The sequence below is a fragment of the Panthera tigris genome, chromosome C2 (assembly GCF_018350195.1).
Source record: "Panthera tigris isolate Pti1 chromosome C2, P.tigris_Pti1_mat1.1, whole genome shotgun sequence".
Lineage (NCBI taxonomy): Eukaryota > Metazoa > Chordata > Mammalia > Carnivora > Felidae > Panthera > Panthera tigris.
This window is the reverse complement of record NC_056668.1, coordinates 94,438,367-94,499,314: the sequence shown is the minus strand read 5'-3', so window position 1 is coordinate 94,499,314 and position 60,948 is coordinate 94,438,367. Positions and strand designations below refer to the sequence as shown.

The following is a 60,948-nucleotide window of genomic DNA, read 5'->3' as shown; positions in this document are numbered from 1 at the left end:
GTCCAAGGCTTACATGCCCTTCTCCCTCTCTAGCTGTCAGCTTCTTCGGGCAGGGATCGAGTCTTCTCTGCATTCCCAGGACCTGGTGCAGCTTAAGCAGAAACATCTGGAGATAGGCAGACTAAAAATGGGAAAGCCCATATGCAGGAATAATGAGAAAGTGGGTTCTTTCTCATATGGCCCCCATCAGTGGGGGAGGAAGGGAGGAAGACAACTTTTGCTAAGCACTACCTGTAAGACAGACACTGTGTATCATATTTTTACATATATTGCAGAAGGCCATTATTTCCAAAATTTCTGAGACTTGATTTGTCCTATATTAACAATATTTCTACAGTTTGAATATCTTAACTCCAAAGAGCAAAATAATAGACAAATAATTTTCCAGGCCAAAAGATGTGGTAAAAAAATTGTTTTGAAAGAATTTTGTTTTTAAAACTCCTTTATTTTATGTAAATACATCTTGCAAATCAGTTGAAGGATGTAGCACGTATCCATCATTACTTTTCATAGATTAAAAACATCTGGATATAACTAAAAAAGGGGAAAAAAGAGTATCTTGTTAAACTCCTAAATCTTTAGACATGTAAGCATGTATACAAAAAGGATACATTCTACTTAGTTTTTCTCAGAATGAAAATTGGAATTCACGATGCTCACTCATTACCTTAAAACTGGTGTGATACAGGGGCACCTGGGGGACTCAGCCGATTAAGCAGTTAGGCGTCCAACTTCAGCTCAGGTCATGATCTCACATTTTGTGAGTTCGAGCCCCGCGTCGGGCTCTGTGCTGACAGCTCAGAGCCTGGAGCCTGTTTCAGATTCTGTGTCTCCCTCTCTCTCTGCCCCTCCCCGGCTCATGCTCTGTCTCTCTCTCTCTCTGAAAAATAAATAAACATTAAAAAAAATAAAAACACAAACAAAAAATTAAAAAAACTGGTGTGATATACATATATACAAATATACATATATATGAAAACTTTTTATTCTTTGGAAATGCTTGTTGGTCTGTGGCACTTCTCTCACCTTTGCGAGTTGATATAATTGCATCTGTGAAACAAAAGGTGAGATGACGCGACAGCTTCTTGTAGAAGGTTTCTTGTCCGTCTCCTCTAACAGAACCTTTGCTTTCCAAGCTCCCCTCTCGGCCTGTGCATCTGGAATATTTCCATGAAGTCTATGATGTCCTCACAACGTCACCCAGCCTAGGCAGAGCCATGGTGGCCCATCCATCAGGGTTCCTTCCCCTTCGTCTGTGAGCCATGGCAACATCACTCTGCAGTACGGGAAGCCAAGAATCACAACTATCACACCAGTCCCTGCTGGAGGCCTCCTCTGCTCAGACTCCCCTGGAAATGATCTTCTGTCTTGTCTTCTAATCCTCCTACTAACCACCACTCTACAGGTGAGGCACCTGATACTCAAAAGGGTTTAAATACTGTTAATTTGCCTGTCATCACACATGAAGTAGGGACTGGAATCCAGAGGGTTAGGACTTGAATACAAGTCTGTCTGCCTGCAAAAGCTCTACTCTCTCTACTTCGCTCTGGGAGATTCATTGATGAGAACAACATGAAATTAGGGGAACTACTGGGCAATAGGTATAACTTTAAAACCACAAACTGGAGTATGTGGGAGATGTCCCTGCTTCGTTTGTCCATAACTCAAAAGAATTTATTTGACAAGACCTCATTCTGCTGGAGATAGAACTCTAAGTCAATCCAGGTTGCCTTCCTCCCAATTTCTCTGGCTCTATCCCAGTCCCTGGAAGACTTTGGGGTGTGGGGGGGGGAGAGGTAGGCATCTGGTTCTTATTTGTTGTCTGCTAGCTCTGGGGCCACTAAACCATCCATCCTGCTCTCAGGTCATGCCCAGCATTCCTCAGTCTCATGACAAACACCCTTCATACCTAATAGCTCTCTCTGTTGGTTTTGTGCCCCTCTGGGGACGTGATTCTCATCCTGCAGCACCTCTGGGGGTTGTGTGGAATCAGTCTCCACTTCTGGACCATGTTGTCTGTGGCTGGTGGATTTTGTGAGGTCCTCTGAGGCCTTGTCTGCCCAGACTTACGCAGCAGGTATTTAATCTCTAGGGTATTGCTGTTTTCCGGGTCATGTACCTGGATAGCAGGCCACAGGTGTCCTCTCCCCTCAGATCCCACCTTCTGTTCTGAGAGTTCTGCTTCTTTCACCTGATTGTAAAGTAAGCTCCTTACAGGCAGGGGTTGTGTTGAATTCATCTTTGTATTCCAGTGCTTATTATTGAGTCTGGCAGACTAAAAGGATCCCTATAAATGCTTATTAAATTAATAATTGTCATCTTCCTAGATGTAAAGCTGTATCCACTTTTCCTTGTTGTGCTATGGTCTATTTTCATAGCTTGCCAATATGAATATGGTAGAGAGCATAGACTTTAGATCATGAATGTTCTCTTTTAAGGACTGGCTTGTCACAACTTAAAGCACCAACCACATTCCAGAAGTCAGCTGTGTGTTCTCTAAGGGTAGATTCTAGCAGATTCTGTTGGAATCTCAGCCCTTTGCCCTCTCTCCTACAACTTCGATGCATGCCAGCAGACTTCCAACTACCAATACCTGCATTCCTTTGCCCGAGGGCTTTCCCTGGCCACAAAAGCCACATTGCCACCTGTGTCGCTGGAAATGCCAGGGTATTAATGCCTTCCAACAGGGGCTGTCAGTCAGTGACTGACAGGATTTGGTGAATAAATACCCCAGGTCCCCTGTCCCTAGGGTCGGATATATCTGAGGCAGATGTCTACACCAGCTCCAAGTGATTCTCCAAGTGATTCAGGGTACTAAGTGCCAGTTACACATAGTGGTAATTGGCTTAATAAGCATCCTTTAGTGGCTTCCTGCTCTTCCTATGTCACCTTCCCAGTCTTTTAACTCCAGATAAACCACTTGCCCTTGAATCTTTGTTTCATGGAGCTTCTTGGGGAACCCAACCTAAGAAACAGATTTAGTAAGATCCTGAGGTAACTTTTAGTTCTGGATCTTCTGGATTATTTTAGGAAGTTGTATACAAAAATAATGAGAGAAGTATTGAGGGAGGAGGGAATGAGTCTAGAAGATTGCTGTGGGTTGACTATGAAGAAAATTGTCTAACTTTCGTAGGATAGGGCTTGGAATGGCTTCAGAAGTGTTTCTTATAGGCATGCATTTCCTATTGGCTGTATTGTTATATATATATATATATATATATGATATATGATATATGTGATATATGTTATATATGTGATATATATGATATATATATATATTGATATATATATATATGATATAATCTGAATGTAGGCAAGAATTTTTGCATATAGATGTTCAAGGAAGTATTTTTCCCTAATAGTGACACAACCTAATTGAGGGTCTAGTTAAATAATTATGACAAAATATGCTGTGTCTACTAAATGGAATAGAATGCATGCCCTTAAAATGCATACTTTAAAATTTTATTTATTTTGAGAGAGAGAGAGAGCATGCAAGCAGTAAAGGGGCAGAGAGAGAGCGAGAGAGAGGGAGTGAGAGAATCCCAAACAGGCTTTCCACTGTCAGCGCAGAGCCTGACGCGGGGTTCGAATGCAGGAACCATTAGATCATCACCCGAGCCAAAATGAAGAGCCAGATGCTTAACCGACTGAACCACTCAGGCCCTTCTTAAAATGCGTATTTTAAAACATGACATGCTAACAGTATAGACATGCATGTTAAAGACAATTTCCTTTATCCATTGCTGGAAGCAAGAGTCCTTCTGCTTACACTTCTGCTTATAGTTCCTGTGACCCCTTAATAGTGATGACTTCTGAGAAGAAGCCTCAGGAGAAGGTGGAACTGGAAGGAGAACAGATATGTAGTATCTGGACAAGTAGACAAAACTAATGTAAAAAGCACAAACTGAGGGGATGGAATCGAAAGGAACTGTGTCTGCTGAGCTCTACTCGCCACCCCTTCCCCTCGGGTTGAATGTGTGCCCCCTGCCACCAGCACAGGGGTGATTGCGTGTCTGCTATTTATTGTGTGCCTGCTGCAAGCAACGCACCATCTTAACAGTTTTAGACACATCCTTTATAATATTTTCAACAACCTCTGGGAAGAATATCACAATCTCCATTTTCTCAAATATGGAAAGTTAGGATCAAGATGGTGTAAGCAACCAGTCCACGATCATTCAACCACTCCACAGAATCCAAACTCTGGTGTTTCTGTTGGTTAGAAAATGAGGGCAAGGGACAGAAAAAATGACCTCTCTTATGTGATGGAGAAGTGATTACCGAGCTCCAAAATGCGAGTAAGGAAATGTGTCACTGCAGGAACTTAGAAAGTCCTAATCCATGCTGGGCTGGCTTCTGGTGTGGCCTCCTGCAAGGAGGTTACAAGGTAACCTTGTTCTCATCTTGTTTCCTTTAATTATGTATTGAGCCGACAGTAGACTTGCCACTCAATATGGAACAAAAGCTTGGCCTTTCCCTGAAGTTGCAGTTCTCAGGGCAGCAAACTATCACCAAACAGAAATTCCAGCTCAGAGGTGTGCATCTGGCCATGCGCCAGGGGCATCTGCTCCTGTGGAAGGAAGTGTTCCCTGGCTCTAAAGAGGTACAACAGGTTGGCTCAGTTGGCTCTTCTTTGGCTGGGGAGAGCAGATTGCGAACATCTCCCAAGTCTTTTCGATGATGTCCCAAGCGTAGCTTGATACCAGCCATGGTGTAGGTATGTGCACCATGGAAATTAGCAAACACTGTAAGCGAAGGCTTTTATCTTGGAGATCCATTGATTATTGGGCCTTTCCCTGAAGGACCAAAGGCCATTGATTAGATACTGCCATCTGTCCTGCTGTGGCATATACAAGGTGGTCCATGGGTAATATCAACTGAGTCTACAAAAACATATTGGGGTTTTAGGGAGCTGATAAATATACCCATTTTCCCCAACCCAGGTCTGAACTAAGTAAAATACAAAGAACAGTCAGGTAGATGGAGCCCAATGTATAAGCTCTTTTGCTGGTAAAGGCTAGGTTGGTGAATGTGGTTTAGGTGCAGCAAGAAGGGACTTCCTAATACTATACTCCAGAATCAAGAAGAACTACCCATCTGTCACAAGCTCATCTGGACGACCAAAAGCTTTTCCATATGGAGCTCTCCTCTTGAAAAATTTATAGTACTGAGAATCAGAACAGAAATCTTGATTTCTTTGGGCAGTTGACTCTCTAGAATAAGGGTAGAGGAAAGGACTGAGCTCTCTTTGCCTGGTTCCTGTCACAAAGTCACTGGTAAGAGGAGTCCTCCTCTCTGGGGAGGAATCAGAGAGGGACCAGATAGACAGTAGAAGCATTTCTTGTACTGAGTGCCCACCACATGGAGGGAGATATCAGTTAGGGCCTGATAACCATTGTTCTATGAAAACCTAGAGACAACCAAGTGGGAAAGTGATGAAAAATGTAAACTGGATTCTATTTTTCCAGGTTCATAATTTATTGTACAAACTGAGTATCACAGGGTGAGTTGACATTAGCTTGTCCAGGCATGGGAACTTAACAGATGAGGTACCGACTATTTAGAGTTCATATGTGGCTTTCATAGCTGGAGGTTTTTTAGACCTTAACTTCAAGTATAAAACTACCAAAGCAATGCCGCTGCATGTGGCCAGTACACAATTCATCTCCCTGTGGGAGTATTGGACTATTTTTTAATACCAGTGAAATGGAATTTGGCATCAGTTTCTGGTACTGCCATGATTTCAATCTCGCAAAAGACACAGATTCTGCAGCCCATACACAGCTACCTCTTGGCCCAGCTGGAAGAAGCCCTGTAAACTGGATTCTGTGGGTCTCAATATGGACACACTCTGCCTTCCCAGTATTGATGTTTTAAAAAGTATCAGATTGTCCTGCATCTGGAGGAATATATAGTGGTGTTCTTATCACACATACATACATACATACACACACATACACACACACACCCTTCTGACTATGACATTACAGATGGAGTCTACAAAAGTGATCGTAATCTATGCAAGCTTTTTATTTTTTTATTTTTTTAATATGAAATTTATTGTCAAATTGGTTTCCTTACAACACCCAGTGCTCATCCCAACAGTTGCCCTCCTCAATGCCCATCACCCACTTTCCTCTCCCTCCCACCCCCATCAACCCTCAGTTTATTCTCAGTTTTTAAGAGTCTCCTATGGTTTGCCTCCCTCCCTCTCTAACTTTTTTTTCCCCTTCCCCTCCCCCATGGTCTTCTGTTAAGTTTCTCAAGATCCACATAAGAGTGAAAATGTATGGTATCTGTCTTTCTCCGTATGACTTATTTCACTTAGCATAACACTCTCCAGTTCCATCCATGTTGTTACAAAAGGCCATATTTCATTCTTTCTCATTGCCACGTAGTATTCCATTGTGTATATAAACCACAATTTCTTTATCCATTCATCAGCTGATGGACATTTACTCTCTTTCCATAATTTGGAAGGAAGAAAGACAGAAAGAAAGAAAAGAAAGAAAAAGGAAAAATGCAATGAGTTTATATGTAGCAAAGATAGATGCCTACTCAAAATTTAGACCTTAGGAAACAAATTCTCTTTCATTTTTACCCATCAAATCTTTGATTTAATAAACATGCCTGCCTTGGGACAGCCGCTGCATAAGCACTGAGGTAAAATGAGTTAGACATGGTGCCTGCCCTCAGAGAGTTCATGGCCAGGTAGAGAAGAAAGGCGAGTCAACAGGCATCAGAGGAGACTGCAGTGAGGGCAGCGGCAGAGAACATTGAGGCTTGTCTCAATCAATTTAGCAAAACGTGCTCTTTCACAGTGTGCCATGGCCAAAGTTATCTCCGTACTATAAGAGAGGTCATCTGGGCACAGAGAATAAGAATATATTTTTCCTGATTGCAATTTGGCTCCCAAGTGAGGTGGAAGGGAAGTGGTATGTTTTAATATTTACATTCTTTCTGCTAATATGCTATAAGCTCATTGAGAAACTGGTCTCAACTTGACAGTCTCCTGGACTCTATTCTGTGTCCCTGAGGACATCTCAAGAAATGGCAACAATAGGACTATCTTTGGCATTATCACATCTCCTCCTGAAAGAGTCTGATTTTAGAACTTTTTTAAGTTTATTTATTTACTTTGAGAGAGAGAGAGCACAAGCAGGAGGAACAGAGAGAGAGGGATAGAGAGAGAATGCCAAGCAGACTCTGCATTGTCAGCACAGAGCCTGATGTGGGGTTCGAACTCAGGTCATGGTGAGATCATGACCTGAGCCAAAATCAAGAGTCAGATGCTTAACCGACTGAGCCACCCACGCGTGCCCCTGTTTTTTGCCCACATTAAATGGAAGCTTATTCCCTTGTATTTCCAGTCTTGGTCCATTTGTATTTCCATAATTTGGCTATTGTTGAGAGTGCTGCTATAAACATTGGGGTACAAGTGCCCCTATGCATCAGTACTCCTGTATCCCTTGGGTAAATTCCTAGCAGTGCTATTGCTGGGTCATAGGGTAGGTCTATTTTTAACTTTTTGAGGAACCTCCCCACTGTTTTCCCAAGTGGCTGCACCAGTTTTCATTCCCACCAACAGTGCAAGAGGGTTCCCATTTCTCCACATCCTCTCCAGCATCTATAGTCTCCTGATTTGTTCATTTTAGCTACTCTGGTTGGCATGAGGTGATATCTTAGTGTGGTTTTGATTTGTATTTCCCTGATGAGGAGTGATGTTGAGCATCTTTTCATGAGCCTTTTGGCCATCTGGATGTCTTCTTTAGAGAAGTGTCTATAGAAGCTTTTTATATTATAGGTCTTCTCCAACCCTGAGACATCTTGTGTAATCTAGCTACAGGTGAGAAATTCTTATGGGACCTGTCAGAGAGTAAGCTTTGCCTTTCCCTCTGCTCTGTGGGGTCTTTTTCCAGGGGCCTTGGGGATATCCAGACTTTACCCTGATACCACTGACTTCCAGTTTCTCCATTGGTTGTGAGCTAATGCAGCTTAAGGTGGCTGATCAGCAGACTTTATGAGGGGTGGCATTCCGTAAGGTGTCTTTACAAGTTTCCTTCAGTGCATATTCCCCTGGTTTTCATTTAGAAAATGTGGAAATATTCTGCCCTTATCAAACTACTGGTATCCTGCCTGCTACAGCATTGTAGGCCAGAGAAGCCTTGAACGGTGTGGTTGAGCTACTTTCCAGACTTAGCCCTTAGCTCTAGATCTATTATAGAGAAAATTCCCTAGAACTTCATATCCTCTTGGAACAATGAAAGGGCTATAACTCTTTCCACAGACTCTTAGTTTAATGTGAAAGACAACACCTAGTTGGTTACTGATATGCTTTTTGGGACATGAATTTGAATCCTGTGGAATTTCTCTTGTGCAAGTTGGGTCATGGTATCAGTCTCCTTCCACTAGCCTCAAAAGTCATCTTCTGTCACAAAACAATCTAGAATCTCTTCTGAGTCTAATTATGTTTGGATTATAATTTTTAAAGCTTGGGAGTTTAATTAAAACCAAAATGGGAGTGCACTTTACATTTTATTGGTTGGAGCCCTTCTGATTAATTGCATTAGATTGTTAGTACCTCCAGAAGATTTTCTTATTTTATTGACGTAAGCCTGGACTTTACAGGCAAACTCAGTGTTTGCCTGTTCATCTATTTAACAGCTGTTTAGTGAACGCCCACTGCGTAGTAGGCTCTGTGCTGGGCATGGAGAATAAATGCACACTCAAGGAGTGGAATGAAGAGAAAGGCACACTGGCCAAACATTACAGTGTAATGAGCAATGCAATGGTGGTTTACTAGAAACAGTGGAAGGATGGGAGAGATGTTGAAGGCAGCCTGGGTGAGTCATGAAGCACTTGAGCTAAACTTGAAGAATGATACGGGGTTTTCAAGAAGACACAAAGGGAAAGAGCCTTCCAGGCAGAATGGAAGGCTTAGAGAACATGGCATTTTGGGGAAGTTCAGTATTGGAACACCAAGGGCAAAGGAAGCAGGGGGTGAGGCCTACAGTTGGCCAGATACTGCTCTTACTGCTATATATTAATTCTCTTGCCTAATTTTGACAACACTATGGAGGTGGTATTCTTAGCTCCATTCAACAGAGGAGAAAACTGAACCTTAGAAGGATTGTATAACTTGCTCAGATTTACTGACCTAGTAGTTGTTAGGGTTCAGATTTGACCCCTATGTAGAAGTGACATTCATCACTATACAAAACTGCCTCCTTATGTTTATCTTCATGCTTCAGCTCACAGACAAACTTGATTTTCAGTCCCAACAAGTAGCTGCTGAAGTCCCTGTTTTCACTGGAAATACTTTGTCTACAAGGTCAGCAAAGACAGCTGGTGTATGGAATGCAGCCATTTTACATGATCACTCCTTGACTAAAAGAAATGTAGTTCAAACCCCATTCCTCCAAACATGACAATTGCTATGTGGCAAAGCTTCAAGCTCAAATCTGAGGCTCAATAATTATCAGCTAATCAAGTTGTAGTGCCACCAAAATTCAGGCATACCCTTAAAGTAGCTTCTGCAGGGTTTGAGTTGTCGAGGAAGTTTTGGAGAGAGCTGTTTGAAAGTAGAGGAGTGAGCGTGTTTATTAAAAAAGCATGAGAAAAACAAGCGTTAGGGCTTTTACCACTGGGCTTCCTGGGAGGCTCCATTCTCCTGATACCTGAGGCCATGCATGAAGGGCCAGCTTGGAATGATGGAAATGCCGGAGAATCTGCAGTCTTAGATCTTAACTTCCGTCACGTCAGACCCCTTTGGAGTTTGGGCAAGAAACTTCCTCATTTTGATTTCCATGCTTGCATAGAAGAGTGGCTCAATGTCCTGCTTCTGGGGCCAACTGGATGTGCTCAGGCAAGATGCACAACTCTGTGTTGGTTTCATAGCTGTAAATCAAGGATAGAAATAGTTTCTACCTCGCAGGCTGTTGGGAGAGTAACTGAGCCCAGGCGTAGAGGATCTTAGAATGGTGTTGACAGAGAAAGCACAAGTCACATGAGCTTTCATTACTGTTGTTTTCTTCTAGTTCTGGACTTCCCTCCTCCATCCAAGGCGAAGTGATCATTTCTGCAGAAAATCATTCTTCTTTCTCTTTAAAATTTTTTTCTACTTAAGGAAGGCAAACTTAAACTTCTTTGTGTTGTAGTACACTTGCCAACGTTGCATCGACCTCCAGCCTGGGCATAGCATGTCCGGCACTTTGTTTGCTGCGATCCTCAAGACCAATGGGAATCCATTTTGTTCAGACAAACAATGGTGACCTTTTCTCCTGTTTGCTCTGTGGCAAAAATTATTGTCTTTTTGCCATAACCAAACATGATGATCTTTGTATAATGGAAAAACAAATATCAGTGAACTTTTTATTTGTTTCTTTCGATGAGGAAAAACCTATTTTAAGTTGGCAAATTCCACTGGAAATAAATCATATTGCTATAGAAACCATGCACAATTACCCCTGAAATGTGGTTGCTATATATGTTCTTTAAAGGCACATGCGTGAAGCATTATATTTTAGCACGTATTGACTTTCAATTCTGTTTCCATAGTGTTAGACAAGGACCCGTCTGCTGACTGCTTCTCTGTTCAGCCTTTTAGGATTCCTTGCTATCTTTGGGATGTGAAATCATGTGGTGAAAACCACAAAAATCTTGTGATTAGTTCTGGCTATGCTACTTCTGTCCATGTGTCCTGGGGAAGGTTTTCCAATCTTTCTGATCCAATAAATTTATACATTCTCTAGACTATAAAAATAATGATAATGTCTCATAAGGTCTGAGTGAAGATAAGTGAGATGAAGTGATATCTGCATAGGTACTTAATGCTTTCTAAAATGCTGTATAAAGGTGAAACAGTTTTGCTTTCAGAAAACCTACCCACTGAATAAATTACATATCCCAAGTAATGTTTGGAGTTCCTGTATTTTTCTTAGAGTTCGGTTATGACAAGTTGAAGATGTGTGAATCCATACAGGAGGAATGCAGACCTACTTGGGGTAGGAATCCAGCAACATTACTCACTATCTATGTAATCTTGGGCAGGCAGCATAACCTAGAGAGGTTATGCTTTACTTTCTTCCTCTTCAAACTGAAAAAATAAAATAAAATGCATATCCAGTGTTATTGAATAGATTAGAAAAAATTTACGTGTCAAACACAGCTCTTGACAGGTAGTAAGCACTTAAAAATGGGACTTGCATGAAATAATGACGTTGTGCCCAAGCTGACACCATTAAACAAATTCCCAACTACTCGGCAATTTGGAACTTGTTCTACCAAAGGGAATACCGTTTGTCAGCACCTGGAGATTCTTATCAATTCTTGAAGAACATTTGTTTGGAGATAACAACTACTCATGGGTTCTGCCACAAACGTTTAGTGAGCATCTATTAAGTGCATGGATCAGCAAGGTGAAATGGCTATTTTCTTTCCTTTGCTTCCTTTCCTCCCCTGCCCTTCCTGTCCCTTCTCTTTCCTTCTTTTTTTTTTTCCACTCCTTTTCTTCTCTTCTTTTCTGCCTCTGTTTTAAGGACAATGGAATGCCAGTGGAAGAGCAAATCATTCATTTAGAACTGGCAAATCTCTCAGACTGTTATGCCAGGAGACTCATTTGAAGTTTATGGCACTGAGGTAACAACACGGGCCTCTGGATGGCTGGCAGGTCTGAATGTTGCCTCAAAATTCCTTTATGAGAAGCAGCTGAGCGTTTCTTGAGTTTTGTCAAAGGAGAAAATTTGCGAGATGATGCAGTAGAGTCAATAATGTCTTCCAGAAAGGATATGTGGAGATGTATTTGGAATAATGTTCTTCTTCATAAGGAAAGTAGATGAGAATAAATTTTTCACTGCATAGAGTGAATGCAGAATCCCAGGAACTCAGATACAATATAGTATCTGTTGAGTGTATAAACTGACCAATGAGGAAAAAAGGAAGAAGTGTTTATGAAAGTAAAAGTTGGAAGATGAGAAGGAAAGATCACTCAAAGTTCCCCATATCTGAGATAAAGATTTCCACCGTGGGCAGAGAGGAATGGCTGGAGGTAAGATTTCATCATTACAGATTACATCATTGCTCTGAGCAAAATACCCCATATCTGCTTACCTTTTCCTTCTTAAATCACAGCTTCTAGGTTTCCTCCTAATACAACCTTTCTGCACTGCACCTGCTCAGTCAGAAACACACACACACACACCCAGCTCCTATTCCTCTATGCCTGAAACCCTACTACTGAACAATCAGAGACCCAACAATAAACCACAGAGTTCCAACAGAACTTGACTACCTAACTTTGGTTTGCCAGGCAATTCTTTTTGTGTCCTGGATATTCCCATCCAACTGGTTTTATATCAAGATCAAGGCCTGATGGGGAATTCTAAGGGACTCATCTTCTCAACTCCCACCCATTTCCTAGAGACCCTCTGTGCAGAGTGGTTTCATGAACTTGACCTGCTGAACTCAAGGGAAGAGGTGTTCAGGTAACAGCTACAGGTATGAAATGTGCCAAAGGAGTAGGTTTCCGAATTGGGGTGAGCCAGGATGGAGCTAAGATGTAAGCCAGGGGGTCAAAAATGGCAGAGTCAATCACTAGACAGCCAAGAGCTGGATGGGATGTTGAAGCTGGTGGTCAAAGGGAGCTGAGGAAAAAGGAGGAGTTGGCATCAAGCCCACACAATGTAAACAGCCTTAAAGGCAGGAGAAAACACAAAATTCTTGTATTGGTTTCTTCATTTATTTGTTTTAAAATCTATGAGTATGAACTGAAGCAGAGCTTACCTCAACCTATAGGCATTTTGGTTTTTGTTCTGTTCTGTTTTGTTTTGTTTTGTTTTGTTTTCTGGAATAGGAATCTTTGATCGGTCACCATAGATGTGGCCAGTCTAGGCCCTGGGAATTCAGATGGTGGCACGGTGTAGCAGTCTGGGCATCACTCAGCTCTCGATTTGAGTGCTAACTCGGCCATTTGTTCCTGTGTCAACTTTGGCAAGTAGTTTAGCTGGCTCCAGATCTCAGTCTCTTTATTTTAAAGTTGGAGTAGTAATAGGTATTCATAGGATGGTTGGGAGGCCCGAATGAGATGAAATGTGTGACACGTCCGAAACAAGGGATGTCCCCAATATGTGGCAGCTGCTTATGATTGTTGTTGAAGTCTACTGCATCTCGCAGACTTTGGCAGAGACCTTCCCATGAATTGGTTCTCTTGGCTTTGGAAGGGAGTCGAGGGAACCGAGGGCAACCTTGAGTTCACGCGAGTTACTCTGGCCCAAGGGCACGTCATGGAGTTGGAGATTAGACTATCTGCCACGGCTTTGTAGGAGTGGCAGTTGGCCCTGCTTCCTACAGCTCTGCCTCAGGAACAACAGGGCCTACAAAAGTGAGCCGCATCAAAGACTCCCATCTTGTGGAGAGCTATAGCCCCATTGTGGTCTGACTTCTTGCCCTTTGCCTTTTTCCTTTTATTTTTATTATTTTTTTAAATGTTTATTCATTTGTGAGAGACAGAGCGTGAGTGGGGGAGGGGCAGAGAGAGAGGGAGACATGGAATCCGAAGGAGGCTCCAGGCTCTGAGCTGTCAGCACAGAGCCCGACTTGGGGTTGGAACTCACGGACCGTGAGATATGACCTGAGCCGAAGTCGGATACTTAACCAGCTGAGCCACCCAGACGCCCTGCTTTTTGCCGTTTAGACGCACATGCCCTTGGCTGCCTGATGAGAGTTTGAGGAGCTCAGAGCAACAATGTAATCTGTAATGATGAAATCTTACCTCCAGCCATTCCTCTCTGCCCATGGTGGAAATCTTTATCTCAGGTACAATACTCTGAAATGGCCGTGTTCCCGTTTCTTTTTTCTTTAAAAAAATCTTTTTTAATATTTATTTATTTTTGAGAGAGAGAGACACACACACAGTGCAGGTAGGGGAGGGTCAGAGAGAGAGGGAGAGAATGACACAGAATCTGAAGAGGCTCCAAGGCTCTAAGCTGTCAGCACAGAGCCCTACGTGGGCCTCGAGCTCACAAATGATGAGATCAGACCTGAGCCAAAGTTAGATGCTTAACCAACTCAGCCACCCAGGCACCAACTGTGTTCCCATTTCAAGTCCTTTTTATACTAGATAAATTCCGGGTTCATTATTGTCTATCTGCCAAATGAAATGAAAGGAAAATATCTTAAATCATGTTTTTAGGGGGGCACCTGGGTGGCTCAGTCGGTTAAGCAGCTGACTTTGGCTCGGGTCATGATCTCGCGGTCCGTGAGTTTGAGCCCTGCGTCGGGCTCTGTGCTGACAGCTCAGAGCCTGGAGCCTGTTTCAGATTCTGTGTTTCCCTCTCTCTGATCCTCCCCTGTTCATGCTCTGTCTCTCTCTGTCTCAAAAATAAATAAACGTTAAAAAAAAAATTAAAAAAAAATCATGTTTTTAGGGTCTTCTTATAAAATGGAATACTTTTAGACTTGTAGAGCCAAATGAGCAAACCGCTGCCACCGAAAACAGCAAAAAGAAAGTAAGGGCTTTAGACTCCTTAGCAGACCATGGTCAGATCTGGATCAGGCTGGACAAAATGATGAGAAATGAATGCAGAATATAACGGACATAGTGTGGCTTTCCTGTGTGATAGGTGATAGGCCCTTGGGAGCTAATGAGACCCCACTCAAGGCTAGGGTGTCAGGTGCAGAAAGCCAGGGGCTAGTTGCCTATTCCCAACAGGCAGTATTAACTACCAGACCTCAGACGCTAGGGAGTTGCACCCACTTATTCATGTGTGTCCTCGATGCTGGTAGTTTGCTGGTCTGTTAGAGGGCTTTCTAAGAATATTAGTTGTCCTAGCCCACCTTTTTTTTGAGAGAGGGAGAGAAAGAGAGAGAGCGTGAGCAGGGGAGGGGCAGAGAGAGAGGGAGAGAGAGAATCTTAATCTGATTCCATGCTCAGCACAGAGCCCGATGTGGGGCTCAACATGGGGCTCCACGCAGGGCTCGATCTCACAACCATGAGACCACGACCTGAGTCAAAATCAAGAGCTGGACGCTTAACCAACTGAGTCACCCAGGTACCCCTCCTCCAACCTTCCAATCACAGTCCAACCTTCACAGGCTGGCCTAGCTCAGAACAAGAAAGACCTGGGGGTACATTCTTGCTCTGCTAGTTCACGATCTATGATCACGGGCAAGTTTCTCATCTGTAAAGCAACACACATTTCAAAGGGTTTTTCTGAGCATTTAATGACGCCAAGGAAGCGTATAGAATGCCAAACAAGAATACACTCAGTAACTTCATATATTCCCACCTATTCCACAGGAAAGCGGCTGGAATGGCACTAAGCCTCATCTATAAATTAATAATACCCATGTTGCTGATTCTAAGATACGCGTTTGCATTTTTAAGAGATTTTTTTTTAACATTTATTTATTTTTGAGACAGAGAGAAACAGAGCATGAACGGGGGAGGGGCAGAGAGAGAGGGAGACACAGAATCGGAAGCAGGCTCCAGGCTCTGAGCCATCAGCACAGAGCCCGACTCGGGGCTCGAACTCACGGACCGTGAGATTGTGACCTGAGCTGAAGTCGGACGCTTAACCGACTGAGCCACCCAGGCGCCCCACGCGTTTGCATTTTAATGTCTTGTAACTGGCGGCACCTACAGTCTTGGGCAGCCAGAGGGAAGGTGTCCCATGGGTGTTATTACACTGGTGCCAGCTGTGTCCACAGACCACTTGGGGGAGTCTCTCTGAAATGTAGGTATCACATGACACCATCCTTAGGCCACACTGCTAGAAGCAGAGGAAGAGCCGGAGCTCGGCTCTACAGACATGTTCTGTGAGTGTGAACTGACCCTCTAGAAGGTCCCTGACTAGCGACACTTGAGACGCAGACTCAGCCAACAATAGAATGGAGAGGAAGCCAGGGAACCCACAGAAAGAGACAGAGAACGGAAGCCACCTGCCAGTAGAAGCCAAGATCAAAGAAGCAGAGACCCAGAAACAAAGTAGCAAAGGGATAAGAAAAGCAGGAAGAGAAAGAAGCAAAGATGGAGGCTATCTGAAACAGCCCAATTTACTCCCATCTAACCTAGAGCTGGGATTCAGTGTAATGCATTTCTCAACTATGCGTTACTTATGAGATTTTTACAAGGGAATAAAGACACTTTTTAGCTGGTTCTTTATAACTTTCTTTTCTAGTCAACTGATTCGGTGGTCTTTCTTCTTAAAGTATCCTTATAAAACCTGTAGAGATTAGACTTAGAGCCAATTATAATGCCCGAGGCAATTAAATAAAACAATCAAAACATTTTCCCAGCTGCAATTCACAATAGCCAGAAACACACTGTACAGACTACATTTACTTCTCAGCAAATTGTCTTAGGCAGTGATTCTCTTGCTTATGAATTTTGAGAAATGGTTATTTCTCTTAACGTATTGCATATTTACTATAATTAAAAGCAGATACATTTTGTTCTCAGTTTAAGCTTCCAAAAGTACAGTCTGTATTATGTTGGTGCTATATTTAATGTTTGCAACACATTTATAATTAAACCTATGTATACTTTGTATATATAACTCTACATTTTAATATAATTATATGTGTGTGTCTATATGTACATATATAATGTATACGCATCTTAGTATAAGACGGAAGGGAGAAACCCACTGAATAATACCACAGGCCAGGCATTGAACTAAGTTTTATTTATTTATTTATTTATTTATTTATTTATGTACTTACTTATTTATGTATTTATTTATGTTTTATTCCTTTTTTGAGAGAAAGAGAGAGTGACAGAGTGCGAGCCAGGGAGGGGCAGAGGGAGAGGAAGACACAGATTCTGAAATGGGTTCTAGGCTCTGAGCTGTGAACACAGAGCCTGACATGGGGCTCAAACCCATGAACTGTGAGATCATGACCTGAGTCGAAGTCGGACGTTTAACCGACTGAGCCACCCAGGCACCCTGGTATTTTATATTTATTATTTTAGTATTCACAAAAGTCACAGGAGATAAATTTACCTTTTACAGCAATTTTGGTTGTTCTCTTGATTTCCGGAAAATCGCTTTCCAGGTCTTTTAGAAGCCATTTCTGAGGGACAAAAAAGATCGTGGCAGATTCTTAAAGTTGCTACGACCCTTTGCAGGTGTCCCCAACTGGCTAGGAAGAAACAGGCCAATGGGGATGTCTTTGAGTTATTGTAATGATCTGCTTAATTCTAAGCAGGACTAAATTGGAACCAATTACCTGGAGAAGGAAGGTACAATATATCATTATCAACTCCTGGCATCATTCAATTACCTGTTTCCTTTATAATTAGATACTTTCAAGCGTGTGGTTTTTTTTTTACTTTAAGTAGGTCTGCCTTTTCTAATCAATTTACATGTTCTCTATACAGAGACACATAACAAATAAAAGATGTGCTAAGTATTGTTGGGATCGGAGGTGGTAAGGCATACACAGGGGCATAATACATATTTCCTGCCTTCAGGAAACTTTAGTCAGGCTAGAAATATATAACCACAGAGGGGAATGGTCTTTAATTCAAGACAGTCTTTGCTATGATATAAGGCGGCTTAAAGCAATAAATAAGTCCTGAGGAATGAAAAGGTATCCATCAGGAGCCTGGTAGGAAGAAGGTGTTAGGTTCAAATTGGGAATTACAGGAGACTTTCCTTTTTTAAAAAGGCTATTTACCAAGGTAAATGTTGGGTGGAACAGAACCACAGAGAGTTCAGTATTTAGAGAGTAAGAGGGCCCACCCATGGCACTCGTTTCCTGGGGCTCAGAGCAGGGTGACGGGTGGAAAGTGGATCTGAAGGGGCAAACAGAAGGCTCTAGCCCTGAAAGTCGCCGAAGGAGTAAAACTAGACCTCAGCTTTAAAATAATAGAAATCGAATATATAGAAGTAAGAGGAGAGATGAGGATGAACACTATTCAGAGTGAGCATAGGACGTAAAGCTTCAGATCTGGGAATATGCATGCTCTGGGGCGACCAAGGACAGGGGGAATTGGGCATAAGATTACAAAATAGTTTGGAGCCAAACTGTGAAGGCCTTGAATGTCAAGCCAAGGAGTTTGTACCTGATCCTGAGGACAATATCCTGAGTGTTTTAAAATCAGTAATGAAGCCAGCATCTTAGGAAGATTAATCTATATCGATAGGGAAACTGGTTTGGAAGGAAGAGGCAGAGTGACAGAATATTCATCGTAGATATGTAACAGCCCCGTGTGAAGTGATGGAAAACAGAGGGAATGAGAACGTGAAGAAACATATGAGACATAATGAAGAAAGCACAAGGCTGAAAACCTGCCTCTGGGATGTTCTTTCTTCCCAAATGGTAATCCTGATTGAAAGGCACCATCAGCAAGTCAGGGCAAACGTCCTGTGCAAGCTGACAAGGTGGTCATCAAGCTGGACTCACAAATGTAGAACTGGTTGGAGTGTGGAAAAGGCTTGACTTGGACCCCGAAGATGTGATTTGAATCACTGCTCTGCCATGTATGAGCTGGATGTCCTTGAGCAGACCACCCGGCCTCCAGCTCACATCCTCTCAAAGTGAGACTCTAACACCTGTGGTGTTAGGGCGGCTGTGAGAACTTGGTCAGGGAGATTTGCGGATCGCAGAGAACCACACTGGGTAAGGACCACAGTGGAGGGTTACTGTCACGCCCAGTCCCCCTGAATGCCTTGTCCCTCTGGGCAGGACAAGAGGAGAGGAAGTAGACTCTTGCCAAAACGTTAATTTCAATCCTTCCTTGCCGAAGCTGCTGTGTGATCAAATTTGATTACTATAAACCTCAGCCCCCCAGTTATCTCTCCACTGCTGGGCAAGAGAGTGCACCTTATCTGACAAGGTGTGTGTGTGTGTGTGTGTGTGCGCGCGCGTATGTGTGTTTTCATCTTGGTTTATTTTCATTCTCTCAGCCCATGACCCCAAAAAGTTTTTTCTCTTTTTTCCCTGAGCTTGTCACTAATGCTAGTTTTGGCTGAAGATAATTTCTCCTAATATTTAGTACTTTTTGGCCTGAATATTTAGCAATATGTTGAAATACAGATTACGAGCAGTGAGCCCATTTAAATAAAATGCATGTGAAAATTAGTTGTTTTTACAGTTTCAAGGTTTGCATGTAGGCATTTCTATGGATTTCCATGCAGGCACCTCTATGGATTTCCAAATGAAACTGCATTTTTAGGCAATTTTTATAGGTAATTCATTTTCTTCTCATCACAGAGATGTAAAGATCTGATAATAGTGATAAAATAACATGGTCACACTGAGAAGTAGATGTTAAGTAGCTGGCTAGTCTCACTCACCAGCTAAGGCTCAAAACCATTAAGTCCAAATTCATGTTTTCACAAATTATAAATGAAATGGAATTCTATGGTTGGCTTTGAATAATTGAAACCATTACTTTAATCCCGGTAGGGCCAGGGATACCCTCTACCTGATTCCAATGGATTGGCAATAATTTTGGGGCGTAATGCAGAAAGTGGTAGTTTATAGCAGAAAATCTGAGTCTCACTGCCCTGATTTTTCTGTATTTCTCAATGGTTGAAACACTTAATTCATAAATATTATCAAAGGCCCTGTTAGGTCCATTGACTGTGCTAGATGCTTGGGAAGAAAGGTAAAGCCTTACAAGATATGATTCCTCTCTTGTAAGTGCTTAGTGGGGACACAAGACCCATGTGGTGGTGATGAATGACTGTCTTCTGCCTCACCTCAGTCCGCAGTCACACCCTAGACCTGGCCGTTTACTGCTTCCCACTCTCAGGCTACTGACCCAATCTTTCCAGGCCACTTCCTCCAGTACTCCAACACCAACAATTATTCATCCTCACCAGGACCTATAATCCATCCCTTTCTGTGTCCCTCACCCCCCCTACTCAGCTAATGTTTCATGGCCCAACATTAACAATCTCTCACTTGCATTCACTACCTTTATTCACATTCCCTTTGTTGCTTTTCCTTCTGTTCCTTCCTCACATATGCCAGGTAAAACCCTGCTTAAGTCCAAACTCCGTCTTACTCATCACTGGCACCCCAGCAGCTGATGGGAGTGGGAGGGAATGTCCACAGTCACACTGATAAGTCTCAGATTCAACTCATGACTCCCAGCCTCAGTGGGCCCTTCAAGCTGCTGGCCATCCTTCTGCATTGTTAAGATCCATTCAAGTCTCTGCTTGCTTAGATAACCATTTCACATGTTCTCTTCTCTCTTTGAGCCTCCAGGGCCTCCTCCATCCTTTTACCTCCCTTTCCCTCCAGTTCAGTGGAGGGAAAACCAGAAACTCTCAGAAGAGAACCTCCCTATCCTCCCAACTCCCACATCCCCCAACTAACTGTATCTGTGCCTAAATGTCCTGCTTTCTTCCGTGTTGCTCTGGATGATGGGGTTGGACTCCCATCTGAAGCCAAATCCTTCCACTGCGTTCTTGTTTCCATCCCTTCTTGCCTAGCCACAAACATATTTCCAGAAATTACCTCTTCTCTTTCCTGATCGACAATATTTTTTCTCCTTTGGAGTTATTTCCAACAGCATACAAACCTGTGGAATTATCGTCCGTCCTACACAAATAAAACAAAACCTCCCTTGACCGCTCTTTGCCCTGTAGCTACTGTTCTCCTTTATAGCAAATCTCGTATTTCCATCTCCCTTCTCTCCAGTCTTTCTTAAACACACACCGGTAATGCTTTCCTTCTTAACACTGCTCCCCGCCAAAATGGTTTTATCAAGATTTTCAGTGGCCTCCATATTACCAAATACAAGACACAGTTTTCAGTTTTCTTATTATTCAACTTAATGGCAGCATTTTATACAGTGGATTGTTTCTTCTTTCTTCACATACTCTCTTCATTTGGACTCCAGGGCATCATTCTCATTTCCCTGCACTGGCTGCTCCTTCTCAGTCTTCTGTCTCTTCTCATCTTCCCAAGCCCTGAAATTTCTTTCAGTGATCTCCAGTTTCACAGCTTTACATTTAATTTAAACACTTTTGACTCCCAAATTTATGTTTCAAGAGTAGGTTTCTCTCTTTAACTCCGGATTCACATACCCAACTGCCTACTAGCTCTCCAGTTGGTCATCTAATAGGTATATCAGACAAATGCCAAAATGAACACTATTGTTCCTCTACCCTAAATTACTCCTCCCAATCTTCCCCATCCTCCCAGTTGTTCAGAACAAAGAACTTGGAGTCATCCTTGACTCATTTTTTCTCTCACCTCATATTCTCAATCTATCAGAAAATCTTTTTATTCCTTCTTCACAATATATCCAGACTCTGACCACTTTTCACCACCTCCATTACTACCATCTTGTCTCTCACCTCTTACTGCAAAAGCCCCTAACTTCATTTCTCCTTCTGTCCTTGTTCCTCTGAAGTCTATTTTCAACACAGCATATGGAGTGAGCCTTTTAAAAATCTAAGTAAAATAATGTAACTTCTCTGCTCAAAACTCTCCCATGGGTTCCCAATTCACTCAGACTGAAAATCAAAGACCTTTTCATCACCTTCCAGGTGCTATCCTTCTGACTGAGTCGTCTGTCATTCTCTCTCTGGCTCACTCTGCTCAGCCACACTAGTGTCCTTTCTAGAGCATGCCAGGCTTTCTCCTGCCTCAGGGCCTTTGCACTGGCTAGATCCTTTAATCTGAAATTTCATCCCACAGGTTCTTCATGGCTCTCTGCCTCTACTCCAGAATCACTGAAGTGAGGCCTTTCTTGACCACCTGATATCCTTCCCACTCTGGCACTCCATTTTCTACTTGCCCTACATCTTTTTTCATAGCACTTATCATTTGACATGGTACCTATTTATTGGTTACTAATTATGTCTCTCTCCCTGCTATAATGTAAGCCCAATGAAAGCAGAGACCTTGTTCACAGCCATATTTCCAACATTTAGAACAATGCCTGGTACAAAATATTTACTACAGAAATATTTGTTAAAAAAAAGGATGAGTGAATTAATATATTTGAAAAAAATCTATGACCTTTACTGCTGTTTCAGAGAAGGTAGACTATCACAGACTGAAATTGGAGAAGGCCTTGGTGAGATGGTAAATCCAGATGCTGTGGGGTGGGTAAAATTTTGATAAGGTTAGGGAAAAGCATTCATGTGAGAAAGGGGTTAAAAAGCTAAAAGTTGGAAAAAAAAAAACTCCAGCTATATTTATTGAGAACCTACCACATGCCAAGTACTTTACATTCATTTTATCATATTATCTTCACAATCACTACAGCAAAGAGGTATTATTACATCTACTTTATAAATGAGAAAAGTTTGTTTCAGGGATTTTAAAAAGTAGCTCTCTCCCCAGAATCTATAACTGGTAAATTGTGAGCCATTCTTGCCATTGAGGCTTAGTAAACCAGACTCCATTCTCCTTCTCTTTTTATTTCTTTGTTATCATCAGTATAACCAGTGTGATTTAAGCTCATGCACTCTCCACCTATCAAGTTCCCTCGCTCACTCCATGATGAATGATGACCCTTATTGGGACACAATCAAGTGATACATAAGACATAGAGGTTCTAACAAATGCATTCTCATATTCTTCTCATTAAGCTAACAAAGATTAACCCTCTCTGAGCTTACGTACATTGGAGGCACCACAAACTTCCGGCACTCTAGCCAGCATTAACAAGTCATTTCCCTGGCGATCATCCCAACATGAAGTGTCTGTTTATTCCCTCGCAGAGCCTAAATGGAATATTCCATCATTGGAAAATGCACCCTCAAGTTTAAATTTGAAATCTTTATTCCTATCTGGCACGTTGGTGATATCCTTAACAATTTGGAAGGAAATGCTGCTTCTGCTGCCATCGGCTACGAAATGTTGGAAGCCCACGGTGCTGTTTATCACATTTTCATGAATTCCAGGTGAATCTGACCCAGTGGTTACAAGGAGTGAATATTAAGCTAATTGTTATTCTATTCCCCCAGAATATCTCTGATATGGAAAAAGTAATTGAATCTGAATGGAGTCAGAAATCAAAATAAGATTTTGTTCCCATTGAAATTCATAGAACTGCCAGGGAGGGGAGAAAGGACATTTTTCGTTGTCTTTTACAACGTCCATTGCCTTCAGAATAAAGTAAAAAACAAACAAACAAAAACAAAACGAAACAAAAAACACTTACTGGTTGGTTTTGCTCTGGCAACAAACAATCCCAACATTTCAGTTATGCATAATAGCAAAGGTTTAATTCTTACTCATGTTGTATGTTAGTTATGGATCATTGTGGAGTCAACAGTGGGTTTACTGCGTAGGTCATCTGCATTCCAGAACTTAGCTGGAAAAGCAGTTTCCCCATGGGATAAGCATTTTGGTGACAGAAAAAAGCAAGACAGCTATTAGAAACAAAGAATGGCTCTTAAGGCTTCTACTCAAACATGGCATATGTGGTCGACATGCCCTGGCCAAAACAAATCACATGACCAAGCCTAAGGTCAATGCAGCAGAACTGTATACTCTTCTTCTTTTTTAAAAAATTAAATTAAATTAAATTAAATTAAATTAGAGAGAGAGAGCGCTAGCGAGGGAGAGGGAGAGAATCTTAAGCAGTCTCCATGCCTAGTATGGAGCCTAATGTGGGGCTCAATCCCATGACCCTGCGATCATGACTGAGCTGAAATTGAGAGTCAGATGCTTAACCAACTGAGCCACGTAGGTGCCGCGGAAGTGTGTACTCTTCTAAATGGGGAACTGAAAATCCCATGGCAATATCTGGAGATGTGTACTTTTTTTGCAGGAACGAATAATGGAAAGCTGGGAACCTTAATAAAATCTTCTATACGCTTATCATCTTAGCATTCAAAGCCTACAGTAGAGCCAGCCTCATCTCCCACCATAGCCCTTATTTGTCTGTGTGCTGGACATATCAGCTGGTCTCCTTTCCCTTGAACACCGCATGCTTTCACACTTGCATGTGTGTTTCTTAACTGAAAATGCAATTCCCTCCATTTTCTGCCAACTGAAATTGCTCTTAGCCTGCAAGGTCCAGCTCAAATTTCACCTATTTTATGACACCTTTCTCAATCACCCAGTTAAAATTAAACGCTTCTCTCTTGGAGTTAACAAAGCCGACTGGTTGTACGTCTATCCAGCTCTAATTTTAATCTTACTTGGAAAGTCTGGATAAAAAAACTCCTGGAAGGCAGGACCCAGGAATCCTATTGTGTTAGAGCTATTCTCTAGCCTCTTTGGGGTCAGAGTCTGGACCATAACCGATGCTGCATAAGTTACACTGAGTGACTAAAACCCTACATATTCATCATCAAGCTTATCCATTATGTGAAATTACAAGTCTTTTTTTTTATAGGGGGTATATATGGGCAAACCACATAGAAGAATCTTTGGGTATTTTCTTCAGTCAGAACAGCCATGAAGATTATTCTGTTGGTTTCACAATCTAGACTCTACCAGTTGTGTGTGTGTGTTTTTGTGTGTTTGTGTTCCTTACCTTCCCACGAATAAAGCATTTTGGGCACCATGTTTTTGCAGCAACACTGTTTCCCTTGTCAATGATTGGTTCATTGAGAATTGGTGTTTCTTTTCCTTCTTTTTCATCATCTCACATTTGGCATTCCGTGTGAAGCACTTGTCCATGACTGCTCAAGAAGAGGTGTGGCAGAGAAAGGGCAGACCATGGGAGAGGTGCTGTGATGCAATGGAAAGAGAAGGAGCTTATAACCAGAGAATCTGGGTTTGGGTCTTGTCTTTGCCCCTTACTAGCTTTACGGCCTTAGGTAAGTCACTTGACTCTACTGTCCATTCAGTTTCATTATTTGTTTAAAAACTAAAAATGAAAATGAGACAAAAAGAAAGATAAGAAAGGATGTTGTATAAATTATCATGTGTGAGTGTGTTGTATTAGCATGAATGTGTGAACAGAGCCTAATATATTATAAGACCCCAATATTGTCATGGTATGTTTTATGCTTAAAAAAACAATGCTGTGAGACTCCCTCATCTCATAATAGATCATTGGTACACTTGGTGTAATTACCCAAATGGACTTGATGTATCACCAGTATGAAATGGGCCATTGGTTTCCAACCAACTTAGCTTCCTTGGCCTGATCCCATCTGTTTACCCTTGGGCTTTAATAAATCCATGAGTCAGATGGGTGTGTGGACATGGCAGAGAAAAACCAAGGATAATAATCCTAAGTTTCTACTTCCTGGGGAGAAAGCCAGATTTTACTGGGAAGTTGGGAAGAGATTTACAGGCTCCTGACCCTCCAGGTCAGTTATGTAACAGCTGCCCACTCCACTTGGTGGTCAAAATATGAAACATCCATGATCAGAGAACCAAACTCTCACTTTCAAAATATTCTTTTCTTCTTCCCACTCAATAGATGTGCTGGATTTTATGAAGGAAGTCTGGAAGGACCTTTGAATATATTGACATTGTATGCAAAACGTTGTTCTTATGTCCTGAGTATGGGCAGAAGATCATAGGTTTTATCAGATTTCAGAGGATATTTCATATTTTATTTATATTTCATATTATATATAAATAAATATTTCGTATATATGAATATGTATATATATATGCATGCACACATATCCTGTTGGTTCTCTATATATGTTGTAATTTGTAGAGATTAAGATAGATAGATAGATTTAGAAGTAAGGAGGGAGAAAGGGGAAGAGAAAGAGAGATTTTAAGGAATTCATTTTTGTCACTGTGGAGGCTTAGTGAATCCAAAATCTAATGGGATAGGCTGGCAGGCTGGAGACTCAGGGAAGAGTTGTAGTTCAAACCCAAAGGCAGTCTGTGGGCAGAATTTCTTCTTTCTTGGGGAAGGTAAGTCTTTGCTTTATTTTAAAAAATTTTTTTTTTAACGTTTATTTATTTTTGAGACAGAGAGACACAGAGCATGAACGGGGGAGGGGCAGAGAGAGAGGGAGACACAGAATTGGAAGCAGGCTCCAGGCTCTGAGCCATCAGCCCAGAGCCCGACGCAGGGCTCGAACTCACGGACCGCGAGAGTGCCCAGGCGCCCCAAGTCTTTGCTTTATTAAAGTCTTCAACTGACTAGACCTTCAACTGCCTAGATTAGGCTCACTTACGTTATGGAGAGCAATCTACTTTACTCAAAGTCTACCAATTTAAGTGTTGATTTTATGCATAACACCTTCAGAGAAACATTCAGAATAATTGGCCATTCAGTCAATATTGGGCACCAGGGCCTGGCCAGGTTGATACATAAAATTAACCATCACAGTAATATAAAACAGAAAATAGCCCATTGGCATGAAAAGCAGGAACAGAGAACAAAAAGAAACCTTTGAAAACATCTAGTCTGCCCTTCCCCACCTTGCAGGTAAGAAAACCAAGGCTCAGAGATTACACATCTCTTTAGCCAGAACGCTGGAGCTAGATCACAGGTCTCTGACTCTGTGGCTGCCTAATTCATGTTGATTAATTCAACATGAGATACAATGTAATGCCCTTCTATGAAAATCAGGCAGGGTCAAGTTTAGATTTGGGTTATTTGTGTGGCAGTTACAAAGCACATTGCAACTAGACCCAAGTTTCCTTCTTAACACGATATAAAAAAATATTTGTGACAATAACAACATAAGTGGGATGGAGCGCATTAGGAAAAGAATTTTTGGTATACTATTGAAGCTAAATCAATATTAATTCAGCCCAGATTGTTATACATTTAAGATGTTAACTGCAACCTGCCTTTTCTGAGGTTGCCCAAGCCATGCATTTGGTCTAAATGTAAAATAAAAAATTGAATGTTTCAGTGGGAAATGATGCCTTGTCTAAGGCACAGCCTTCTGGGTTGTCTGATTCTGATTCCATGGGAGCTATTTCACTCAGAAAATTGTAGATAACTGATAGCAATGCAAAATAATTCTTGTCTATAAACATGCAAATGGATTTTGTCCAGGAGAGGGACCAGCCTCCAAGAAAAGGGTTTTGCCTCCATTTGCACATTAATTTCAACATTCTTTTACTTTATATAAATTTGGAGCAGAAATTTGTGCTTCTTTGACTTCTTTAATCCAGTTATAACATCTGCCTGGTTCTCTCACTTAATTAATGAGTCAAATAAAATCTTTAACACATGTTCATTTTATGGCTCTATGAGAGACATAATTTTGCCCTTTTTGGGGAAAATTATCCTTTAATGAATGTCATGTCTTTTCCAGCACATAAAAAGGATGCTCTGCTGGAGGAAAATCAACCCTCTGCACAGTATCCATTCAGCTCCATTCTGCTCTAAATTCTCACATTGAAAAAAAAATGTTCAATTAGGGTTTCACAGAGTTTGCCGCATTAAAATCTGGGAAAAAAATAGAAGTGGAAATGGAGATGCTGGCAGCAAAAGAAAATAGGTTGGGGAAGAGATGGATGAGCACACGGATTTCTTAACCACTTGGTAAAGGATCTGGGAAATTAGGCAAGCCTGGGAGAAGGTAGATAGAGGAAAATAGGATAAATAGTGGCTCAGAGCAATTGCCTGTGAGATCCGCCCAAACCATCAGTTATCCTACTAAAGAGCTGCTTTCCTCCACCCCCACACTCCACATAAACTTCCAAAATGGGTTATTAGCAAATGTTTGAAGCTCCATTCATCTCAAAACGCTTTAGTCTGCACCAAAGTCTGGGCTCCACCCCTCCTAGGAAACAGCTAGGGAGCATCTGGGTGGGAAGTGTTCAAGAAGAGGACTGAAAGGTGGAAAAGGAAGGGACTCAGGCAAATCTCTGTTCTGAGGTCAGTTCTGAGGTCTTTTCATCCTCCTCTGTTTACTCTGTAGCGTGGGTCCCCCAAAGCCTTATATGCATGTTGGGTTAAGGAGAGAGAGGCAAATGGATGTGCAGGACCTACTCCCCAAGCTAAACCTGGGACTCTCAGCTCTGCTTTGCCCAGGGAGTCTGAACTGCTTCCATGATGTCTCTGCTCCGGAAGTTCTCCTATTGTGTTTGTCTCTGAGCTCCCAGCTTCTGGATGGCTTTGCTGGATATCTGTCGCCATGGCTACTACTTTTTCTAACAATGACTCCACCATCAGCTCCATTATCTGTTTGGCTACTTGTTTGTGGGTCTGTCTGGCTGCTCATTCCTTCCAGACAGTAGAGCTTTCATTTGACTCCAAAGGATGCCTCACTCCTTAACTCCTCACCACCCTCTCTGATGAGGAATATGGGAAAAGCTCCTGGGGGTTGAACCACAGTTTACTTTTCTTACTCTATCCCCTAAGTCCTCATCTCTAGTCCAGATCCTCATCATCTCTCTTCTGGGGCGTGTAACAATATTCTAAGCAAATTGCATTAACTTGTGGAAATAAATGGATCCCAAAGTGTTGATGGTTTAGCACAATACAAATTTCTTTCTTGTTACAAGGTTGATGGGGAAGCTTTCTCTGGCACAATATTTCAAAGACATTGAGTGATGTAGACTTATCTGTGTTCAATATGTGGCCCTCAAGGGCTCTCTGGGTATGAACACTCCAGTTTTCAGAAAAGGGGAACAAGAATGGAAAAACATGCATGGGAGTCCTTTCTGTGTCAGGAATGGAGAAGGCACACCTCCTGTCTGCCCTCATTCTCTCAGAATAAACAGTCATGTGGCCACACCTAAGTTCAAGTAAGTCTGGGAAACAGACCAAGTGTGTGCCCAGAGAAGGAGAGAGGGGTAGAAGTTGGGGGGTGGCAGTGGTGGTCTCCACCATGAAGTTTCCTGCCTCCAGTCCTTTGTACCAACCCCTTTGTGAGAGGTTGAACATGCAGAGTCCCACAACTAGTGAGTAGTAAAGCCATCATCAAGCCCCAGGTTGGTGGACTCTGAATCCCCATGCTTCTGCTAAACCTCTCAGCCTCCCATAGCAGCTTTCCCTCCCATCCCATCTTCACCTCTTCCTTGTTTTCCTCTTTTTTTCTTTAAAGTTTGTTTATTTATTTTGAGAAAGAGAGAGGGAGCCAGAGAATCTAAAGCAGGATCTGCACTGTCAGCAGAGAGCCTGACATGTGGCTTGAACTCATGAACCATGAGATCATGACCTAAGCCCAAATCAAGAGTTGGATGCTTCATCTTAATGACTGAGCCACCCAGGCACCCCACCCCCCTTTCTTTCTTCTTTAAATCTCACTACATTCCCCAGAGTGGGGAGACATAATAAGGGACATAATACATTCTTCCTCCTTCACTCAACAGAAGCTTGGTGTGGGTATGAAAATCTTTTTTCTTTCCCACAGCTTCTCAGCTGCTTCCTTCCCAGGCCTCTTTCCACGGTTTCACCACTGTGTTCTCAGCTTTGCGAACCCCAAGTATAGCTCTACCCCAGGGAACTGCTAGAATGATCTGCCCATCATCTGTCCCCTTCGAGGACCAGGCGTCTCCCTCCTCTGTTACTGCTTGCCTCTGCTCTTCCCCAGCGTCTGGTTTGTTGGTCAAAGCCAGTCACAGGGCCAGTCCAGATTTCATGTGTTCATGTAGGAATGAAAGTAGACTCCACCTCTTGATGTCAGCAGTGGCAAAGAATTTGTAGCTACCTTTAATCAGCCACAAATGCAATAAAAATGAATGATAATAAACATTTGCATAGTGCTTTGGAATTATGGCATTTTTTAATACACATTGTCTCATTTGAAAAGGATAGTCTTTATTTTTTCTCCTTTTTCCACATGGGAAAAAAACCATGACATGGTGGAATTAAGTGTCTTACCCAATGTCACTTGTCTAGGAAGTGACAGAAAAGGGGCTTGTATGAGGTCTCCTGGCTGTTTATCTCATGCTTTCCCCCATACTTCTCACTGCCTAGTTCTAGCCATAAGGGAACATGCAAGAGAAGCCTTTTATTTCCCATTTGCATTTATTGTAGCAACCTCAAATAAAAATGCTAAACAGCTAGTGAAAGAGTGAAGAGCTATGAAAAATAGACTGAGCAAACAGATGGACTGAAACACATATTTATGACCCTAAATTGTGACTTCTAGGCTTCACTGAAACTATGTTGAATGTTAAGTAAGAGGCAAAGCCCCAAGCAAGCTATTAACCACCCTGTGCTATGTATATGGCTTACATTTATCAAAGAAATGATTACAGACATTTCAACGATGGAATCTTACAGGAGAGGAAGGGTGGATCTGGGCAAGGTGTCCCTTGAGCTGATGACCCACCAAATTAGGTGCAAGCATATAAATCTCGGTTTGTTATTCTGAAATAGCATCTTAGTGCCAGGATGGGGCCATGCTAACCACTTTAGCTGACAGAGAGAAAAGAAAGAATACACGAGGAAGGACGTGAAGGAGGCAGGAAGAGACAGTGAGGCAGCTTAGAGAAGTCCAGATCTCACTGAGCTAGCCACTCATTCTGCCCTTCCCTCAGCCATAGTGAGGACATAGCTCTGCAAAAGGCTGCCCTGGACAGTTGAGCAGGTTGTTCTGTAGAAGGGCACCCAGCAGAGGGTTAAGTGGTAGCCGAAATCTCGCCTGCACTCCACTTGCCAACTATGCATTGTGGGAATGTTATGCCTACTCAGAGTGGGAAAGGAGAGGTCCCTGTTTAACTCAAAAGGTATGTCTCTTTCCCAGTATCATGTACTTGGAGGATGTCTTTTTCTAGTTTGCCACAAATGTGCCTTATATGCTACCAGAAGCCCTGCCCCAGCCGCAGATGAGCTGCTTACTGCAAAGTAGCCTTTGATTCCATGAATTAAAAGGCCATGCTCCAGTGATGCTCTTTCAGAAACCTGTCATCTTTGACCTTGACTCTCATAAGAATCACAGTGACCTCACAGCATGAAAACTGCATAGACTGTATGGGGTTATTCCATTGGCTTTTCCATGGGCCAATGGACAGGTCACTTAGGTTTTCTGTTTCTCTCCTTCCTGTCTCTGAAATGAAGAAGTTGAATCAAGTGACACTGGTATCCCTTCCTGGTTATAACATGTTGTGGCTCAGAATTCTGTCAACGGCAACAAGTCTGGGAGTGGGTCAGACTTGGAAGTCCAGTCTGGGCTTTTCTCTGGATAACTTTACTTATCTTCTTCTGTTTGGTCATTTTGTTAGTCTTGACTAACACTGTGCTCAGAGGACTACAGGTATCCAGAGAAAAGAGATTGCAGTTTGAGATAAAGTCTACTAAATACTAGCAAACAGTAAGCCTTTTCCTCTCTCTCAGTTCCTCAGTTCACTTGTTGGTCCAAATGCATGCATATACATGTATGTACACACACCCATGCGTGCATGCACACATGCATGCACATGCATACACATGCTGAGCTTGGCATGGGCTTCCCTCATTTCAAAGCATAAACAATAAGCGAGCATGTCCCACATATAATCATTTAATGCACTCTAATCTGTTTCTCTAAAACCCAGAAGCAACTAAAGTGCAGACAATCCCTGCCCAGGGCATTCTATTCACATATTTCCATGCACGATTTTGGAAGGAAGTAGTTCATATTGATAAACGAGTTGGTTTGCCTCCATCGCTTTTTCCTCACAGTAAGTACTATCAAAAACCTCATAAATCATTCCAAACCTCCCAGGCTCGTCTTTGTATCACAAAGGAAGCCCTGCACCACTCCGAAGCCTTCTATTTATCTTGCATACACTGTGTGCATTTCCATTATTTATATTTTTTCCAAAAAGCAATGATTCCCCAGCTACCTGAGACAGACATTTTATTCTTTGTGCTATAAGGAGTGGGAGAGAGAAGAGTAGAGGTGGAGAAGCAGGCGGAGAAAGCCAGACTTGGATTCTGAAATGCATGACAATGAGGGAGAGAGAAAATTTGGAGGCAGGGAAGATAAAGCAATTTGATTAATACTGATTAAACGCTTATCCAGTACTGAGTGTGCCACTGCCTGCTAGAATGACTACCTGGTTGTGCCATGGGCACATGATAATCACAAAGTCCCAGATTGAGCTTGTTACCTGCTACTGTTGTGCCCCTCCCCTCCCCCCATTGTGAAGGATACCACCATCCATGCAGGGATTTTCACGTATTATCTCATTCAACCCTCATATCTTTTCGTCAACTAGAAATTATCACTCTTGGTTAACAGATGAGAACACTGAGTTTCAGAGAGGAAAAGGGTGATAGGGTGCTAGAGTTTCCATAACAAAATACTACAGACTGGGTGGATTAAACAACAGAAATTATTTTCTCACAGTTCTGGAGGCTGAGAAGTCCAAAATCAATGTGGTAGTAAGCTTGGTTTCTCCTGAGATCTCTCTCCTTGCTTCAAACATGACCTTGTCTCTATGCACCCGAATCCCTCGTATCACCTGTTCTTAAAGAGACATCTGTCTCATTGGATTATGTCCAGCCACAGAAATGTATTTGATTTTAATTACCTCTTTAAAGGTTCTATCTCCAAATAGTCATATTGTAAGGTAGTGGGGGTTAGGACTTCAACATATGAATTTAGGGAGACATGATTCAGTCCGTAATGCCGAAGGACACACTCAGCACGATTCCAAAACATCTTTTTCTGCTCTCCTTTACTTACTTTTCAGAATAGATGTAGATGGTAAATTGAGAGGAGGGGAGACTTCAGGGCTTGGAGGATTCGGTGTGATAGGCATGTCATACTCAGGTCTGCATTCAGTGGCCACAGTTCATTCAATCGGCCGCTGATATTCGCTAAGTGCCTATCGTAGTCCAGGTAATTTTTCTAGGTGTAGGCAATATAAAAGTGAGCAAAAGAAACCGAGTTGTTGCACATTGACAGCGCAATCCGTACTCAAAGTATTAAACGCACAAGTAAATGAAAAATGTACACTAACGTTCAAATAAATCACCCCTGGGGTGAGCTGTGTGGAGCAGAAGCTGAGGTCTGTGGTGTCATGGGAGTGTGGCCGCGGGGCAAGCCCAGTCTGGGAGGATGCAGTGGCTGCTTGTGGTGCCTTGTGGCTCCCCTGCAGGGCAGGTCGCTGGATCCCCAGTCCTGTGGCTGGCTTTCTGCTGAGTCTTTCTGCAGGAATTGCCACCAGTCACAGAAAGTCTTCTCACACAAGGTACCCCGTCCCACATTCAACGACTGATCCGTGTTGGGAGGAAGGGGTGGTTGGGTCTCAAGAACTGACCTCCTCTCCTTACCTCCTGATGCTCAAGATAGGACACCTCCAAAGGACTGTCCCAGCTCCAGGGTGACTTTGGAATTAGCCGAGCTCTCAATTGCAAATGCCTCACGGTTCAGCTCCTCCCCCTGTCCAGTCTCCTTCTGCCACTCCTCACGGGGGTTGATTCCCAAGGACTCCCCAGTACACTTGCTTAATGCAAACTTTCATTTCAGATTCTGTTTTTCTGGGAATTCAGGATCAGTTTGCCGGCGCTACCATAACAAAGTACCCCTGGGTGGCTTTAACAGAAGTTTATTGCCTCATAGTTCTGGAGGCGGGAAGGCTGAACTCAAGCTGTCTAAAGTGTTGGTTTCTTCTGAGGCATCAGAAGAGCATCTGAGGGGGTCTCTCCTTCGCTTGCAGATGGCCACCTTCTTATTTCTCTTCGTATCATCTTCTCTTTGTGTGGCCCCTTTTTATAAGGACACCAGTCATACTGGATTGAGGCCCACCCCTAAAGACCTCATTTTAACTTGATTACCTTTGTCAAAACACTTATCTCTAAATAAGGTGAGATTCTGAGGTACTGGCAGTTAGGACTTCAACATATGAATTGGGGGGGGGCACAGATCGACCCATAACATTGCCTAACTCGGAAGACTTTTCTGGGAAGCAGCATTTGAAGAATGGGTTGTGTGGGTAAAGATAGGGGCAGTGAACAAGGATTGTGAGAGGAGTCCCAGGGAGAGGGAATATTCTAAGTAAAGACAAGAGGGGGGTGGGAGTGGGACACAGCCAAACACATACACTTCATGCTGAGGAACTTGAGGCTGCAGGAAGGGTCCTGACCATTCACACACAAGCCATTCACTGCCCATCCCAGCAGGAGCTGACTGCCAGGGTAATACTCAACAGAGTATCCCGGGGCTTGCCAAGTAAAGATGTTCCTCCTTGAAGATTGTAGATTTGCTTCTGTGTGCATCATGACTTAGGCAATAGCTGGGTTTGGCTGGACCAGAAGAAGTGAGATTTAGGTTGGAGTCAAAATATATACCAAAAGGATCTTCGAACTCTATGAATGAGTAGAGTCAGGCAAGGAGAGAAGCTGCCATGAGGACACAGTCAGAGTGGAGAGCAGTACTTAGAGAAGAAGCTGGACAAACGGGACTATTTATAACTAAGGCTGAGGATGCCTGGGGTTCCCCCCACCAAGCCCTGAAAGGAGAAAGAAGCGGAGGAGGAGGGATTAAGCCAGATTACCTCTACTTGACAGTTTTGCCTTCTCCTGATACCCACTGAAAGACACTGGCTACAAGATAAGGACTTTTCACCATTAGGTAATATGGAATAAACTGTCAGAAGAGGCCAGACCAAAACTACCCAAATAAGAACAACACCAAGCAGAGGGGTGGGGGTGGGGTGGGAGGGACTCAATCTTAGCTTTATTCTATTCTGAGCCTTTGGTACACAACACAGAGTCTGCACATGGTAGGAATATGAGGGATACTTGAATATTTGTCTCTTTTCGGGCACGTAAGAGGACATCCCAAGGATACCAAGAGTTTCCAGGTGAATCCTCTGAGGCTGTCCCCAGACTGGGAGAACTTCCCCTGGAAAGGGGGAGACTATCACAGTTTACTTCATTTTCAGGTCTTTTCAATGCCAATTTCGTTTTTGATAATTTATGGCTGCCTGAGGCTTTTCAGTAAGGAGACTGAGATCGCATAGTACACAGATCTTGGAGTTTAATAGCTCTTCTCCAAGAATGAAATCATATTCTTTCTAAAAATTATCTAAAATACTTGGCTTAATTACACAAGGAGAGCATGCTCCCTGGGAAGATGTGGATATTTTTAGAGCATGTGTTTTGAATTTTATATTTTTGGTTCTATTTACCTGGCTAAGTCACATTTTTAACTTTCCTTACCTTCTACCTCTAAACCTTAGGTTTCTTGTTTCTTGGAGGAGGTTTGCTTAGAAGAGTACACAGAATGCAAATATTCCCATCATTAAACTGCTACACTATTTATCAGACCCACTGTTTGCTGGGTTTTGTATTGAGTGGCATCATAACATCGAGAAATTGTCAGGCCAGCTGAATTCTTCACCCCAAAAGGCAGCTCTGAGTAAATAAAGTATAAAGACACCGCTGGAGGCCTGTAGAATGTTTTTTGCCTTTCCTTTAACAGAGGGCTTTCGGCAACTCTAATAAGAGAGCAGAGAGAGAGGTCGGGCCTCCCCAAGGTCTTCTGGGGGAGAAAGTCTGGCAGAAGTAGGAGCTGCTGAGAGCTCACAGAAAGTGGCAGAGGTGAGTGAAAGACTAAGGGTGCAGATGAACAGATTGCCCAGACCTGAGAACATGGATTGAGGAAGAAGCATGCCGGAGATTTTTTACTGGATGTTAGCCATTGACAATTTCACCTTGTTGAGTGCTGGATATTTTTGTATTCCTATAAGAATTTGTGGGATTTGTTCTGGGACAGGAGCAAGTTACCTAGAACTAGTTTGATCTTTCTGGGCCTTGATTTTAAGGTATTTTAGGTGGGATTATGGCAGCATTTATTCCAGAACTAATTTTCCTCCTCTCTTGAGGCAAATACTTCTTCAGTACTCAGATGCCTTGTGGATTTTGAGGTTTTCCACTCTAGCCAGTGGGATCAGACACTATTTCCTGCTCTATGGAAGCCCCAGCTGTGTTTTCTTTCACGCTTTTGGTTGGCTCATTTACTGGCCCAGAATTTCCTCTCCTACATGTGCCAATCAGCAGGAAGCTGAAGACCATCTATAGACACCTAGAGGTCTCAGTGAGTGCAACTTTCTCCTCTCTGCCACTCTGCCCTGAAAACCCTAGCTGCCTTTGCAACCCAAGACTCCCCACCACATATCCTCAACTCAGAGAGGCTACAGGACACCTGCATTTCACCTTCCTATACCATAGCTTGACCATCCTCTCCAATAAGCTGGGCAATCATAGCACTTCCTGTCCTTCCTTACTGATGTCCATTGTCTTGGTTGTGTCATATATTTTGTCCAGGCTCCTTTTTTTTTCAGGTGGAAATGTAAATCTTACCCTTATTACTCCATCTTTGGCTGGAGTGGAAGTCAGCTCTATGGTCATTTGCTTTTATGAGGAAGTCCTGAGCCAGCTTAGGTCACCCTGTCTTGACAAAATTCCACAGCAGATTTCATTTCTTCACATTGCCTGATCATTCTGTTTAGTTAATAAACAGAAAAGAGTCCACAGGATCTCTGCTGATTAACTTTTCTGTTCATGGTGATACTCTTTCTGAAAAAAATCAGTGCTAGCTAGTAGTGTTTAAGTAATAAAACAGAGACAGACTAAAGTGTCTTTAGTTAGACAAACGTCTAACTGCCTCTTCCACTGATGCTGTCAGCAAAATAGCAAGGGTGATAGATGAGATATGTTAAGAAAGAGACTTTCAATTTATATTATGCCTACCTCTGTACTCTGTTACAAGGAGAATGCATTTTCTTGTAATTTAAAAAAAGAACTGGAAATAATAAAGGACACCATAAATGGCAGTAATATCTGATCGACAAGACCATCGTATTAATTAAAACGATAGGCATGCTCTTAAAGATGGAGTTATAATTTAGTCCATCTTTCCACCATTCCAAGTACGGAGCAATCATATTCTAAATAGCCAATTCATAGATAATACAATCTGTCTTCTACAAAGGTCCAGTTTGCTGTCTTTCTTTTCTGCAAAACCTTGGGAGCATTCCTAAGGGCCCAGTAGGGTTCTGCAAGAACAGTTTGGAATTCCTTAAATGTACATGGACACTGTGGACACTGAAGTATAGATTTCCACTGAACGACCTTTGATTGGGCAAACCTCAAAAATGTTGCTGAAGGAAAAATTTAGGCCATCTTTAAAATGGATGGGTACATGGATTCATGATGTAACTTGTTGAGAAGAGATGAGGGAAGGAAGATATAAAGCCTAGTTAGAAAGAAAAAAAGTCAACTTGGTGATTAATATTTACTGCATGCATGCAATTAACCCTAAATTAACCATTACCTCTAATTCTTTGAATTTCTGGGTCATATCTCATTTTGGTTTTCTCAACTCCTTCCATAATCTTTGAACAGGTATCATAAGCAGGCATATAGCACATTTATTACTTTTCCTTGTTCCTATGGGCAAAGATTGCTAATCTATCATGGTGCTCTTTCTATCTGACCCTGAAAATGGCCCCAGAATCCTTCTCAACACAACAGTCTGGGCAGCCAGAAAATTCAGTCATAGTTGGCATAAAATCCAAAACTTCTTTCCCATCCTATGAAGTTTTCAAAGTTCATTTAGAAGACTCATCCAATAACCTAGCCCTGCAATTCTTATACCTCCTTATTATACTAATATAATTAATTCTTTTCCACTTCAGCCACCCACTCTCCGCCTAGAAACTCATCAGTTGGAATAGTTGCCTAATATCCTTCTAGGTGATAACAATTTTCAATCTTTCCAATGCTCTCATGACTCCACTTCCTCTGCCCTTATTCTTTGACCATGGCGGCTCCATTTTATCCGGAAGTTCCTCTCATGGCTTTTTTTTCCAACCCTGAAGCCTGTGGTAAGAGCCTAAACTACTCTCTGCTAGCATTTTCAAATTCTTTGCCACTGTCCATTCCCTTGTCTTTTGCTATGCTCATCCAACAAAATATGGTACTAGATTTGTGTTATAGTTTCCTTTTTCCTTCTCCAAGAAGTTGAGCACTGATGGAAAAAGTCCTATGACCACACAGACTTATGCAATCACAAACTTATGGCACCAAACCTCAGCCAGGCTCTCAGTGTTGCCAGTCAATTCTTGTACTTGACTTTGATCAACAACTTCCTCTCTTATCCTCACCGACTCGAATTTTCTCCATTTTCTTTAAAACTCTTAATCCCTCCATCCTCAGAAAATAATTTTCTCTGTTAATTTACTGCAAAAATCAAAGAAATAGCATTTTTCTGATCTTTTCAGCTTTCTGAGCTATACCTGCAAATATGTCTATAGCAGTGCCTACCCTTACCATCAGTATGCAGACTGTGGTAAATGGCACTGACCCATTTATGTAAGAATATGGTAACAGTTATTCTTACGTGCTTGCTGAGAATCCCCAAAGGCTTGTTGATTGACTCCACCTGAATTCTTATTACCAACTTCAGCTGTACCTCCGTGGTTACCCACAAACCCTGGGATCTGCTTAGGGCATATTTGCCTCTCTCAGGTTCCCAAGACTACTTTAGCACCTCGTGCCTTCTGAGCAGAAGGAGACACTCTGATTCTTAGGTGTCCTCTTTGATGTCTCCTTTCCGTTCCCCTAGAGCTCTTCCTTTATGACTGTCACTGAAGAAGTAACTCCGTCCCTGTGACAGCTATTTCCACCTGTCCAGCTATTTCCCTGGATAGTCTTTCCATCTATGGTTTTGCACCCTATCCATCACTTACTTTCTCTATCATCAGCACCTTTCAGTCTCTCTGTATTGTCTTCTTATTGAAGTCCCTCAAGCCTGAAAAGTAAAATAGAATAAAAATTTAAACTTCCTACTTAATTAAATTACTTCTTCATTGTTCCCTTTTTTTCATCAGAAAACACTTTGCAAAGCTTCACTATTACTCTCCATTTCTCTAAAATCTATTTGTTTCCTAACCTCTTACTGAAACTTGTCCCCTGAAGGTTAACAGTGAGTAACCCACAAAGCTGAGAGTCTCTGTGCTATTATCTACCCAAACCCCACTTGAAATATCTGTAATTTTTTTTATCGTCCCCTTTTCAAAAAGACTTTTTTTTTATGCTAAAATAAAATATGCATACAAACTGTGCATACTACATAAATATACAGCTTGATGGATTGCTTCCCAGGACAAGAAATTGAATAATGCTGGTACCTCAGATACGGGCTGTGACCCTTCCAGTCCCATCCCCACCCTCCTAAAGGCAACCACTATCTTGACTTTTATGTCAATTGCTTCTTTGTTTGTCTCAATTCTTTTACCACTAGGGTGCATCCCTAAATAGTTTTGTCTGTTTTTGAACTTTATATAAATGCAACCACACACTACATACATTTTTGGATCTGGCTTCTTTCACTCAATGTTATATTTGTGAGATTTGTCTGCCATCTTGCTTTCAAATGTAGTTGATTCATTTTTGTTGCTCTTATAGTGTTCCACACGATATACCACAATTTATTTATACATTTTCCTGCTGATGGTCATCTGGGTTGTTTTCAGATGGAAATAGTATGAATACTGCTGCTATAAACATTTTTGTACATGTCTTCTGATGCGTGGCACCCACATTTCTTTTGAGGATATGCCTAAGAATGAAATTACTGAGTAATAGATTGCATGTATCTATCACTTCAGAAAACAATGCCAACATGTTCTCCAATATGTTTGTTCTAGTTTACACGCTCGCCAGCAATATATAAGTTCCCACAGTTCTAAATCCTCACCGAAACTTGGCATAGTCCATTTTGTAAATTTCTGCCATAGAAGTAGATGCGTGTTTTTAACTTGCTTTCCCATGATTACTAATTGGAATCTTTCATACATTTTTGGACATCTGAATAATGCATTTTTATGAAGTACCTTTTCAAGTCTTTGCCTGTATTGCTTTTCCTTTTGTATTTGCAGTAGTTTTTTAAATAGTCTGCATCATGTCCAGTGACAGTCATGTGTGCTGCCAACGTCTTCTCTGTGCCTCATCTTTTCCCTCTCTTAATGGTTACGTTTGAAGAACAGCATTTTTTTTTTATTTGCAATGACATTGCTCTATCTTTTCCTTAATGGCTAGTGTTTTCAGTCTCCCCCTCCTTATTCTGGAAGTCCTTTCTTTTCAATGTCTCTGGGACGCTGCAATTTCTCAATTCTCTTCTCCTTTGCAAGGACCTGTCTCAGTTTCCCTTGTGGCTATATCCTCATGCGAGGGCTGCCTTCTGCCTCTTTGCTCCACACTTTTCCCCCTCGCTTTCACCTCTGGGAGGGTGCACCCCCTCCCTGGCACCAGGAAAGCACCTCCTTGTACTGAGTGGTCCAATGCAGCAGTTCTGTGGCAGAGCATCTGCCAACCAAGTTCTCAACATCAGGCGTTATACTGGGGCCAGGGCTATCAAGGTGAACATCACACAGTCTCTTCCTTTGGGCCAACCACCAAATAGAGTAGCCTATAAGCTGGTCACACTGATGTCTCAAACACTCCAAAATCACCAGTTGTCCATTTCCCAGCATGCTGTCACTGCTGAGATAATGGCACCATCATATTTAAGCACCCAAAGTATGAGGATCTTCCTAGACTCCTCCTTCCTCATGTTCATCTAATTTCCAGTGTCGCTTTGAACCCTACACTTTCAACTTCCATCTTCTATTTTTTCCATTCTCACTGGTGGACCTCACATTTAGTTCCCTAACAGGCTTCCCATGGAGCACTGAGTTAGCCTCCTCACTAACGTCTGTCCATCCAGTCTCTTCCCTCTCACTCCGCCACTCAATTTTCATTGGGTCATTTTACCTTGGGCACAGGCTTTCAATGATCATCTGAATTACTCTCTTATGCCTCCTATTTCCCTGAAATCTCTTTGAAGGCAAGGCTAAACCGTGTCTTGCTCATCTTCATGAAAGACTTACTGGTTTTACCAGGTAACATAAACCTTGAGGTTCTCAGGACTTCATAAGTAACTGGATTTGATTGACCTGGGCACTACACAGCACAATAATGTTGATGACTAAGGGCGAAAATGTTTGGCTTCAGCTCTAAGTGCCATGGAGGCAAGAAGCACTTGAGAAAATCTCACTGTGGCTTTCGCAGTGGATCCAAGAAAATCCTCTACTCTCTCAATGTTATCACATCCTTCAAAACTTTGTGATTCTGGATTACATTTCATCAGGATACTTTTTCCTGTTCTGAGAAAATGAGAAACACCAGGATGATTCATTTATGTTGTTCACTTTGTCAAAAATCTTCCACGAACAACTCTTTATAGCCCGGCATTCAAGCTCCTTAGGATTTGACCCCAATCTACTCTAACAGCTTAATCTCCTAGTTAGCATGCCTAATACCAAATCAGATGTCTGGCCATGCCCCCTCTGTGTTCCATGCTTTCTGGCTTGTTATTAGGCTGTCATGTCCCCTTCATGCAACATCTCACCATGTCCAAATCTTACCTCTCATTCAAATTTCAGCTCAAATGCCCGCATTTCCCTAAGGTTTCATTGAGGTCTCCAGCCAGAAGCACACATTCCTTCTCTGAACCTCCAGCATTTAATTTTCACTTGCAGCCCCACCAATCACTCTTCCTTTTTGCTGAATGTTGTGGAATCACTTGTCCTCTTAGTTTACAAAGCTGTGTCTTACTCGTCTTTGTGTTCCTCCCAGCCCTGTCAATGCTTCCCACACAGCAGATGTTCAGTAGGTATTTGTTGCGTGATCAAGATATTGATTGAGGACACATTATGGGCAAAGCTCAGTGGTAAGCTCTGTAGAAAATACATAAACAAATATAATTCCATTTCTGCTCAAAACACTTATAATCTAATAGGCATTTACATAAATACTAACATAGTGAATACTGGTTTGTTATACATTACATACACAAGGTTCAAAATACTGTATTTTGTCCTGAAGCCAGTCTTTCTAACTTGCAAAACAACACACATAGATCCTTTGAAAGGAAAGAAACTAATTGCACGTCATCAGGATTTACTTGAATTATTCTTACACGATGCTACTTCGATAAGAAAAGACTTAAAGCCTATGTGTATAGCTCTTGATACCAATACAATCAAAACTCATTTCCAACTTATAATCAAGCAGAATTATTTTTTATTGCATTAGCTCATTCATACCACAAACTGCTTTTAACCAGTCAGGAGGAACTTGGTAGAAAGTGATGCTGGGTCAAGGAGACGTTGGACTCTCAGGACTCACGGCAAAAGCTTCTGCCCGCTAAGCGCTGCTTGGGATCACTCATTCCTGGGAACTAGAGCTTCAGACTGGGGTACATCAGTCTGCACCTCCAGTTACAGCAATGAATGAGGAACAGAAGTGGCAGAGGCAGCCAAACAGAGGAGACGCTTAAGATCAGGGACTCTAGAACTATGAAGAATTGAAAAAGCCAGAATGGATCTCAGGAAGCATGTGAAAAGAGCCCCTCCGAAGAATGTTCTTGGGGAACATTTATTCTGAGTCTTTACTCTTTGCTGGGCCCTCTGCTAAACACTTGCCATTCATTCCACATTTAATCTTCGCAGTAGATGTAGGCACTATCATCAGCCCAATTTTATAAATCAGGAAATGAGCACCAAGGAAACTCCACAACTGGTCCAAAGTCACAAAGCTGGCAAGTGAGAGAGCCTGAACTTGCACCCAGGTTTGCCTGACGCCAGAGTCTGAGCCTGTAACTAATATGCAGGACCACCCCTTGGCTGGCCTCCTGGTCTAGTGGCCCCACGCATTTGTTTTCTTTTCTTTTGAAAGGCAGCAGGGAAATGTTACCAGGAAAGTAAACCCCTAGGCACTCAGCAGTCAGCATCAAGCATGCCTTGTGCTCTCCCAGGCAATGTAGAAAGGGGAGTGGGAGAGCAGGGTTGGAGTGTCTTCAAGAGGGGGCCTAGGGTAAGTCATGCTCACAGGATCTGAATCTTAGAAGGACTTCCTGAGGGTTCTCTCTTGGAACATTTGGTTTCAACTCTAGATATCCTCTGAGCTTGTATTGTGTGCCTAGCCTTGCGCTTAGTGGTGGTTTAATTCAGAATTTTTGAACTATCCCAGAGGTTACTATAGCTCTGATGATATGAGCATGGTATCATGGATGAGCAGTATGTGTTGGATGTATAAGAGAAAGGTCTGGGGTTTGATAAGCTAGTGTTTACAAGAGCCATTTAGGGAAGCGTGAAGGAAACCCTCTCCCCATGTGTGGGTGCTAACACCCATCTATATGTTCACACTAAGAACAATTTTGATAAATTGGTAATATGCCTTTATATGTCTCTCAAAAGCATGTATTTAAAACTCACTGAGTGCATAAAACCTAAGGTATACAGATTTCATATCAGTACTAGCTATGGCCTCTCCACCTCTCTCTGGTTGACAGTACAGCTGAGGAGACATGAAGATTTCAGCTTACAGACCAACGTAAACAACTCAGATTGAAAATGGCACCAGCCGCTCCTAAAAGTTACTGTCCCCACAGATAAGGCTGGTTGCAGATTATGTAAAGGAACTAGGTAGGCAGAGGAACATTGGTGTTCTCCTTACCCCTCTCCCAAATCTTTCCTTGCGTGCACAAAGCCAGGTTGCAAGACAGATATCTGATTAAAACACTCATTCCTTTTAGATTTTCAGTTCCATGGGACCCAGAATGGACTCATCGTGGTGGTAAGGGCCTGATACCTAAGTGTCCTAGCGGCCCCAAAGGATTAAGAATCAATAGACTTTGCCCTTGAGGATAGAGACTGTGTTTGGGTCATCATCATTCATTACCTGGGGCAGTGTCCAGCACATAGCAGCTGCTTAATAAATGTTGGTTAATGAATGAATACATGATGATGGAGGGACTTCAAAAGCTTAATGAACGTAGCGTGGTAGCCAAGCAATGGGTAGGAGGATGGGAAAAACTTGGTAGCATTTGCCAGGAGTATCTGATGCTTATTAATGATGCTTGACTAACAGATTCAAAGCAGATAACTGGGTTCCACCAGAGGCCTCATGCTGCTGCCTCTTTCTGGAGCAGGTGCCATCCCACTCTCTGATCACAGCAGGAAAGCAGAAGAAAAAAAACGATATTTTGCCTGAGGCCATTTTTAGAAGATGAGAGAGAATAGAATCATTGCTGCCTGTCACTGCTGCTTGTTCAATTTGAACGAGCAAGATTCAGGAATGAGCAAGCCATTAGTGGAAAAAAAAAAAAAAAAAGTCAGTGTGAATTGCCCAGACAAGAACTGCCGTGTGATGTTTTGAAACGTAGTTTGGGTAAGACTCAAATTCGGCTTGCATTATCATTACTGTTTTGGGACATTTTGTTGTCCATTTTAGCTTACTTGTCTCACTTTCTACCTCAAAAAAGTACTGAGAAGTCTCCTACTAGTCTATTCAAAGATTTAGAAAGTAAATATCTCACTCTCCCCAAAAGGGAGTTTTGAATATAAAATAAGATATGACAAGGTATTTTTCCTCCTTTAGATGCACAAGCAAATTTGCTTTGGTATTTATACATTTCGTAACCTGTGATACACGTTCAAAGAGAAAGCAGCAGCCCGCCAGGGATTTGCTCACGTGAAAAGTGCAGTTATTACATTAACTCAATTAGCTCTGCATTAGAATCTGTTCTCCTGGAAGAAACTGAGCAATAACACATAAAATCACTGTAATCTGAGGTCCTGAGCAGCATCTTGGGTTTCAAAATGACTCACAGAAAAATAACAAGCACCCCAAAACTCACAAATTGGGACCAAAATATTTTCTCCATAATTCTTCCAATATGGTGGGATAACAAGATTGTAGTAGTGGCCATAAAAATAATGACTAATTTAAGATGTTTGTAACACAGAACAAGAGGGGAAATGTTCCCCAATTTTTGAGTCAATTGACAATAGCTTGCAAGAATTGCCAAGTAAAACTGAGGATTTCAAATCATCATTAAATGTTACTGAATTATTTTTCTTATTTACTCATTTGTCCTGGAATTTATTGGTAACATTTGTATACCTACATTTACGTTACCAATGGCAAATAAATCCATTTGGGGAGCAAAATGACAATGATTCATCCTTTGCATATATAAGCAATGTGTACATAAAAGTATATGTGTACGCATTAGTCTGCACATGCATACACATATATGGATATACACACATGTACATTACATTTATATACATATACGTGTGCATTCTTTTTATCATACCCCCTTCTGAGTACACTATGAGGACAAATTGTCCTACAGAGTCACAGTACTGAGATAAGATATACTTGGAATGCCACAGTCATCATTTTATTCAAGTTTTGTTGTCTTTTCTCCCTCTCGGAAACTTCTGGAAGAATTATACATGCAAACCCACAATACCAAGAAATTGTTGGTCAGAAATAAATGGCCACAATGAAACCACCCCACTGATGAACTCTGACTTTCTTTACAGCTTCTTTAAACGAAAACAAGAGGATTGCATTAGTGTATCGGCTTTGCAATTTCTTCACAAATTAAAAATCCTCTTTTATTTTCCCTCCAGCAGATCTGAAACTTCCGCATGCCTGGTATCTAAATCAGTTTTCTGATAGAGATGAGTACAGGCAAGTTTTGAAGCAGCTCAGTTCAAGACAAGAAAGAAGTGATCACCTTTCACCCGCATAAAAATACCCATTCTAAAATGTGCTGATTTGACAACAATAATAATTGCTATGGGTTGAACTGTACCCCTCAAAAGATATGTTGAAGTCCTACCCCCTGGTACCCATGAATTTTACTGTGTTTGGAAATAAGGTCATTGCAGATGTAATTAGTTAAGAGGAGGTCATACTGGAGTGGGGTGGGCCCTTAATACAGTATGACTGCTGTCCTTGGAAGAAGACGAGAAGAAACACAGACACAGACGGAAGACAGCCAATGTGGAGATGGAGGCAGAGACTGGAGCTATGTTTCCACAATCCGAGGAGTGCCTGGAGGTACTGGGCGCCGGAGGAGGCAAGGAAGTTTCCTCCCCCAGAGACTTTGGAAAGAGCATGGCCCTGCCAACGGAATTCTAGCCTCCGTAATTGTTAAAGAAAAAAAATGTTTTATTGTTTTAAGCCACCCAGTTTGTGGTATTTTGTTCCAGCCGTCCTAGGACACTAAAAGAATGATTATAGTGATGATATTAATAACAAGAACAATGTCCCATATAGTGAGTGTTTTTTCCTATGTGCCGGTAACAATTTCAAGTGCTTTATATGTATTGACTTATGGTAGTTACTGCTTATTGCTCTCCACTTCCCAGCTGAGGTAGCAGGCGTAGAAAGCAAAGGAAAGCTTGACTGGAATGTGCAGAGGGGGAATTTGTTTTCTGGTAAATGGAAGAAACTCTCCAAGGAGGCTTCAAGAGTAGGCATCTTTCTGCCACAGGCCTCCTGGGCGGAGCGTGGGATAGGGTATCAGGAGATGCTGCCTCTGGCCTTGACTTTGCTACAAACTGCCATGTGGTATTTCTAGGGTATCCATTTCCTCATCTGTAAAGTGAAGGAGATTGGACGCTCTCAGAGGTGCCTCCTAGCCCGAAAACTCCACTGGAGTGGAGATTCTACCGGAAGCTTGTGATTTCAGAGATCAAAGAATAGTGACTTGCTAGGGGCTGAGAGGTAAAGGAGGAGGGGTTAGACCCTCCGCAAGACTGGCTGTGCAAATTCTCAGGACATGAGGCTCTGGTTTTCCATGGAGGCCTGTGGACAAGTGTCAAGGTGTGGCTCTGCTCCTCTGTCCCCAAGGCTGAGGGACCGACAGGCCACTGATGCTGGGGGCCCTGAATGGGCAACGTTGGTGATCCTCTATCCTTTACCGCACAGGCCTCAGCTTGTTGGGGGGAGATGTGTGACCTCAAGGGGCAGGGATTTTCCCAGGGAGGCAGCAGGAACGGAAGGCCAGTGGGGACATGTCTGCAAAGCTTGATTCCCAATTGGGAGACTTGAAAACAATGGCTGTTCAACCTCTTCCTGTATTTCTAACCGATTCCATTACGTGACTCCAGGTCTACGGAGTCCTAACAGAGGAAACTCTAGAGGGTCATGGCCACACCTCCTGGCAATGCCTGTTTGATCTCCCAGAAAACCTACAGTACCAGACAAATTATCCTAAAATGTGGAAAATTCGAAAAGCCTCAGATTTGTCACCATAGGCTGGGCTGTGATGCTGGGCCCTGCAAATACCTCCTCCCATTCACTCACCAGCAGATCAACCTCACTGAAGTTTTAGACGTTCTAATGCCATCCGTTTTGCACTCTGGCCCCGTACAAAGTTAGAGTACACAAAACCAGTGTTTTCAAGGGGATGAAACCAGTTGGGTAAGAGGCATATTGGAGCATAAACAATATATAGGCAGGTAGAATACTGCAGCAAAACCTGGATGTTGAATCCAGCCTTATCTTGTTTAGAAGGTAATTTTTAAGCCAACACAGGAAACATGAAGTCAGGTTCAGCTGTCACAGGCTACACCGTTCTCTTGCTTGGCTATGTAGGAAAACTGGAGTCTGTTTCCATAGGATTTCTCCTCCAGCTTTCCACAGAGGCCGTAGAACATAATCATGTAGGCTCTAGAATCAGACTGCCTACCTTAGACTCCCAGATGTACTGCTCACTACTTCTGGAAGCTTAGAAAGTTACTGGCCTTCTCTGGGTCTTGGTTTCTACATCTATAAAATGGAGCCTAAAGGCACTATCTTTTTCATGGATGTTGTGGGTTAAATTTTGTCCCTCCAACACTCATATGTTGAAGTCCTAACTCCCAGCATCCCAGAATGTGACCTTATTTGGAAGTAGGGTCATTACAGATGTAATTAGTTAAGATAAGGTCATACTGGAGTAGAGTGGGCCCCTCATCCAATATGACTAATGTCCTTATAAAAAGAACACCAAGTGAAAAGAAAGAAATATGCACACAGAGGAAAGACAATGTGAAGAAATACAGGGAGAAAAAGGCCACCTGCAAGCCAACCAGAGGGGCCTGGAACAGACCCTTCCCTCACAGCCCTCAGAAGGAACCATCCCCCACCCCCAACACCTTGATTTGGGACTTCTAGCCTCCATAGTTGTGAGGTAATAAATCTTTGTTGTCTAAGACACTTTGTTTGTGGTACTGTGTTAGGGCAGCCGTAGCACATTAGTACAAGGGGAGATTAGTGAGAATTCAATGAGCTATTGCATGTAACGAACGTTAAATGGATCCAGGCACCGTATGAGAGCAGAGCACAGCGGACGCGGCTTTTGCTTGTTGATACATTAGACTTCAAGGAAGTGGGGGAACAAGGTTCAAATCCCACATTTAGACCCAAAGAAGCTTCAGGATATTTCCCCCATGTTCTCCAGTGGCTACACCTCTCTGACCTAGCTCTGCTCACACAATTTGTTGTTAGTTTAATTTTACTTAAAAAATCGATTCATGGGATGCGGGGGGCGCTCAGTTGGTTGGCTGGGCATCAGACTTTTGATTTAGGCTCAGGTCATGACTTCATGGTTCAGGAGGCAGTGCCCTGCTGTGTTGACAGCACTGAGCCTGCTTGGGATTCTCTCTCTCCCTCTCTCTCTCTGCCCTTCCCCCACTCTCTCCTTCTTTCTCTCTCTTTCAAAATAAATACACAAATTAAAAAAAAAATTGATTCATGTTCTCCAAAGAACATTCTAATTTTCAGAAAGAATAAAAACATAAAAGCAATCTGCTTTAATTGCTCACTTCTCAGAGGCAGCCAATTTTGCCATATTTATTTTCTATCTTTTTGATGCTTTTCTTATACAATTGGCTTTATTCTCTCCATACACACAGTGCAGTGCCCTGTTTTTTAGTTTTCCATGCCATTCAAGCACTTCATAAGTGTAACTTTTAATAGCCACATCACAGTCCGTCTTATGCAGATGCATGGCTTATTTCCAGCATCCTTCTGTTGGTGCTCATGTACTGTATATCTTTTCACTTCCAGATTGCTTTCTTCTTGTGCCTGAAGTCAGCATCTTGAAAACTGAGTTTCTCCTCACACCTCACCCTCTTGTCCACACTAATGTCTTTCTCTCCTCTCCTCATACTGCCTCTCTCAATCTCAGCTTTATACATTTACATTTATAATGGCTTTTCATTAATACCACATTTGCAGTCAAAATGAGTTTTTTCGCCTTCTACATCTTATTCGCTGTCCGCAATAACCCTCTGGGATAAAGCAGGAAACATAGAAGCTAAAACTCAGAGAAGTGATTTGCTCAAAGTCACTTAACCAGAAAACACCTGTCCAGTGTCTACATCAGACCACTCTAATGATGGTTCCTTTGGATCCGTGTTTTAAAAAGCTACATGAAATACAAAAACATTTAGGAAAACCATTGTTTATGTTTATAGGCTCTACGGAGGGTTTTAAAAATAAAGAAAAACAAAATAATTGACACAGATAAACTTTAGCAAAGACCTTTAAGGGGCATAAAGTGGTTACGTGTGGTTTTTCAAACCTCCTCAGCAAGTACTACACTAGCATCAACATTCAATTCCCCACCATGCTTTAAACTGACCCCCATCCTTTTTTAAATAAGCAAAATACCCTATTTGTTAGTGAGTGTTGAGGATTGTCTCCTGTGACCTCTAGCTATATTAAGTTCTCTCGCTGCAGAGGAATAATGCCCTTCCTGATCACCCCATTAGCCGCGTCTTTCCAGGTTTAAAAAGCAGCTTTGTTCAATTATGAGGTCAGATTTCCCCCTTGTGCAGGTCTTTCTGGGGCCAATGGGCTTCCTGAGGAGTGTGAAGATAACCAGATTTCCTGGGGCTTCCTCCCATCCCAGATGGTGTTCCCAAAACATCATCTCTGAATTTTATGTTTCCTTTAGTGAAAGAAAAAAAATGAAACATCTCAATCTATGTATGCCTAGAGATTAAAAGCCTTGTGCTTGACCTTGATTTTATCAGTTTTTCAGGACAGTGTTATTAAAACACACACCTATTTCAATAGCTGGAAGAATGCTAGTGTTTTTTGGTAATAATAGCAAGCACCTTTATAGTGCCTATCACATGGTAGGCACTGTTCTGAGCAGTTTTATGAATTCACTTAATCCTCAAAACAACCCTGTAAGGTGTATTTGGTCATTGCCCCATTTTACAGATTGGCAAACTGAGGCACAAAGTTATTTGGCTTGCCCTAAATTACACATACAAACAAGAGCCTGAGGGAGAAGTTGAAGACACTCCGTGTCCAGTCTGTGATGCCACTTGCCACACTGTGCTGACCTCTCTCAGGCACTGTGCCAATCACTTCATACGTCCTGTCTTATTTAACCTTCACATAGTGTAAGGGGTGATGTCACCTCCGTTTTACAGTTGAAGAAAGTGAGGCTCAGTAGGTCCAAGCATCTTGTCCGGACCCCACATTGGCAAGCTCAGAGAGAAGTTGTCCATTTGCCTTTCTTATTTCTTTGGTATATAAAGCTATTGATACAGTGATAAACATTTCAGAAAATGATCTGAATACTGATCATAGGATCTTTCTAGAAATAAAGTGGTACAGTCAATTAAAAAAAAAAGTCTAAATAAGGCTGCTCTGCCACTGCATTTCTCCTTAGAAAGTAACTTTTACCACCACCACACAAAGCTGAGCAAGTCCCCAGGGAGCTGGGGAGCAAGGGGGGTTGATGGCCATCTGCAAATAGATACCAGAGAGAGAGAAACACTTTAAGGATGGGCTATTATTTTCAGATTAGGTAGAAAAACAGAGGTGGTGAGACAACTACTGAGAGAATCTTTGAACTTGACCTGAGGCAGGAAGTAAAGTTCAGTCTAATCACTTAATAAAAGGCATTCATCAAAGGGACCCAATCTTACACGGTTATTTCCCACAGGCATCTTGCCCTGGTGGAAAAACAAGCTTGGTTTCCAAATTGTTTTAAGCTTGCATACGAGAGCAATGGGGAGCTTGATTTGGGAGGTAATGAGACCACCAAAGGAAATGAGAGCCATTAGTTGAGGCACAGTGAAAGCATGGAGCGGTTGGTAAAGGAAAATGGTGTTTGTGGAGCTCTGGGTGGGGGGCAAAGGCAGGGACGAAGAGAACAAGAGGGAGTGGTAACTCCTGAGATTGGTAGCAGGAAACCGGAAGATTCTTAAGCACGGAGGAAGATGTTTTTTAATACAACTTTACAAAATGAGGACATAGGTTATTTTTCAGTTTATATCAGGGAGGGTTTCATGTGGAAACAACTTCTCAGCTACAGCTCAGAAGCACAGATCCTTTGGGTGTTTTATTACACTCCAGGGGGTGCTGTTGCAAATAAGCTAGATTTCTTTATGAGCTCATTGGTGCTGTGGATACCTAGGCATGCATTGTGGCTCCATCCATCCTAACCGGACCAGCAGTCGGCTTGGAATTCAATACTGTAATTTCTCTTCTTTAAGATTTCCTCCCAAGCCACCCCAGTCAGTCATGCTTTCTACTCCAAGGAAGCAGGAACCATTCTTAGCAAGAAATATTGACCCTTAAACATTTCAGGACTGACTCATGTCCCATTCCTCACACATGGTTCTTTGCCCCTGTTCCAGCAATCTGTCCCAGAGAACTGAGAGGCTTCCAGTGAGTTGGGGTTGGGGGTGAGGGGTGGAGCAGGGGTAGGGGCACTACTTATTGGACACAGACAGAAATGAAAGATAATGCAATACATAACTTTCATGTGACCATAGATCCTTGTGCTTTGGGGAAGGAGCAAGAGAATAACAAAAACACTGTTTTCCAAATGTGTGTGGTTGGACTCTGAGTCATCTGGAACCTGATATAAAGTCTGAAGTGTTTGGAGAGGCCCTCGGTGGTATTTCAGCTGACCCATTGTTTCCATCCTTATGGGGTCTGGTCGGTTACTTGACAAATGTTAATTGAATGATGACCACAGAGAGAAAAAGCCAGAAATGTGATTAAAAGTCCCCTAAGGAATGCACTAGCCACTCAAGCTGCAGGATTTAAGATTTTGATTTTTAGAAACATGTAGTGTGTTCAGGGGCACAAGCCAGAGAACCAACTCTCATGGAATCATAATGCTCAAAGGGGCTGTGTAAGGTCCTTTATTGTCCATCCTTAACTTGGAATGTGACTTTCAAAGCATCCAAGGAGACAGTTTCCTTCATTTCACAAACTTTACTCTTTCTATTGAGAATTAAGAGACAATTCTCCTTGTCCTTTGTCCTGTTTTTCATATTCTGTCTTGAATTTTACAGTTCTTTTCTTGACTAGAGCCAACATCTTTATCTTATATTAAATGTTTAGAACAACCCTTCCTTAATAATTTGGTGTTTTCCTGAATACACACTACAAAGATTAATATTCATTAATTAATATTTATTAATTTATTCATTTTGGATCCTATCCCTGGATCCCACTGATTTCAAAAATGGCTTCACACTGTTGACCCCTATTCAAACCACAACTATTTCCTATTATTCTCTTACTTTGTAGCTTGCAGTTTGGGGAGCTGCCTTAGGTTTACTATCAGGGATTTTCTCCAGTTTCCAATCCCACTTTTTTTCTGGTTGTTTTATGGTCACATATCCCAGATTGTGAGATACCTAGTTGCCTCACACAGGAATTCACAAACTCAGGTTGCAGATGCTAGAAACCACACTTCTCCAAGGACACCCGTCTGCCCCTTGAAGCAGAACATAAATCCCAATATTATTATCTTTGCACAGAGCAGTCAGCCTGTGAAATATTGTAATAAAGGTAACATAAAATTAAAAAGCAGACTAAGGGAACATAAAGGAATGTGAGAATCCCCTATCTCTGGATTTACTGTGAAATTCAGCTGTCATTCCATTACACTCCATTAGGGGATCTCCAAAAAAGAGCCATCATACAGAAAGGAAACGAGAAATAAGATAACATTTTCTCCTCAACTGCTTGTGTGTTTCAGCAGTAAAAACAATAGTTACTACTTGAGAACTTCTTAAATGCTCTGCATCGCACTTACTACTTTACATGCATTAACTTACTAAACAAATTCTAATAGGCTCAGGTTGTAGGCGGTTCATCCCTTTTCACAATGCAATAATTGGGTTAAACAGCTTGCTCAGGGTTGCATGGTTACTAAATCCTTAGGCCAGGACTCTGCCTTGGGTATGCCTGACTCCCAAGTTCACACACTTGACCACCAGGCTTTCAACTCCTATGCTTCATGGACTGTGAAATCTTGTCTCATGATTAACAAACAAAAAAATCGACTTGCTCCCACAGGATCTTCCCAAAAGAAAACGAACCTGACCTAAGCAGATGTTCTGTGTATTCTGACAGTTCAGTGGGCATCCTGCCCCTTGCCTACGTTGGTAGGAAGCCAGGGACGAGTGCACCACATAGAGTCACATCATATGATCATTTCCCACCAGCACAGGCCCTGCTGTCTCATGATCAAAGGCACAGACCCCACCGGCTTTATTCTCTGCCTTCCCAGAGTCCCACCACAACCTGCAGTGTTCAGGCCGCCCGAGATTTCCTCTGCCTTCCGGTTATCACCTGACGGCCCCCAGGAAGTCCCTTCCAACCTTGATAACAAGATCCTCTAGGAAGGGGAATCACTGTTGCTGAGTGTTGTCTATGCACCAGGAACTTTGCCAGATATTTTGCTTAGGCATTTAATAATAAGCTAATGGTAATAATAGTGAGATAATGCGTGTACAGTGCAAGATTCAGAGTCAGATACGGGTTTCAATCCAGGCTTTGCTACTTTCTAACTGTAAGACCTGGAGCAAGTTAGTTATCTGAATCTCATCTGTAAAATGAGGATAATAGAGTTCTTGTGAGGACTGAATAAGATACAGTAGTTCCCCCTTATCTGTGGTTTCACTTTCCATGGTTTTGGTTACCCACAGTCAGCTGTGGTCGGGGAGTCTCCTCCTTCTGACTCAAGGTCAGAAGGTCAATAGTAGCCTAATGCTCATGGCGGTGCCTGTGTCAGTCACCTCACTTCATCTCATCCTGTGGACATTCGATCATCTCACACCATCACAAGAAGAAGGGTGAGTGCAGCACAAGAAGAGATTTTGGAAGAGACCACACCCATATAACTTTTATCACAGCATGTTGTTATAATTGTTCTCTCGTATTGTGAACTGTGGTTGTCCATCTCTTACTGGGCCTGATTTACAAATTAAGCTTTATCATAAGTATGTATGTAGAGGGAAAATGTAGTATATATAAGGTTCAGTATTAACTTCAGTTTCAGGCATCCACTGGGGGGTCTTGGAAAATATCGGCCACAGATAAGGGGGGCTACTGGGGTGTATAAAAACCCCTAACAAGTGCCTGGCCCATAGTAGGTACTGAATAACTGTTGAAACTCGAGGATTGAAAAGTCAGTTAAAACTGAGATTTAACCATCAGTACAACACCAAGAGTGAATCATAATGTAAACTATGGATGTGCCAATGTAGGTTCATCAATTGTAACAAATGTACCACTCTGGTGGGGGATGTTGGCAACAGGGGAGGCTGTGCATTGGGAGTGGGGGGTTGATAGGAAATCTCTGTATCTTCCACTCAGTTTTGCTGTGGACTTAAAACAGCACTAAAAAATAGTATATTCACACACAAAAAATTTGTCTTTCAGAACTCACATCTCGTTTGCAAAGAAAAATCTCAGTTATCTATGTATTTTTTGGTCTGTTGAAAGATTATCTATAACTTGTATAAATAAAGTTTATCTTGGGGCGCCTGGGTGGCTCAGTCGGTTAAGTGGCTGACTTTGGCTCGGGTCATGATCTCGCAGTCCGTGAGCTCGAGCCCCGCGTCAGGCTCTGTGCTGACAGCTCAAAGCCTGGAGCCCGTTTCAGATTCTGTGTCTCCCTCTCTCTGACCCTCCCCCGTTCATGCTCTGTCTCTCTCTGTCTCAAAAATAAATAAATGTTAAAAAAAATTAAAAATAAAGTTTATCTTACCGTTGGGCCTCTATGTAGGAAAAACTGTAATGAAACTTCATTAATTCTTATTTACAGAAATTAGACATTCCAGGCTGCCATCCAGGTTTTTAAAGTTTTTTTTCGCGGCACATGTCACCACACATTGCTTCCTGCTGGCCAGATAGAAGACGGTGTGGTACAGACATGGGTCTCCAACCTGGTGAGGGTACAGCCTAGACACCGGGACTTTGAAACTCTCTAGTGATTCCCATAATTAGCAGCCAAGTTGTCAAAGCACTGGTCCAGGGACAGCCTGGTCACAGCTCTGGTGCTTGCTGGCTGTGTGGCCTGGGTAAGTCACTTGGCCTCTCTGAGGCTTTGTTCTTTTATCTATAAATTGAGATAAAAATGGGGGCGCCTGGGTGGCTCAGTTGGGTAAGCCTCCTATTCTTGACTTCAGCTCAGGTCATGATGTCACAGTTGGTGAGTTCTAGCCCCACGCTGGACTCTGTGTTGACAGGGCAGAGCCCGCATGGGGTTCTCTCCCTCCCTCTCGCTGCCCCTCTCCCTCTCATGTTCTCTCTGTCTCAAAAAAAACACTAAAAAAATTTGAGATAAAAATAACCACACTTCAGGGTTGTTTCAAGATTAGAAATATATGTAAAATATCCAATGCCAGTTTCAATATATAATAGCCACTTTTAACAGTTTTATTGAGACATAATTTTCATAGAATAAAGGTCACCTGTTTTAAATGTACAATTTGCTGAGTTTTGGCAAGTATATATAGTTTTGTAACCACCCCTCAATCAAGACGTAGGTAGGTCTTAGCTTTGCACAATAGTATGGAACCATAAAAATGACCATGCAAGCTGAGACCATGCAAAGTGATTTTAAATAAATGATGGGAAGAATTTTTATTGTTCCATGACCTACAAAAATTTTTGCCAAAATACTAAAACCTCTTCTAAAGTCCATTATAAATGAATAGAGAAATTTTTTAAAAAGTAGAACAGGTATTTATTTAGTACACTGTAGTTTAAAACATCAGAAACATTGAAAATGATTTTGTTTACTTGTGAAAAGCTTACCAAGAGTAGTTTGAGCAGGGCTGGCCTTCTTGCCATGTAACTTATAATACAGAGTGAGCATCTTTTCTACACCCTGGCCACTGGTCAGCCCCCTCTCTGAGTTTGGATCAGCTTCCAACAGTGTATGCTTGGCACCTTCAATGTCTTCCAACTCATGAAACATCCCTCTGAGGATGCCTTCCGTGGGGGGGGGGGGGGGGGGGAGACAGGGGGTTGTTTGTTTTGTTACCAGTGTCACTTCTGAGACATCTCCAACCTTTCATCGCAACAATATTCTTCATTTATGTCGACAATACATTCACCTTCACTGAATTCCTCTGGCTGCTTATCCCGAGTCTCTCAGCTGGTGGCAGCTGTCCTATTCCCACCGTCAGCTATTTCTTCCGTAGCCCCATTTACATTCTATTTGAATTCCACTTCCAGAATTAGCTCTTTTCATTTCTTTGCTGCACCTCCATGTTTGTTGGCTAGTTCCTTCTTTTGATTATCCAGTTATGTAAAATCCTATGGGTCTATCACTGGGAACAAGGGGGTAGCACAAAGATCCACTCTGTGAGTGACTTGGAAAACAGGTGGGCAGTGACCAAAAATCAACAGACCGAAAGTGATGTGGTTGGACACTGGTCCTGAGGCACCTCTGTTCTTTACACAGTGATTTGTGAACCGAAGAGCTGACTGCAAAGTTTTTCCCTTACGCGATTACTCCTAGTGAAGGTACTGTGGTAGCTGAAACTTGAACCGTGTTGTTGGGGGGCCAGAGCTATCTAACTGATCTGTGGTAGCTGAGATCTGGGCATTTTTCAAACACACACCCACCAGGGACTGCCTCCCCTGAGCGCTTCCAACACCTCAAGTATCTTGCTGGTGCCCATTTGCAGTCACTCCCCATGCCCAGCCCCCGGTCCTTGGCAAACACTGATCTGCTCTCTGTTGCTATAATTTTGCCTCTTCTAGAATTTCATATAAATGGATTCTGTCTGAAGTCTTTTGTGTCTGGCTTCTTTATATAGCATAATGCTTTTGAGATTCAGTTAAGTCATTGCATGTATATCATGGCTGTTTTTCTTTCTTTTCTTGTAAACCGATATACCAATCTCTCATCTGAAGTGCTAAATACGGTGAAAGAAAATAAACAGATAAGTAAATTAGCTTCCCTTGATTCTATAGCTGCCCTCCAGCCTCCCCTCTCTCTCTGTTTCCAGAGCCAACCTTTTTTTTTTTAATGCTTTTTTTTTTTAACGTTTATTTATTTATTTTGAGACAGAGACAGACAGAGCATGAACAGGGGAGGGTCAGAGAGAGGGAGACACAGAATCTGAAACAGGCAGAGCCAACCTTTTTGAAACAGTCACGCCTTTGCTTTCTCTCCTGCCACTCCCTCCTCAGTCCGCTGCGTTCTGGTTTCACCACACCTCTAACACTACCTTTGACAGGATCACAAACAGTTCCCTTTTTTTTATGTTTATTTATTTGAGAGGCAGGAGAGGGGCAGACAGAGAGGCGGAAAGAATCCCAAGCAGGCTCCACACTGTCAATGAGTGCAGAGCCTGATGTAGGGGCTTGAACCCATGCACTGTGAGATCATGACCAGAGCCTAAACCAAGAGTTGGATGCTTAATCGACTGAACCACCCAGGCACCCCAAACAACACCCTTCTTGTATATCCACACACTTCACTTTTATCTTTCTCACCTTTTGAGCCATGTTGGATGCAGTTGAGGGCTCTTCCTTTACCATCTTCTGATTATCTTCCTTCTCTGAGCCCCACCTGCTCAGGCTCCCTTGTAGGCCCCTTTCCTCCATACGCCTTTAATGTCAGTGTTCCCTGGGGTGTAGTCCTGGGACCTCTGTTGTGGCCACTTACATCTGTCTGGGCAATCTCAACTATCCCCATAGTTTTCTCTAGCTCTAATCTCTTTCCTGAATTCCAGGTAAATGTGTGCTATTGTCTAGTAAGCATCTGCATTTAAATGTCCCAGAGTTACCTCAGAGTCATATATTTAAAAATAAACTCATCATTTCAATGCCCCTACTTTCAAGAAACAAAACCTGTTCCTCCACCTATGTTCCCAATTTTAGTGAGTGGTTTTAGTACCAACTATTTGTCCAAACTAAAAACCCAGATTCCGCCCCCCCCCCCGCTTCCTTGTATCCCCAACCCCCCATGTTCAATAAACTACAAAGACTAGTCAATGCTACCTCCCAGGCCCCAGACATCTGTACCTTTCTCTCCATTCCTACTCATACTACTCCTGGTTATAGTCACCATCGTGTCTCCCCACAACCACTTTGTTGCCCCATAATCTATTTTCAGCACTATGTGATGTTTCTAAAAGACAAATCTGATCTTTCGCCTTCTTGCTTAAAACTATTTAGTGCGTCTCCGTCCGAAGATCCTAAGGAAGAAAAGCCCTCGTGACGGGGCCCCTGTCACATTCCCTGGCCCCCAGCTCACCACCCCAAATTTACAGATAGTCAGTAAATACGTGCCAGCCACTTGGGAGTAAACATTTGACCCTTTGTCCCTTGGGTCCTACACAGCAGAAACTAGGAATGTAACAGAGTGATAGGTTCTTGGTCATTTCCCAGGAGGCTGGGTCTTGAGCAAATGACTGAGGTGGTGTTTACTTTCTGCTTCAGAGGAGAGGGTATGTCCCCCGGCCCAGAGGCACACGAGCTGTGTTCAGGCAGTGAAGGAACTTATAAGGGAAGAGAAGGACACAGTGATGGGAAGAGGAGAGGGAGGAATCCAGAGGCCCCATCCTGGAACTGTGGGGCTCAAGGAAATGGACAGAGCCTTCCTTGCTCTGTACTTTGTACTACCCAGCAGCCCCCACTCCCAAAGAACTTGGTCAAAAGGCTCCTAATGGGAACAAAAGCATAAATAATCTCAGAGTTTTTCTCATAATAATTCAGAGCATCTTTTTAATCAGCCAGCTTGGGTTTAGGTAGTGCTGAAGGGGCCCATGAGGCAGACACTACTCCCTTCCCAGCTGTCTGGATTAGAACAAGGACCAGAGATCCAAACCTGAGCTGGGACCGTGGGATTCAATCTATCGCTGAGTACTCATGGTTCCAGCTTTTTTCTCAGAATTTCTTTCTACTCCGCACTTCACATGCTAATTCCTCTTTTCTGAGCAGAGTTACTTCTTTGTGAAAAAGGCTTACTTACCAGCAGGATGTGTGCAGAGACAGCAAGACCATCTTTCCAGTGATGAGACAACCAGGAGATGGAATAAACCCACAATCTAGCCTCCTGCAAATCAGGAGCACCAAAAAATTGTTTTTAAAGAATTTTGTGCCTGTTCCCAAGAAAACATGTCAACATAGTCACTGTGGGAAAAATGAGAACTCCACTGCATTTCTTAACATTTGTTTTATAGTTTCATAGTGTTTTAATTTTAAATTATAGCTGAAGGCATCCCAGAGGTTTAGTCCAGCCAGTTCTGCCGTATGATATGTGTTCAGAAACCAGTTCAACCTCTCACAGGCCCTTGAAGGAATTCAGAGCAAGAAACGGTGCTCCTGAGTAAAGGCAGTTTTCCTCTCGATAACTCATAGACATGACTAGAGCAGTCAAGATGTCTTTAGGGGTCACCTGACCCCCACCCTCCATTTTACATTAAGGAGAGTGAGTAGCTGTGAGGTCAGGTGACTTGTTCAGGGTCACAAAGTTAGGCTACTGTCAAAGCCAAGATGGAAAAATCTGGTCTAACTCCAGCATAATATTTTCCCCACAATATTGCATGTGGCTCAGCAATGGTCCGTGTTTCCCTCCCTGGCCTCTATTCTCAAAAGCAGACACATCCCATTTTGGAACTCGAAAGCTGCATTTGAATCTGTACATCCTTGGCTTACAGAGTTGGGTCACGTTGTTTCCTTCTCTTTACGCAGTGTCAGGGTTGTGGGAGGGGTGATGACTTCATCACAGACCACGCAGTGAGTCAGGGACGGAGCCAACTCCCCAGCTCCCTTATCCCTCATTTTCTTTTCTGTGTCTGAGTCAACAGAGCTGGTCAGCCGCCCACGCTGTAAACACCACAGAGCAGAGAAACAATGAGGCTGCTTATTTAGAAAAGACCTGCTTCCCTGCTGAGGGTCACTACACGTCTCCTTTTATGCACTGGAACAGTCCCTTCCTGCAGTTGATCACTACACAAACAGGCCAAGGGATGCCCACCATAAAATAGCTCCTTGAAGGGACTCGCCCCATGCCCTCATTGACCAGAACAAGCACCAGACTCTCTTCTGCTCAGCATAAGTGAGCAGCCGATCTGAAGTGGAGGCTGTGGCAAAGGACCAAGTCATTGGTCCATAAGCCAGATGCACCTTTATCAGATCATGCCGCCGAAGAGGCACATCAAGAAATAAACATTACCTCCACCCTGGAAAGGAAACTGTCATCTTTCTGAACAAAGCCAAAGCCTAAGCTTGCAAAGTAGCCACGAAGGAGGGAAGAATCTACCCTCCCTTTCCCATAGGCAATGTTTCTCAAACTGTAGTGAGCACTTCTTCCAAAGGCAGATATTTGGGTCTCACTTCTAGGTGAAGGGAGATCTGGGGAGGGCAGGATGCCTGGGCATCTGCATTTCTGACGAGCACCCTAGGATATCTTAGGTTCCCTTCCCGCTTTCTGCCACTGCCACTGGGTGGCCTCTGAAGGGTGCTGCTCCTCATCTGTTACTCTTACTCAAGTATCTCCCCTTCCACACAAGGCTGAAACATTTAAACAAGACTATGCTAAAAGCCTGGGAATGAAAAACAAGCAAGCAGAGAATAGCTTGCAACTAAACAATCCCATTTGCAAGAGATAGTTTTCTCATCTTCAGTGTGGGGGTCACCTTTGGGGCTATCTCTCAGCTGGACTCCAGCTTGTCCATGCAAGAGGATGTTTTTTACCACCCAGACAGGCATGTGTCCCTGCATATGGAGATGGCTTGAAGTTCAGACCCAGGAGAGGGGAGCTTGGGAGAAGCTGGGAGTTGCCCCTCTGGCCTACCAACACTTTACCTTCTGAGCCCCCCTCTTATGTTATGAAAATACCCACCTCTTTCCTTGGCAGTTGATTGTAAGAAAATCTAAATCAGTCAGGGAAGAAGACAAAATCCCCTAAATGCTCATGGATTTACCTAAGCCAGTGCCACATCTGGATAAATATCAATTCCAGAAAATAGATACAAGAGAAAATTTGGGTGGGGGTGGTGCTTAGTAGAAGGGATCAGTTCCTTTCA

General features: G+C 42.5%; 1 protein-coding gene and 1 long non-coding RNA gene across 6 annotated transcripts; both read right to left on the bottom strand.

Annotated features, from left to right (window-relative positions):
• Nucleotides 1-5,563: 5,563 nt before the first annotated feature.
• On the bottom strand, nucleotides 5,564-5,742 carry LOC122241916 (ATP synthase membrane subunit K, mitochondrial-like). The gene is given in 2 exon segments (XM_042998347.1): nucleotides 5,564-5,673; nucleotides 5,676-5,742. Coding segments are annotated over 2 exon segments (177 nt in total).
• Nucleotides 5,743-10,978: 5,236 nt separating this feature from the next.
• Nucleotides 10,979-55,033, bottom strand: LOC122230661. 5 transcript variants are annotated; one of them, XR_006207694.1, is made up of 6 exons: nucleotides 54,666-55,033; nucleotides 41,209-41,520; nucleotides 38,491-38,552; nucleotides 24,458-24,654; nucleotides 22,594-22,694; nucleotides 21,995-22,063 (listed from the first exon to the last, which is right to left on the bottom strand). It is a non-coding gene; the product is annotated as an uncharacterized LOC122230661 (long non-coding RNA). The 5 variants fall into 5 exon arrangements; XR_006207696.1 differs by lacking the exons at nucleotides 21,995-22,063; nucleotides 22,594-22,694 and adding an exon at nucleotides 10,979-11,098; XR_006207693.1 differs by lacking the exon at nucleotides 22,594-22,694 and having other exon boundaries at nucleotides 21,984-22,063.
• Nucleotides 55,034-60,948: the final 5,915 nt, after the last annotated feature.